Source organism: Gavia stellata, chromosome 4 (genome assembly GCF_030936135.1).
Source record: "Gavia stellata isolate bGavSte3 chromosome 4, bGavSte3.hap2, whole genome shotgun sequence".
Lineage (NCBI taxonomy): Eukaryota > Metazoa > Chordata > Aves > Gaviiformes > Gaviidae > Gavia > Gavia stellata.
Window position 1 is genome coordinate 84,667,152 of NC_082597.1, and position 65,991 is coordinate 84,733,142.

Below are 65,991 nucleotides of genomic sequence, written 5' to 3' on the forward strand. Positions count from 1 at the left end.
GTCTTCCAGGCCAGAACTTGTTATTTGGAGTACATGGTTACTCATCTTGCTGACAGTAATTCTTCCAGAGGCTGCAGGCTAACTTAGCTCTGAATATTTTGCATCATCACCAAGCGCATGTCACAACTGCAGCAATGCCATTTTAAGCAACCCAGAGCAGAACTGCTGGCTCACACCAATTCTTAAGAAGGGCTAAGGATGATTCACGTTAAGATTTCAAAGCTCACGGATTGAACCAAGCCTACTGGTGTTTAGGGAGTCTGCAAATGTTTACTACCAATTTGTTACCAATTTATCAAGTAATCTCTCTCCCTGACACAGAGTCCTTAAGCAGAAGGCAGTATTTTCGGGACAGCAGCCATTCAAAACTCCTTTGAAAACCTTACACAAGCCTTTCTAAATACTTTTTTTTCCCCCCCTTCTATGCATCCTGTGTCTCCTCAAATGTTTGAGACAAAAATCTTCTGATTATGCACAGGAACACAGTTATCCCAGTTCCTTGTTCCTTGGGCAGAAGGGCATCTGATGCTGACTATTCCTATAAACCAACAACTTCAGAACATAATTAGCAATATTGTCAAAAAATCCTGCAAGTAATTAGGACCGTGTCTGGCCAATGGTAACACCACTTGAAGGAGTATGTTGTGCTTTCAAACGTGGGCTGATGAGAAAGCTTTAATAGTTCAAAGAAACCGAATTAAGTTCACAGCCAATGGCCATTTCCTTTTCCTGTTTCCAGTCTACCACCTCAGGCTGAGTGGAAGAGTAGGACAGCAGATGCCTGTCCGTGAAAGGAAACATTAGTCAGCTCCCTTCTTGAGCTCTGGATCTTCATTTTTAATTCAGTTATGTTTCAGTGTGACTCACACACCTTTGGGACACCTTCGCTACAGTCTCTCCTAGGCATCAGTCACCTATCAGGTAATTCAGCGTCCTCAGCCGGGATGTTCCCCCTCACAACCTCTCAACAGCTGGTGAGGACATAACCCTGGCAAATACCCCCGCCCCAAGTGTATTGTCATTGATGACAGTGCTAGACACTCATGAGAGCTCCATAAATGTTCAGTTCTTTCTGAGAGCTATGGAAGTATTTGGCTCAACCACCTCCTTTGGCAATGAATTCACCAGTGTGATCACATGATACGGAAAAGTGTTTCCTCATTTTCACTCCCCAGTTTCACTGAATGGTCCCTTTGTTCTCATATTATGATACAGGAAGAACAGAAGCTCTCAAGTCTACTTTTCCTACTCTACCAATTATTCTATAAACTGTCTGTCCACTTTTATATCTCTCCTTTCCAAATTAGCAACCTCAGCTTCTCTAATCTCTCTCTCCGAGTTTTCACATGCCTTAATCACTCATGTCACCATTGCCTGAAGTCTCCTCTTTAAGGGCAGAGTTCTGTGTCCTCTCCGGAGCATTCAGACAAGATTGTCCACACTGGCATGGAAATCTCATGCCTATGATTATTATAGAGTTAATTTAAACCCCAGAAGGGGTAACATCAGCCCTTGCCATTGCGCTGTTGACATTGAATTTCAATTACTGTTGTGCTGCCCAGTCACCCTCCCTGTTTGGCTCTGCCTGAAGTCTTCCAGAGACCTCTCTAAAGCAGCTGCTCCGAATTACTTTGTCTTCTGCAGAGGTTGTTGCTTCACTGTTTGCTTTTCCCTCCTCTTTCCAGATGAACAATAAAGAAACACAACACAGGACACAGGATAAATCCTTAAGACATTTTGGTTTTAACCTTTTGTCATGATGAAAATTAATTGTTCAATTCCACCCCTTGCTGCTTATAGGACAGTTCTTGTTCAAAGACAATTCTTCTCGTCTTACACTGTAATGCTTAAAATTTTTTAACATTTTTTGTTTGCACAATTTAGGAAATGCCATTTTGGAAAGTCCCTACTTAATTCTGGAATTTTTCTTCCTACTGTTCAGCCTAACTTGGGCCACTCTGTACCTGTTTGTTCTTAAAGTAGCAGCATCCTTCCAATTAAAAGCTCCTTTCCCTACCTGTTGCTTACTGTCAGGTGTGTTTCTGGCCCGGCCAGCCATCAGATCCCTCCCCAGTCTCCATTTTACTAGGCAAGGTTTTTAAGCCAAAGTTCTGGTGATAGGATCTTCATGCTCCAGAAAATCCTAGCAGCCATTCTTAGACCTGTTTCAGTTTGAATCAATCTTTACTGAGAATGAGTGATCAGAATTATTCGCAGTATTCTATACAAGATCTTTTTAATAGAAAATTCTCTTGATACTTTCCTGGATCCCATTTACCTTTTAGCAGTTCGTGGTGTGTGACCCACTAATGCTCAAAAATCCTTTGCCTCCTTCTCTCTCATTTCCAACTGGTGAGTTCCCAGTAAAAAAAAAAAAAAAGTTGTTAGTCCCTGTATTCATGGCACTAAATTTTGCATACCTGAATCTCATCCAAGATTTCATTTCATCCAAATCTCAGAGGTCTTTTGGTATTCATTTATAACATCCTGATCATTCTGTCCTTGTGCCATCAGCAAATTTCATCCAAATGCTCTTTTGATTTATGCCAAGGCCATGAATTCAAATATGAAACAAGATAAGGCCCCAAAGTGACCTACATTAGTAATCCCTTTTCCCTATCAAGATTCTGTCTTTGTGGAGCAGTCTCAAAGGCCTTTTAAAAATCTAAATATATCTGATTAAATGCTTCTCTTTTATTAACTTCTTTATTGACACATCCAGAAAACTGAGAGGGGGATTTATGAGATACTCTTTGCTTAAAGAATTCATCTCAGTTATCATAGTCTTCCAGGTGTTTTGACATATTTTTAATTACCATTCCGACCAGCTTTCAAGAAACAGATAAAAGTTTCACTATTCTGCTTTCCCTGCTTCATCCCTAGCACCTTTTTTTAAATTGTGGGTACAGTCTGTATTGTCTCCCCTGATGCTCTGGTACCATAGCAGCTTTCCATGAGAGACCGCATATTTTCCTCACCCAAGAAGCCAAGGTGCCCCATTACCTCTCACTTGAAGTTCTCTGGAATTCCTGGAGGCACGCCACATTATGTTTTAAAATGATTAGTTTGGTCCAACATTTCTCCTTATGAGATCTCAATCTCCAAAAGCTGCTTCATTGTGAAAAAACAGAATGGACGCAGAACAAGAATGTGAAAGCCTCCTATATCCTCAAAACTGAAGGTGGATATGAAGAAGCAAAGTTTGTTTTCATTGTTCTCTTTAACCTCCCTCGATCCAATGCATCCACTAATTCTTTCACAGGCTTCCTACTTCTCACAGCCTGGAAGACTCTTCATTCATTTCATTGTTTGCTCTGCAACTCCCTGCTCTAGCTTCCCTCCTAATTATTACACGCTGCAAATTCAAGCTTCTCCCTAGTGTAAATTTTGAAGAACCTCTTGCATGACTCCCAGTTTCTCAGAAATTATAACTTAAGTCACATGGGTATCCTATTTTCCTTTTGATCCACAGGAATGCTTGTCATCTGAGACTATTATTATTGCTGATATCATAGGTATCCGCAGCACTTCTAAGGATTTTAATCTTTTACTATTAGCTCTGATGTCTGCTTCTCAGTCAGAACGCAACGGCGTGAACTGCTCATTAGTTTGAGCTATTGCGATCAAACTTCATATCCTGTCTGCATTTTCACAGCATCTGCTTTTGAAGTGGTAGACAGACTGTTAATCAGACTTACTGTGCTTCAGTGCCTGTGAAGTGTAGTGGCTCTTTGAAAAGTGACTTGAGGTGGTTCTACATTTACTGTTTCACAGCAACTTCTGTCCGCACTTACGAGGCAGACAGAGCCTTCCGAGCTGCCAGTCCTGGGATGTGACCACAGCTTTCCTTCCCTGGCACCCTTGCCTAATATAAAGACCCAAACTTTGATGCTCAACACAGGGTTTTCCTTTAAGGACAGCTACTAATAGATTTTTTGGTTTGTTCACTACAACTATCTGAATTTTGTCAATTCAATACAGGAAGGAGCAGTATCCAGCTTCCTCTCTCAGAGCTATTTTAATTCTGCAGGGCTAACAAGCAAGAAAAACAGTAAAAAATATTTCAGCCCGTCAAGCCAGAAGATTAGTCAGAACGCACCTAGGCATCTTAACTGCTGAGTAAGAAGGTACCTTTTCATGTACAGCTTTTTAGCGGAGAATCACTTCATAATTCTGCTGCACTTTGCTTTGTATTCATTGAGCCTATGGTAACACAACACGTGTAACAGCACCTCTGTGAGCTTTTGGGCCCTAGAATCTGATATTCATTATCGGTTTGTCTGTCTGTCTAACTACTGAAATGTCTCACTTGTGAGTACTTCATAATCCTTACTGTAGTAACACTATGTAAACCTGAGTCAGAAATGTGCAATTATCACAGAAACAATTTTCTCATGGAAAACTTTTTAGACATTTTGCACCGAAGGAAAACCAGCATGAATTGAAAAGGCACATAGAACAAATTAAATTCATTCACTGACACCTCCTTCTCTTCCCAAGAAAGCTCCTTTGTCTCATCCACAGCTGTTAGAACAGAGCACAGTGGACCCTAGGCCACTGAAAACGCTCCAGAAGACCTCGACACCCTGGTCTGCCAGACCGTGACAGCCAGGAATCTCGTCCCCAGGGGTCCCCTGCACTTCGGCCTTACGAGCACCGAAATAGCGCAGGAGCCTGCGTTTAAGTATTACTTATTCTCATGTCAGCTCTGCCTTCACCCTCCAAGCTTTTCAGCGTGAACAGAAGCTTCAGAACAAGACTCCTATGTACGATTTCCCCCCACCAATCTGTCCAGAAGACGTCGCTCCCAAAGGCCCATTCAGAGCACGTCTCGGCCACAGGGAACCCGTAAGAAGAGCTGGGGCAGACCAAGCACATCACGGTTAAAACATTTTCCCCAGCTTGTGGGAGATCTGGATCCCAACTCCTGCCTCCCTGCATTACTTTCTGTCAGAGATATCACAGCCTGAACACGCAATTAAGTATTTTGCATTAAGTATTTGTCATTTTGTATCTCCCTGGTATCTCCCATACACTGACTGAATGTCCTCAAGACTGGGGTTTATAATCCACTGACTTTTGTCTCTGTGAATATTTAATCATTCACAGAAAGAGGAAGAGCTTTGAGAAAAAAAGCCTTAAAAAAGCAACTGCCTCCAATTATCCAAAGCTGGGTAACAAAAGGATTTACCTAAGATATGCTGGCACGTCTCTCTTTCAATTAGGGTGCTCGACCTTGGGCAGACACAGAAGGCGCAGTCTCCTTCTGCCCATGATCCTTGGGAATGAGCCCTGCTCTGCTCTGGTACCTACCTACAGCCACTCTGCCTGTCTGAAAGATGGAGGGGAAAGCAGGTGACCCAAGTTTAAACCTTTGCTATAAAGCTACGAGAAGAATGAAAGTCCCTTGCAGAGATCTAAAACGCCAAGAACTCCTGTAGGGTTCATGAAAATAAAGAGACCAAATACAGGAGAAAGACTTCATTTTTGTCCTTGCAGAGGGAAAGGTCATGGTACAAACTAAAGATTTAAAAGGCATAAGAGAACCAGAATGAAAAGAGACATTACAAATGCACCAATTAGGGGAAAATCTTCAGTTAAAACTTGTGCCTTACCAGTCGTCAAAGAATCCAATTACAAGACCAAAACTGGTAAAGAACCGGGCTTTGTTAGTTCTGCAATTCACAGAGCTACCTGCTTCAAAGCACATTAAACTGCAGCTGCAGCCTGAAAAATGACTATCACAACTGCGTGCGATGGCATGGAGCCTGCAACAGAGTCAGGCTTGGAGGAAACAAAGAGCAAACCATCAGTCACTAAGAAATCAAGGCTGGGACTTTCCTTCTTTTCAAAAAGACTTTCTGTACCGAAAGCACAGCCAGTGTCCCTGTCTTAAAACTTCTGAGGGTTTCAGGGAAGGGTTCATAGAGTTGCGGGTCCTATTTGAAAGCAGGAGTGGGCCCATGGCAGAGACAGGACAGCCCGTGTAGAAACTGTACTTTTGTGGGTGGTGAGAGAAAGGAGGGCTTCTGTCTACCCGAAATATTCCATTATTTTTCCCAGCGATTAAAGCCTCTGGAGCAGGGCTGATTTGATTTTTTAATGTAACCTGGCAGGGTGACAGTGGCACGCTCCTTTAGCGAACATGGTTCTAAGAGATAAAACGCTCCACTGCTGAGAGCCTGAGTGGATTTTAAGTGGGAAGAGGATACGCTTCACCCTGTGAATTCAGTCATACCTGCTGAGCAAGCGACTGAATTAAATTTAATGGCTTCTTTTACTCCCACCTACAGCGGCACGAACACAACCACGAGAGCGAGCGGGATCCTGCGCCCCACCACGTGCCAGCACCGTCGCCCACCCAAGCGCCGCACGCTCCGTTTGAACTGACCACGAAGCACGGGGAGCCCGGCGTGCCTCTGAAGGCCCCGCCAGCCGGCAACAGCCCCGCTCCACTCGCGAACGGCCCCAGCGTGGGCGCCGCTGCGAGAGACAACATGGAGCCCCTTCCTGCCATTTTGCAGGCGCCGCTCCCCAGGCCGGGGGGGGGCGGTAGGAGACGGGCGGGACCCCCCCGTACGGCCGCAGCTGCGGGGAGGCTGCGGAGGGGAAGGCCCCGCCGCAGCCCGGGTGTCACTGCACGGCGACAGGGCTGCAGCTCCCCGCGGGAGCGCCGGGGCGGAGCGCCGCCTTCCCAGGCCCGCCCGGCCACCGTCCGCGCCGTGATGTGACGTGACGTGTGCGGCGGCAGGAGCACGACCAGGCGCCGCCGCCGCGCATGCGCCGGCCGAAGACTCCCGCCTCAGGCCGCGGCGTTAACCGGAAGCCGTCGGCCCCGGACAGGAAGTGACCCCTGCGCACTCTGACAAACAACCCCGCCGCCGCGGCCCGCTGCCCGCTCCGCTCCAGCCGGCCGCGCGGCCCTTTGTGACTCATTTGACTGACGCGCGGGGGGTGACCAATGGCAGCTACTTCTCCCTTCTGGGCTGGCCCACCCTCTCTCGGGCCATGGCCAATCGGAAGGGCAAAGTCTCCTCCGTCGCCGTCGGCTTTGATGGATGGATGCGGGAGCCAACCAGACAGTGAGCTGGGGGCTAGCCCCGCCCTCGCCTCCCGCCAATGGGAGCTGTGGAACGAAGGCGCTAGCGGGACCGGTGGGGGAAGGGAGGGCCGCGCCAGGCGCCGCCGCCCCCGCCCCAGCGGAGCCGCCGCCGCTGCCCGCCCGCCTCTGCCCGGGGGAGCCGCCGCCCCCGCCGGGGGGCCCTCCCGCCGCCCCCGGGCCGCCGCAGCGGCTCCGCTCCCCGCCACACGTTCCCAGACTGGATGCGACACGGGGCGGGGAGGAGCCGCCCGGCCACTGCGTGCGGGGGCTCCGCGCGCTCTTAAGGTGGCCCGGCGCGGCGGCTGCCGCGGGCCCGCCGCCCTGCCCGGCCCGGCCCTGCCCTGCCCTGCCCTGCCCCGGCGGGAGGGGGAGCCGGCTGTGCCGCGCCCCACGCCGCCGGCGGGAACGGGGCGAGCGGCCTCTGCCCGGGGTGCGGGGGGCCGCGCGGTAACGGCGGTCGACATCGCCTCAGGCGGGAGCTGCCTGGTGTGAGGGCGGCGTGCGGGGGTGCCCGGGCCTAACGGGGCGGGGGGAGAAGGGCCCGCTTTGCCCTCAGGCCGAGGGGCCGGCTGGAGGAGGAGGAGGAGGCCGCTCCTGGCTTTGTGCGCTGGGTGGGAAGAGCCCGTGGCGTGAGGCTTCCCGTGGCGGGGACCGGGAGCCATCGCACCGAGGGGACGGCAGCCCCAGGCGAAGTCTGCCCTCACAACCGTCCGCAGCCGGGCCAGCGAACGCGTCCCTCAGGGCTTGTCCAACCTTCGAAACTGCCGAGCTCCTGACCGGCACGGTGGGCGCTGGCAGAGACGGAGGGTCCGAGGCCTTTCTTGGAGTCAAGATCCTAAACGCCTATTGAAAGCGCTCAGTTTTAAACCACCGGTTTTAGCCTCTTGATCCTGTGAGATGCATCGTTACGCAGGGCTACCCTGAAAAGGGGGCAGATAGATACGTCATTTCCATATAGCGCTTTGCGAAATGATTCAGGGCACGTAACATGAGCATCTAAAGCAAATTTTTAGAGATATTTACACACAAACATATAAAAGAAAGATTTTCCTGGGTAAGGAGAGGTTTTGGAAAAAAACAAACCAACCACCAAACCCTACTCGGGGAGAAAAATATGTTAGGATACCTGTATGTTACACCTGACCGCTGAGGTGCTTGTTTATTACTAGTTGCAAATGGAAGGAACAGTCAGCCAGGATGTAGAAGAGAATTCCTTCCCGAGTACTGTAGGTTTCAATATCCTAACTGCCAAAAAACAAAGCCACCTCCTACACCTTCCTGGATACCAGAAGCCCCAACTGCCCGCTACCCATCTGTCAGAATTTATAGCTTTCCCTAGGCAAATATTAACAATTCAACCATGCACAAAGCCAGTGGCATCGTGAAAAATCGGGAGAAGGATAAAATATGTTGAATGTAATGTAAAAATAAGTTACGTGGCGGCTAGTTTACTTTTTTTTCCATGTCAGCTAGCCACTGTCTTCTACTTTGGTTGCAAAGGATTGGAATAGGGTGGTTTTTTGTTCTTTGAATGCTAAATACAATAATGGGATCACAATCCATTCACTTTTGTGCGTTTCTGCAACACTGATTCTTTGGCCTGCCTCCCAAGGGCTTTTTTTTGTGTTGGATAGCATTTTTGTATTTATGTTTTCTCAAGTAGCAGCATAAGATAGGGGTTTTTTGTCTAGAAAAAGCAGAGACTACTTCAGGCATTCATTTTGGGGAGAGGATCCTGAAAACCGAAAGGAAAAATAAATGGGGAACACACACTGGATGCCTGGCACGTGTCGAGTCCAACCGCAGTTTTCTAACACCTCTGCAGTTGGCTGGAGATCAAACAACTCGCGTATATCACCCCTCCGTGCCTCCCAGCACCATGCTGCTTCTGCCTTGGCTCTCGGTAGAGTTCAGAGGAGCCTGTGCACAGTACGGACACAAATCCTAGCTAGACAGGAGCCGGAGAATTTGGTGTGGGAATAGCAGGGAGACCCAAAGAGCACCTAGCCCAAAGGGAAGTCCGAGGAGAGGCAGAGGGCCAAGGGAACTGGAGCTAAGATTGTGTCCAGGATTGGAGCGAGGCTGGGGGAAAGGACAGAATAGGACAGAGCTCTGCTGTAGCCTGTGGAGGTGGGAGGGAAAGAGATGGATGTTGGCCCTTGGTAATGATTAGGAGCACTGTAATGGGATCTGTAATGAGATAATAATATGGGAAAAGGGGCAGGAAACCCTCCTCGACAGAGAGAACAGGTAGGAGCACAGGGAGAAGAGCTACAGCCAGAGCTGCTGGTATAGGAGCAGAAGGAAGGTTTGGGGTGGGAGAAGAGGACACAGAGCATCCTGAGAGGACGGAGGTGGAGCGTTCATTCTTGTGATGTCTTGGAGCGAAGGCACGGGACTTTGGTATAGCTTTTGGCCTGTTGAAGGAATGCAAGGGAGTTGTTGCAGGTGCAACGGTAAACTAAGCCCTGCAAAAGCAGCAAGTCTTACAACACTCCCTCTACCATCAGAACAATTTCTATATTATAGCTTCCAGAAGAAACAAAAAAAAGACATATGCTCAGAAAATGCCATTTTCTCCCAGCACGTGTCCTATCCTTTACTCCAAGCCTTACAGCATTGTTATCATTTGGAGGGATCCAAACGTGAAAGCACCCACAGAAAGAAGAGATTATCAAATACAAAGGGTCTTTCAGATAACTGGGGTAGGGACCCCAAGGGAGGCTGTTTCATGGTCGTGCATTTCGGATTTCCTTGTAGAAGCGGCCTGCCTATGACATCGGCCTCAGATGCGGGCGGATCTCAGGCAGTGCCAGTTCTTTTTCACACGCACATTTTGGAGTATTTGATCTTTTTAGTTTACTTCACCGCACAGGCCCCTTTAATGTTGTGAGGTAATGGCCGGTTGCCTTGGTCTGCGTCCCTAAGACCAGCTTTGCGACACGCGGACGCGAGACTCCCGGTTTTCAGCCAACTGGGTGAAAGCGGGCCAACGTATGTAATTCACGGGGTTTTCTGGATGGTTTTGACTGGTTGCAACCCATCGGAGAGACAGCAGTGAGACTTTTAACGGGGTCGCAGCAGAAACGCCTCTTAAGATTTGGGGATGTTACGCGATAGGTTATCGCCAAATACAAGGCATGAGGGAAGATCAGCACGGATGGAGATGTGAGGTTTTTTGGGGTGGGTGAACACTCCGAGGACCCTGGACCGCAGCAGGGCACAACCATTGCGTGGCTGCCAGAAGCAGAACAGGTCACCCGGGGCGGTGAGCTCGACCCGGGGCGAGGACTGCCAGGCCCAGGCGCAGGCCCAGGCCCAGGCCCAGGCGGCCATTTGGGAGCGGTGTGCGCGGGTGGGCCGGGGAGCGCCCTCGGGCTGGAGGAGATGACCGCCGGGCGGGTGAGCGGCTGTTGCAGCGGTGGCCCAGCAGCTGCCGCCGCCAGCTGGGGGGCGGCAAGAGGCTGCTGCTGCTGCTGGCAGCGGCCTGAGGGGAGAGGGCCCCCCGGCCGCCCGCCGGCCCCGGGGTGAATCGAGCCCCCGGGCCAGGGCGGGGGTGCCGGGGAAGGCCGCGGCCCCCGCTGGTCCCGACGGGCAGCCAGGCTCCCCGGGCGGAGCCGGGCTCTCCCTCCGCCGGGTAGAGCGGCCGCGGCCCCCGCTGGGCAGCCGCAGCTCCCCCGGCCCGGCGCCTCCTTAACCCGGGGAGGCGGGGGCGGCCGCGGCCGGGGGGAGCCGGGGGAGGCGGAGCGGAGGCCGGGGAGGAGCCGGGGCCTGCAGTGGAGCCGCAGCCCGGAGCAGCCGGAGCAGCAGCCGCGGGAGCGGCGGGGCCTGGAGAGACTCAGCGCCGCCCGGCCGGGCCCCCCCCTCCGCACCGGAGCCCGGGGAGCCCCCCCGGGGACGAAGCCGAGGCCCGGCGGAAGGCGGCGGAGGCGGCCGCTCAGCCCCGCGCAGGCCCGTGAGCCGCCGCGGCCTCCCGTGGTAGCCGGGCCCGGGCAAGAGGAGCTGGGGCCTGGGGGGAAGCCAGGGACGGCCTCCGGGCAGCCGGGGTGGGGGGACACCCCCGTAGCCTGCCGGGGTGGGGGAGAGACCCTGCCCGCCGCCCCCCGCCCCATCCGCAGCCGTGAGGGGACACCCCGTTAGGCAGCCCCGCTCCCGGCGGGGGGGACGCCCCGGCGGCCCCTCGCCGCCCCCGCCTCGCTGGCAGGCCGGGGCGCACCCGCCTGCCGGCCCCCTTCCCCGCAACTGCTGGGGGAGCTTAACACTCGTCCCCTTCCCCGCTAACGAGCCACGGGTGGGCAGAGGCCCGGGCACCAAGCCCCGGTATCTATCTAGAAGCAGGTCTGCTCTTCCTCGCTGTGGAATAGAGCCTCCTGGAGCTCCAGCAATACCTCTGTAGGGGAGAGGCGTCCTCAGACCCCGCTTCCTGAGGGTTGTGAGAATAGCCCTTACCACCTACTCCCCCCTGCCACTGAGGAAATTCCTCCCCCAAGCAGAGGAGAGAGCCCTTCCCCAGCGCAGACAGTAACAGGGGAGTCTTCACAGAAGAAACCCCGTATGCCCAAGAGAGGCAGTCCCTAAGACAGAAATAAGCAGGAGCTCCAGATACTTACCTAGTAATTTTAATTATTTACATCTGCTCAGCAGGCAGCAGAGAAAGCAAAACAAGGGAGAGAAAGCAGAGGCAGATTTAGATATTCTTCTTGCCTTTTCCAGTTGCTGTTAACCACTGGAGATAAAGGTAATTTCCAATACTGACCTCATCCTCCTTCATCCCAAGGAAGATCCCTCATCCCCTAATCCCAAGAGCGTTTTCTTTAAATATCCTGTGCAAGGAGAGAAGACACACCTCCCAGATACAGGGAAAGGAAAAGGCAGATTTCGCAGATAATATCCACAGAGATAGCAAGAATTTTTTCAGAGATAGAGATTTGCCCACCCTTAAGGACAAGGTGCACCTAGAGGAAAGAGAAGAGAGACTTCCAGGTAGGGAGATTGGGGAAATTGATCTCTGAAATAATCTGACGGTCGGCGAAAAGGCTGTCTCCCAGGGGAACACCCCTTTAGTAGTTAGCTGCCAAAAGGGAGAGAGGATCTCCATCCTGGGATAAAACCAGCAGTTTTAGGGGACTGACAGTCCCAAGCAGATTGTTTTAATACTCAAGATCCTGATTACATCCGCAATCCCTTCGCCCTCAAAATATTTCTTGAAGAAGCTCTTGGAATAGCTGACAGCAACGCTCTGAGGATGGGTCTCAGAGAAGGAGTGTGAAGGGCAGCACCCCAGAAACCAGCACTGAAGATAATCCACCTCCCTCCAGAAAATCTTCCAGACAGAGTGAGTGACCACATTATATCACCTCTCTATTCCTAGCTGTCCTTCTCTTTTGCCTTCTGTCCTTGTTTTCCATGTCTCTTCTCTCACTGTATCTGCTTTCCTATTAATCTTTTCTCTCTCTGTTTCAGAACCTCGCCCCAGTCTTCTTTTTCTGTGTGTCTTTCTCCATCTCTCATTTAGCTCCCTTATATGCTATATGGAATTGACCTGATTCTTTCCCTCACTGTTTAGCTTATGGGAGACCTTAGCCCTATTTAATTGTGAGAAACCTCTCTGCCCTTTCCCTCCTACTTTCTTTCGCTGGTGCATTCATCCTAGGCTCAGCCTTTATCATCACTGGCGTGAAATTAATTTCTGTCATTTAGGGGTCATTGAGAAGGATAATACTGGCCAAAAAAATGTTGAGGAGACAGGAGCAGTGATTTGTAGTGCTAGCGTCCAAGGACGCACCCGTGGGGTTGGAGTGTCGGTTGTTCTCCATGTGGGTCCTACTATGCTTGTAACTGTGGGAATAAAATCATTGTGCGATGCAGACCTCACTGTGCTTGGGAGCTGAACGTACAGATCCCAGTGCTAGTACTCTGAGATGTGTGTCCTAATGTACCTAGGGGCTGGGGGATGAATTCTGGAAAAAGTGCCCTTGAGAGTGGGTTCTTTGGTGCTCGGGGCCTGGGAATGAAAATCGCCACAGTGCTGGTGGAACCTGCTCTGAAAGCCAAAAGAAGCCAGTCCGTTGCCACCAGTCTTCATCTGTGTTTTATGCTGTGTTCAGGGGCTAGGAATGTGAATCCTAATGCTAGTGCTGTGGTGAGCCAAGCTGGCTGATTTTTGTAAATGAGGCCGTTAATTTCCAGTCACAAATGAGTGTTCTGATGCTAAGGTAGTGATTTCCTGAGAAATCAAGTCCGAGGGAGACTTCATCTCAAATGAAGCCAAAGCAGATTGCCGTAGCAGAAGAATCATGCCTAAGGATATCTCACCTGAGATATTCCTGTTTCTGTTCTCCAGTGAGACAGCAGTGAGGAAATCCAAGATCAAAGGGTCCTTGGCCAGGACAGGAACCCTTCTGGAATCCATTTGGGAGCACAGTGGTTAACAGGGAGTCCCTGAAGAAGGAACTCCTTGGTGTAATTTGCTAGCAAGATCAGACAAAAGATTCCAGGTCCCTCCAAAGCGATTCCCCATTTTGGCAGAGAATGTTGACAGTTACCCGTAGCTTCAGAAGGTGCCTCCTTCCAAGGGAAGGCTGAACCGTGAAGCGTACATATGTTCTGGGGGTACTGTTAGATGCCCTCCTACCTGTTGCCCTATAGTTATGCAATCAGCCTGTTTTGAGTACAGCTGTGTTATCTAGCAGAAGGGAAGAGATAACTGAGGCATTTTGGCCTTTGTACATTCAAGGGGGTAACTGACTTTTCATACTCTTGAGGTTAATTTACCTCGCGCTGCCCCCTTCCTCACAGTAATGACTTGACATTTTTCAAGTGCTTTTGGCTCTGATGGATGCCAGGGCGCTTTACAGAATATATATGCCAGCCTTACAAAATTCTGCTCTCCCACAACAATTATCTTTTTCTATATGAAACGCTTTTTTCTTCATTATTAACGATAAAGATTACGATTTTGTATTTGCTGCCTGAGGTTTAAATGTTCATGACAGACATACAAGGCTGAAAGTCGTATGCTGTACAGTAATTGTTACTTACTTGTTAATTGCTGACAGGACATTCAGTGCTGACTTGGACACACAAAATTAAGACAATCTCTGCTCTGAAGATCTCGTAGCCTAAAACACAGCTATACAAAAGCTAGGAGGTACCAATAAATTTAAGGGAGGGTATAATTTTTAGAGAGTGTAGCTTTTCAGTGTGATCACGGTATTTAAATCAAATGTTTATCACAGGCGAAAATGCAGATTCCTCTGAGGTGGAATACTGCAGCTGTTCTGCACCATTTTTTTAATACAAAAAGTGTCCGTAAAAGAAAAAGGGAGAGTATTATTTATCTTCATAAAAGTGAAAGGTACTTTATAGACACATTTAAATGAAAGCGCTATGTCTTTAAGAGTTTACATCAAGAATTTTAAACCTGAACACCTAAAATCAGACTTTAAAAACCACATTTAGGTACCTAGGTAAATAGCCTAATTCTTGTAAGTGCCCAGGAACGTAGAGTTGCCTTCAACAGAAGCAATGAAGTCTTCCAACATTTGAGTAAGAGCCACTTGGTTATGCGTGTATGGGTTTGTAAATTTGAATTTGGACATTCGTGTTTCTAAAAGTTGACTTTTAAAGTTGAAGCAGCCTGATCTTGTCCTATGTGCACTCCGTTCCCATCTGAGAACTGAGTGTGTGGCATTTCTCAGGTCAAGCCCTTAAGTGAAATGAAATGAGACAATCTAGAGAGTTATGGGAAAGGGTTTACATTACTGGAAGATCATGAGGTTATATTAATGTTTAAGTACGTGTTCTGTAAGTTCTTGGGTTTTACCTTGAAATCTGGTTCTGTAGGCAAGTTTCTAGGATGAAATAAGGAGTCCGAAAAGTTGGAATGAAATACAATAAACAGTTTGGGGACTTTGGATGTAATTTCCCAGTCCAAGACAGGTTTGTGACTACTGTAGTACCTTTTCCCCGCCCCCCCCCCCCCCCCCCCCCCCAATAAAAATCCAGCTGAATGCTGGTGTCTCTGAAGACGTTTTTTTCTTACCCCGAAGGTACAGGTATCTTTGCTTGCTACCTCCTCCCCTGAACTTCAGCTGACCTTCGTACAGTAGGAGATTCAGTCTGCATCACAGTTTGGATCTTTGGCCCTTTACTTCAAGTGTCAGAAAGGAGGTATGGTTAATGGCAACTGTGATACGGACAGCTGTCCCTCAAGAGCAGGACTGGGCTGATTATCTCATTTTACACAGCTGTCAGACAGGAGTTACATCTCGGTCATTAGCAAACAAACCATGCAATGCTTTTGGACTCATTTTTCCATTTGCTTCTCCCAGCCTTGGGTAGAATTGTAACAAGTGACTTTCACACGGAACCCTCTGTGTTTTGTAGTACTCCATTTGCAGAATCTGTTGATGAGTGGTGCTTCAGATTTGAAACTTAAAAAAAATACTGTTTCTAGCATTTGTCGGTCTGGAAGACAACTTTGAAAATATGAGTAGTGCCCAGATTAATGGACAACGTAAAATGGTATCTTCAAAATGTTTGAACTCTCCAGTTGTGTTAACTCTGAAGCCTAAAGAAAAGCTTTTAAATCTCTGTATTGCTGGCTGTTGCACATCATGTTATTTTCGCAAGAATATCCAGTTGATGCATTCAACCTCCAAATGCTTATTGTCTTGGTAGGAGTCAGTATTGCTACTTGCTGTCTCTTCTGCTGTTGTTTCCTTCTTCCTTCTAAGTGATGTATGATGAACTCAAAAATTTATAACATATTTTTGCCTTGCACTCATGTTTTCACTTTTAAAGGCAGTCCGTGTATGTGTATTACTGAGAGAGAGCAAGCATGCTGCAGTATGTTTTCACAATTGATTGCAAATTTTCATTTTAAGTTTGAAATGAAAATGCAAAACATTGGGGATGCTTCAAAATTCGGAGACCTCGCAACAGAGTTTAGGACCGATTTAATGTTGTGTCCTGTGGTGCTTTGCTGAGATTTGGACTAGACTGTCGTTTTATCCTTCTGTCTTTGACCTGCCCCATCCTCTACCCCATCCTGTTACGAACCTTGGAGTCAGTGTCTTAAAGGTAGAGGATGCACAGATTTTGCTAGTTCCTGACCTTTGTGAACCCTTCCCTGAATCCCTTCGTGGGCTTCCTAGCATCCTGTCACAGGCAGGTTCCTCTCCTGCACCTTTAAGGCCCAGCATGTTTCTACCCCGCCTACTTCTTTACTCTCATTTCCTCCTACACCTCACTCCTCCTCCCAGTTCTCTCTGTACTGCTCTTTGCATCTCATTTTCCATGCTGTCCCTTTGGCATTCTGTCCTGTGGTCCTATAAGCCTAAAGTGCTGCTTCTCTCTCCATCAAGCAAGCATCCCTCATCTCCCCTCTAGGATCCTTCACTGGCAGGAATCCTTTCTTGCTACATCTCACAGGCCCCGCTCTTACTTCCACACTTGCATTTTGACCTGTTCTTGTTTGGCTTTCATTAGATTATATGCTTGTGGACACAGCGTTTTTTGTCTGAGGTTATGTCAAGAAACCTGTTCTTTTTTACGACTACACAATAAATAGAATTTTGTTCCTCTGAAAATATCCCGTTTTGCTAGGCTGGGGAATGGCGCTTTGTCTCCATAATCCATCTGACTCATTCATTCTCCCACCCTCCCTTCTCCCCTGCCCCCTTCCCTTTCTCAGGAATAGCTGGATTTTAGTTGGTTAGAATGAAAAGCCCTTGCATTACGTTCTCTGGTTCCTTCCAGCACTTCAGAATCTTGGTTTTGAGAACTGGGGTGAACAATTTATGCAAGGCCCAGTACTCATCTCCTCATCTTTCTAAGCTGGTCAGTTTACTTGGTGTGAAGTCAAGAAATAAGGGAATGTGCATTCTTTATTGGCCCTTTTTTATATGTAAGAGAGACTGAGTAATGAGGGAGAGGGGGAGATGATGAGTGAGAGCTTTTATACCTCAAGGAATAAAAAATTGCCTTTTTTTTTTTTACAATTAGCAATTCAAATTTTGTTTATGCTCTCTGCTGTATAAAGACTGTGGCTGATTATAGCAGAAATATGTAATTACTGTTTAAAGTTCAAATCTGAATAATTGGGAAGGAATCTGAACTTTTCGTGGTCACAAATTAAAGGAGCAAAGTTTCTGAATTCTCAGTTTCCCCCCAAAAAATATTGTTAAGTAAAAACAAAACAATTCTCCCTCCCCATCAGGAACTTGCAGAGAAAAGTAAACAAGCTGCTGAAGTAGTTACCTCTGAAATTCCCTTTATCTCTACCTGAACAAAGCAGACAAACTTTGGATGTAGAGTACTGGTCTAGGATTTGGGAGACCTGTGTTCTCGGCATGGTTCTGCTACTCCTTTGCTGGCTGACCTTGGGCGGCACGCTCCTCCGTGCATGGCTATCCTGGAATAGGTTATTGATCCTGTATAAGGATTCCAAAGTAAAAGGGTGAAAAACACTTTATAAAGGCTGGCTGTTCTTCTTGCTGTTGATTACTTTAATTATATATAATGTGATACTGAACTCAAGACCTCTCTGTGCTGCTTCTTGTGGCATTAAGAAGCAGTGAAAGCATGATGCCCCAATTAATTTTTGTTTCATGGAAGGACCTGTGACTCCAAAACCGAAAGATCCTGTACCATGTCTGCAGCCTAAAACTGTTTTTTAAGTTGACTTAAGTACAGATATTCTGACTCCCTTGAAGCTTCTCCTAAGATCTCTAATGACCTTTTCTTGGCCAGGTCTGCGGGTCTCTGTTCCATCTTCATCCTTCTTGGCTTCCCTGCTGTTTTTGACACTTGATCATGCCCAGTCTTGAAATCTTGTCCTCCCTTGACTTTTGTGTCAGTATTTTCCTGGTTTCCCTCCTACTGTTCTAGTCATTCATTCAGTAGCTTCTGCACTAAGCTGTTTACCTTCCTCCATTTATTTTTTTCATAAGTTAGACAAAAAGACACACCTCTGGTATCCTCTCTTTGCTTTTCTTTGCCTCCTTCATGCCAGTGGTATTAAATTATACAACTTGGCATTCTACCTTAACATCTTTTTTGTACGATTTGCTGCAAGTTTAAGACCGCTGAGGCCAAGATGAAACTCCAGAAAGCTCCTCTGAGATTTCCCTTTGTTTCCTGCTTTCCTCTGTTTAGAGCTGCCACAGTTGGGCCTATAACATGGGTTTTCTTGCACTCATCTTGCTCTGCACATAGAGGATAGGGGCTCGTCTTCCAGTTCCATGGCCTGAATACTCCGCTTCTTCTTTCTTAGTCTCTTTGGGTAACCCTTACGCTTTCTCCTTTATTTACCATCTCGGTTACTGCTAGCTGTTCTTGCTGGCCTCTGACAATTGTCTTACTTTCTTGTCTTGTTAAAAACACAATTACTGAAGCTATCCTCCTGGAGTGTTTTCTCAACATGTTGCCATCTCCTTCTTGACAAGCCTGTCCGTTGGCTATCATCCACCACATAAGGTTCCAGCTTCTTGTACTCACTCTAAGGGGCCTTCCCATTTATGTTTCTCCCCTATCTGTCGCTCTCTCTTACTGTCCTTTGCTCTGCCAGCAACACAAGCATGACATTGTGCTTTTCCATTTCTTGCATGAGCATCTCTTCACATTCTTCCTCAGCTGACTCATACCTTGATACATATAGGAAAATTGCCAGCCAATAGAGGCCAGACATACTGGAAACTACATATTTGCATATTTGAAAATTATTCAAAAGACCTAACTGATACTGGGAGGTAGTTGTCATCATACATGTACCCTCCTCTCCCTGGCTTCTTTTGTAAAGAAGGATGATTACAAAAGTAAATAAAGATGATCATAAGGAAAGACACAACATCTGAAAGACAGGAAGGTTGGGGTTGGAGCAGAGTAATATTTACTCGCAGTTGCAAGGTGGCAACTGCAGCGAGTATGTGTGTGGAAGAAGTGGGCTTCTTTCAGTATCTGTAAGGAAATGAACAGGAGATTCAGTTTGAGGATGATACACAAAATGGAGCATTTTATGAGTAGCATGCAGAAAGCCAAGTAGCAGTACTGGCGTTTTAAGCCAGAATAAACTGTTAATGGGTGTGTGTTCCTTGCTAGTGTGGTTCTGAATCGTCTTGACCTTCAAGCTTGGTACAAATCTTTACAAGTTGTGAGCCTGGGTAGGGACTGTCAGGTGTTTTGTCTTCTGGAAGACAGTTCAGTCAGTTTAGTTCAGGATAACAGCTAACAGAACAGTGAAAAGGAGTTATGTTAAAACAGTGGTTAAGACCTAATTTATGACCTTCACACAGTATTATCTGATTCTTCTGATCACTCTCCAGCTTCAATTTCAGCTGCATTTGGTTTCCAAACTCCTCTTTAACAGGCTTTTCTGCCATGCTTTGGTAATCTTAACTCTGGGAGCATCTGCTGTATGTACATTTTGGCCACGTGGTATCCGACTAATCTGCACTTGATACCAATTTCCTTATTTTATATGAATTCAGTACGTAGTTCTTGCTAGTGCTTTATACCCATTTCCACAAGTGGGACGGAATGGGTTGTGGCTTGTTTCAGCAACTATTACGGAGTTCATATTGACTGATCTACCTTCAGTGGTTCAGCCTTTGGAGAACAGGTTCTGACCACTTGCAGTCAGATTTTCGTTTTCACTCTGCCTGGCTGGCGTTCATTTAGCCCTGGGAGCTCTCTTCCATAGAAGCTTTGTACTATTACTATTATTAAACTGCAAGGTTAACAGTCATTTTTCACCGATAGACCCATTTTTTAATGGCAATAAGAATATGGTTTTCATTTATAAATGCATGTTGCGTTCTTTTAACCTGGGTTTCTGTACCTATCTTTGCAACGATGTGAAGATGATCTCGAGCAAGATATTTTGCATGCTGATCTACTTCTGATGTTGTCTCTTAATTTCAGAGACAATCTGGGTATCATATCAGTGTTTGCATATCCTGTACTGAAGGTTTACTACTGGATGTGACTCTGATAGGCAGCTAAAATTGAAATCCTTCTCTTTGACCTGGGTGCTCCCACAAGGCTGTGGGAAATACCTTCTCTTAGATACAGTTTCTTTACCACAGACTTCCTGGTTTCCAAGGGTAAATTTCATTCCAGATATGTGCTCATAAATCTGAATTATTCCAAGAACAATACCCAATACCTTTCTCAGTGTAAAAGTCATTGTTCTGTTAATATTCTTAAAGCAAACGCCAAAGATTTCTCTTGCCTGTCTTGGCGTATGTTTAGAATTACAGCTCCTACTTCCACTGGTAAAATACTGCGTAGTGGTACTGAGGGTGGAGGGATGCTGTAGAGACATTTCTGCGGTGGTGATGTATTTTTCATTGTGCTTCTTCAAAGTGCTTGGTTTACTTTTTACTTCAGATCTGTTATTGGGAGGGTTGTCATGGGACATTTGGCTTATTATTAGAATAAATCTTTTATGGTAGTCTTATTACAAAGAAAATAATTTTCGGCTCAAAAGAATTTTAGGCATACCAGGATTCTCAATATCATTTGCTGTTTCTTTTGACAGGTGTTACGTATTGCCCGCTTTCACTTACGCAGCACCATAAATAAGCAAACTAATCTTAACTTGGAACACATATTTTCAGACTGTCTGAGGGGTCCCTGCAATGTTTGTGTAGTATTTCTCTCAGCGTTTTTGCTGCATGTTTATATAGCAGACAACAAAAATATTTGATTAGTTGTTCTTATTAAAATCTGGCAAGGCACTAGCTCTGCTTGATCCTAGCCTTTTATGCCTGTAAAGATAGCGTCTCCCTTGACATGAGAATATTTTAGACTTTGGCTGTAATGCCATCTGTTGACAAGTTTAAATAAGCAGGCCAGGTTTTGTAAACTATACCATTTTGTCGGTTTCCTACAAGACTAGTACATAATTGCTTTTGGAATTGGATCCTGATGCACTTCCAACATGGGGGTTTTGGTGGCTTTAGAGTCCCCACAAGACTTGATGCTTCATCAGTACCAAGAATACATGCACAGCCAGTGCCGTTCATGCACTAAATTCAAAATACAAAATTATACCCTGCTCGTGCATCTTTCACAAAATGGAGGGAATTGAAAGGTCCTATGTCAAAATGTGCTGTTACGATATTTATGTAATTAGTAACTATTATGAAAACAAATTTTCTTTCTTTTTATTGTTCCTTGAGACCTAATATGAACCTTATCTTGTTGAGATGTCTGTTTGTTAAATTGTTATACAGATATGGTTTTCCTTTAATTACAACAAAACAATTAGTTTGATGATTTATATTAAGCTATACATGCTCTCTTCCTCTAACTCTGATTTTTCAGTACCATCTTACCGTGTTATGTTGTAACTTCTAGCAAATTTGCAGTTCAGGATGCCATAATTACTGTACCACCTGTGTTCTTTTACACAAAATAGCATTGAACACTCACAGTCATTCCGTCTTGCACAGCAAGTAGTTTTGAGGAGGGGTGTAGAGTCAGACCCCGCTGTGACATGGACAGGCGCAGGCTGTGACAGGTCGTATTCGTATAGCTGATACCACGCTGTGTGCTCTTAGGTGACAGTGACTTCCTTTGGTTGAATTCTTCTTTCGTTTGTGGTTCATCACTAGTGAGAACTGTTTGCCCCTTATTACCACGTCTGCAAGCCTATAGTTTATTGGGAAAATGTTTTTTGGCTCATTCTACTGCTCCCAATGGAGGGAAACATGATTCTAGGGTATGACGATTTCTCTTACGTCTTTGCCTCAGGGACTGGTTTTCCTCCTTTCATGTGGCACTGCAGACAGAAGTGTACTTTCAAACTGCAGTGCTTTTCTTTTGGTTTGCGGATATACTAACATGACACCTACCACTCCTTCCAGGTTAAGTTTCATTTTATGAACAATACCCAGCAGCCTCTCTCTTCCTTCTGGATTTGATTCCAGAAACAAACATTTCCTGAAGGCTTCTCACAAGTAATTACCGAAATGATGGATAACAATTTCAGGCTGTGCAGGTAATCGTTATCCTGTTTTCTGATTTCTTACATGAAACAAATATCTCTCAGTGAGGATGTTTGCTTAGAGAAGACAAGATTTTTAAGTGTTCTGTTCCTGCCCTCTTACTTCACACCTCCTTATTTTTGAGGGAAAGCGCATGTCTTAAAATGGCAAATTTCTCTTCCTGCAAGAGTTAGCAAAATTGATTCTTTTCCCCTTTCTGTATTGGCATAAGAATACAGGTTTCTTGCATGTGTAATTTACACAACTATGTCAAAATTGCCTTTTTCCATCAAAGTAGAAGCTGTCCGTTTCTCCATGCGAGTGGTGTTCTTGCGTGTTACTTTTCTTCCTTACTTTTGAGGCAATTTCCTCTAATTGACATCCTGCTCACCTTTTGTGTTTCAGAAAGGTTGCAGTCAAATGGTTCTTTTTTGCCAGTTTGTTGGGTTTGAGGTTTTTTGTTTGTTAAATACCTCAGAAGCTAGGTGTATCTCTGAGTATATTAGAAGGATATTGTTAGATCACTGGATCTGTGTCTCAGGCACCTAAATAGAAGTAGCCTTATTTTTATACGTGTTCTACAGCAAAGTCTCTCACTGCTTGGTAGTCTGTTGTGCATTTCTTTCTTCTCAAAATTTATGCTGAGAAACTTAAGTTGAGTCTCCTTTGAATGTTTTGCCAGTAGTGTTTCATTGGATTGGAATAGCGGTAAATAAAGCAACAGCGAAAGTAAATATAGAAAAGTAAATGTAGAGATTTATTCTAGAATATGCATCTTCTGTAGGCTGTGCACAGCATAGTTTCATTCATCGTATGACTCTCTGCTGGAGTCGTAACTGATTCGGACTGGCCAGCCTTTGAGTTCAGCCTTAGAGAATGTTTCAGGCTATAAATGTATGTTAACTGCGTTCAATATGACCCTTAGAGTGCTGTTCCCCACATTTCGTACATTTTTCAGTCCTGATATATAAGTAGCAGTGATCTCGGATAAGATCTGGCTTAGAGCAGGCATTTGCAAAAGAGCAGGGCAGGCAAAGTACAGATTTCTTCAGTCCGGCGGCAGGGTAGTACAGTCTGACAGACAGAAGGCTGCCTTGCATTTTCAGCCTGAGGTTCAATTTGCTAGTTGCAGATATTCAAAGTAAGGCAGTAGCTTTCCTGGAAAGCTTTAGAGAAGTATTACTAGTCCCAAGTGAATTAGTGGTTATTAAAAGGTATTCAATGCTAGGATTTTTGTTAATGATTAATACATTTTCCTTATGAATTAGACAGATTCTCATCTGTTTAATTGTAGTTTTGGATCAGTGCTTGGCTGCCATTTTGCGTCTCTCTGACCTGTCTTGACTTGGGGTTGTACTGGAACTATTTCGTGCTTGAGAAATTAAGACTCTGGAGTCAATTTCCAGCTGTTGATGGTGGTTATGACTTGGCTACCTTACCCTTGGTTTTTAAAGTCAGCCAAATACATAAACAGATACCATTTACCATGTAAAGTCAGAGATTATGAATTCTGGTTTTTGACTTTCTTTTTACTTCTTCAAAGTTAATTCTGGTTTGCTAATTGGTAGGATTTTTGTTTTAAACACCCTTGATTCCAGTTCAGTGTGTTTATTAGTCTTTACTATTTTCTTTTTCTTTGTTTGAGTGGGATCATAAGGGAAGAGTTTGAAAGAAGATTTGCCAGGCAATAAACTGGGAAGGGAAAGTTGGAAGAATCATCAGCTGCTCTGGTTTGGCTGCAGTCGTGCTTTATCATACCATTAAGTAGTGTTAAGCTGGTGTACTGCTTGGATCAGGTGAATGAGATATGTAGCACGAATTATAGCAAGTATTACTGTTATAGCAAGTATTCTTTCAAATAATTTAGTAGCCAATTACATCAAATTATTTTTGCACTGACAGCGTCTGGAACTGCCACCTTACCAGACTTCTGACAATGCCTGATTATTACAGATCCCATATTGCCAGGATACAGACATATAAATCCAGTAACATGACCAAGTTTAAACTTGGAAAAAAATAATCTTATTCCACTGCTTTAAAATTTCCCATGTGATTGTTATTGGGTCTGAGCCTTCACTTTCTGTCCTAAATTACTGTCTAGCGTATGTGTGCTTAAAGAGCTGCTGTATTTTACTGAAAAGCAGTTGTTTCAGTACTGGCTGATTAGTGCATATGTATACACCGATTTTTTTTTTTTATTTATTTATTTTAATTGAAGATTTTAGGATTTTGTTTTCTTGTCAAATATTTTTATAAACCAGGGAATGAAAATACTCAGTTTCTTAACGTGGGTGTAATGTGACCCAATTCTAACCTTGCTTGTCTTCCTGAGAAGTGTATTTTACACAAATATGCAAAAGCTTGTGTATTTGATGGTTGGCATGTTGCATACCAGTCTTACATTTTACAGCATAGCCAGTCATCCCAAATGGTCCACTGACATAACCTGGGCAAATCTGAAGCTCTGTGAAACTTGCAGTGTCGTCTTCTGCTTCTTTAATTTCTGGTGTTTCAGATTGGTATCTTAATCTGCCATAGGCTTTTATAACCTAATTTTCTTGATTTCTGTGCTTGTCTTAAAAAAAAAAAAGGGGGGGGGGCGTGGCTGGGAAATGTGTATTTATTTTACTTTGGATTTGTATTGTTAACACAACTGATATTTCATAACGGTTTAACATGCGTATGATAAGCAGCAGTAATTTGTTCTCTGATTGCACTGTGGAAATTAAAATTTGTATGAAACACACTTACAAAATAAAGCATTCAACTGATATTTAGTTCATGTTTGTTTTCTCCCAAGCTGAGTACCACTTTTAGTGAGGACTGTACCTGTAAAGTTCCCATGCAAATGTAGCTGTGTTTCTGTTACATGGATACCTCATTGGTCTATCCATCCCCACTGGATAAAAATACATTGTTGCTTTACCTTTGTATAATTCAGGAAGGAATAGCGCTGCTTTTTTTTAAATTTAAAATGATTGAGATCAGCTCAATTCAGCCAAAAAGAGCTATATTCAATAACAACTTGAGGAGGGTGGATAATGGAAAGCCTTTTGCAGCTCTGATCGTCTAGTTAGCTGTGTAGCAAGCACTCATCGCTATCATATGTGATAGTGTGGCAGATGAGTAGATAGATAAGTTAGTAGCAGTTGGGCTTTTCCTTTCCTCCACAGACAGAAAAATGTTTCCACTCACTACAGATACTGTAGTGCTGCAATTTTACTTTTCAGTTGGTGCGTGCATATAAGTGTGAGTGACAATGTTAGCTGTGCAATTAGGAGGTGTTTTCTGAGCCCAGGGCTTCAGAGCCACTGCTTATGGTGGTTGAGGGATGGATTTTGTTGGGGTATTGTGTAGGTGTTTGAGCCTTAAGAGACGTGATGAGCACATGCATGAAAATGAAAGGTTTAGCGCAGATAAACATCTTGGAGCGTGGACTCTTAAGTGCTTTTGTGCTGTGAGAGCATTTTAGCACAGAAGTAAGTGCAAGGTATAATGCATATGGTTGTGGGGGAAGAACGGGGAGCTTCTGTGTCAAAATGCTGGGTGCATCTGTCTCTGGATCTGTGCATCCACGCTGTGTTATTGTCAAATACCTATTTTTAGACTGAGTATCTAATTGGTATTCATGCAGATGGGTGTCTCCCATTCTTATCTGATCCACTCATCTGAGTGATGCACTTGGTGGGAGGTGTCTGCTGATGAATCTTTCCTAAGCAGAGTGTCTTCATGTCGGTCTGTTCTCTCTTACCTGTGTTTAATTTGTTACATGAGCGTGTACGTAGGTATGTGCATGTGTGTTTGTGCATTTACTTTTGTATGCACTAGCATGCTCAAAGATAGTATCATCTAATCTTCTAAAAAGATTAATTTCAAAAATGAAAGAGGCAGAACTTGCAGACCCTTCAAGACAAGATTCTTCTCTCTATGAAAAGAGTAAGTGCAGAGCAGTGCAGGTTGTGCCCATGGAAACTACCTCAGTCCAGACTTCAAGGCGTTGCTCCTCGTATAGTGATGCAGCCAGTTATGAGTAAGAGTGATGATCTTTCTGCTGCCTTGACTACTACAAAAGACAGCGTACAAGTTTGTGTGCTAAGTGTACAAGTTCATGCTGCTAAGTGTTTTCTTCATATAAAATAGTTGTTAAGTAGAAAACCCTGGGTACAAGTGCTAGCCATGTTGGACAGGTGTGGTTTATTTTTATGAGGGGAAATATGAAAGATCCTGAGTCTGTTTCCACCCTGCGGCAAATTTGTGTATGACTTTGGACAAATAAGTTTTTCTTGTGTCTCAGATTTGGGGAAAATACTTGCCTGTTCCATTGTAAACAAAGCAAGATTTAATTCAATAACATGACATGTATATTTAGGAAAAATGGGTTAAGGTAGGCAAAGCTTTAACTATTACAAGCTTAATATAGTTTGTTCCACCTCGACGTGGTAGATGTAATTATCTATATATAGTATTATGCATGATCTTGGTGTTTTAAAATGAGATATGTAATCCTAGCTCTAAGGAATAGGATTCATTATAATGTCACCCGATGCAAAAAGAGAGGCTAGGCCTTAGAGAGGAGTGAATTTTCCCCCAAATTAAGATGGTCAGAGTCCTGATTTTTCCAGATGATCTAATTAACTTGTAGTTTGTGTATTCCCTTTAAGCTATGATTTTCCTCTTACCTGACACAGAAAACCTACTGGATTACAGATAATCTTGGTGAAGGCTCCCAAGGTTATATTGCTTATGTAGTAAAGGAGTCAGTGTGATACAGCTGCTGAAAAGGCTCCACTTGCTTTGAAGAGATCTTAGTTCTTCACCTGGGAACAGTTGGGATGCTCTGGGTAAGACTGTCCTAGCAATGTTAGCATCGGCACTGTCCCAGCCACTATCAGCAAGGATGGTCCTCCCAGAGACACAGTCATAGGCCTTTTTGGATGATTCTTTCTGGCTGGGAATAAGGTATATGAAGTAGAATGATCTTCACACAGGCATTTGTGATAGGGGGGAGAAGCAGAGGAGGAATGCAAATGGATCTTTCTGTTCTTAGGGTTCACCTTGCTTGTATCTCAGGAGTTCCCTTTCTGCTCCTTTCTCCTCACAGATACTCCTGCTTCCAGCATCATGGCCTCTGACCTGGAAAGCAGCCTCACTTCCATAGACTGGCTCCCCCAGCTTACTTTAAGGGCTACTATTGAAAAATTAGGGGGTTCCTCTCAAGCAGGACCTCCAGGGGCTGCCCGAAAGTGTCCCCCAGGCTCACCGACAGATCCCAATGCCACCCTGAGTAAGGATGAGGCTGCAGTGCACCAAGATGGGAAGCCACGTTACAGCTATGCCACTTTGATCACATACGCCATCAACTCATCACCTGCCAAGAAGATGACACTTAGTGAGATCTACCGTTGGATCTGTGACAACTTCCCCTACTACAAAAATGCTGGTATTGGTTGGAAGGTGAGGAATTGCATCGTTAAAGTACCCCTTTTGGCTAATTACAGGGCTTATTTTCTTAATTCTGTGTAAAATATCCTCACTGAGCAGAATAAAAAGACAGATGTGAAACTAAGTTGGCCAACTGGAGAAAATGCAGAGCCAGAAGTCCCATTTTCTCTGAGAATTTTGTTGTATGTATGTGATAGCCCATTAAGAAGGAGCCTGCAAAAAGACTACCACCACCAACCAGGAAAAACAAAACAAAGAACCCCCCAAATCCCACATGACTACCAACCTCTGCATCGCACTGATACCATTTTCACTGCACCTTCCGTAGATGTATAGGTGGTTCAGCCCCATTCATCCTTATCCATCCCTCTCATTTCCACAGCTTCTGTTCTGCTCCATTCCGGGTATATGTAGTGGGCTTCAGCTTTTGAGTATGCACAATCCTTCTCTATTTTCTTTGTCCACTCCCAGGCATACTCAGAAGGCTGTATGTTTTCATTGTAGCGCTTACCTGTATCTCTTACTCTCTCATCAGAACTCTATTCGTCATAACCTCTCTCTGAATAAATGTTTTCGGAAGGTGCCTCGACCGAGAGATGATCCTGGGAAGGTAAGAAATCTGCATGCTCCTGGGCAAGCAATTTAAAACTGCAGGGAATAAGCCGGGGTTGCCCTTTCTAACTCATGGTTGGAATTTGAAACCTAAAGTGTAGGCAAAAATGGAAGCAGTAGTAAGATTTACTGCAGTGCTTTGGCTACAGAGGCATTCACTTAAAGGGAACCTGTAAAGGGGCCTTAATGGTTTTAGCAATTATTTTTCTTATCTGTGATCTTCGGTTGACTTTAAAGATACTGGAAGAAGGAAAAAATGGGGTTGAATGTACTTTATTAGTTTTGTTTCTTTTTCTTCTTGATCTTTATGTGTAAAATGTGGGTCTAGTCCAGCATTTCTATTATGAAACACCATGGTGGCTGCCGGTGAATGGCAGAACTATGATGCGGCGTCATGGGTTTCATGGAGGCAAGATCCATGGAAGTGAGAGCAGAACTGCTACCTATTTAGACTGCAGAACATTTGGTGTTGGGGAAAAAAAATGTCACTGTCAGATAGTTCAAATCTGTAGAAATAATTTACAAGTAAAACTCAAAAATTTAGGAATTTGTTGGCTAAGTAAGGGCTAATAAAGCTCTGTTAGTGTATATATAGATTGTAAAGGGGAATTGATAACAAAACCAAGACTTGGCATGTAGATACTATTACCATTAAAAAAAAAAAACAAAAACAAACAAGCAGAAGGAGGTGGTGGGGACAAGAAGCTATGTATTTAGACAGAAAGATTGTCTCCTTCCCCCATCCTAAAGTTACCAGAAAGGGACACTTGCTCAAGCCTTTTATTTCAGGTTATATTTAAAGGACTAAGTGGTGCTCAGTTGGCGTCTATAAATGGAAGTAGTATATCTTTGAAGATCACTGCTCAAAAATACCATTGATTATATGGCTTATTCCAGGAAATCCTAACTAACTTCAGTGTACATGTTTGCAGGTGTTCATTGGCATGTTGGGCTGGGTTTATAACGAAAACCTGTCCTTTGCTTGTCACTGATTACTCAGATTTCAATTGGCGGTTAAAATGAGCTAAATCACACTCCAGAGTTCTCTTTATACTTACGTAGAAAACAACATACATAATTATAGACTAGTTTATGTGGAAAGGGACCTCGGGAGGTCAACAACCCCCACCTCCCCCCGGATGGGGACAATTAGATTGGGTTGTTGAGGTCTTCATTGAGTTTTGAATACCTCCAAGGATGAAGATATCACAACTGGGCACTTGTTACAGAGCTGCACCACCATCATTGTGAAAGAATTTTTTGTTGCATCTTATTGTAGTTTCCCTTGCTGTAACTTGTGGTTGTTGCCTCTTATTCTTGTGCTGTGCATTTTTGAGAAGAGTTTGATTCTGTCTTCTTTATAATCAAATTACACAGTTGAAGACAATTGTTAGATCCCCTTAGCCTTCTCTTGTCCAGGCTAAACAGATCTCTCTGTCTGAACTGCTACACCACGTGTTTTAGTTCTTAACCATCATGGTGGCCCCTCTTTGGATGCATGGAAACAGAGTGATCCTTCTAGCTGTCTCTGCCCAATCCAAACACTGAGTTGGTTTTCATCAGTCAATAACAAATTCCTGTTGTGAGGAAGGTACTGAAGGGGGTGTGCAGGCCCAAAAGAGTTGGCCTAGCTTGGATCAAAACACCTTCTCGGTGTCCTGTCTCAGAGTGATGGGAATGTAGAGCATTCTGCTTTCCACCAGTAGCATCGTACCTCATTGTTCAATACAACCCAGTGCAAGAGAGGAATCTCTTTCCAACACCCAAGTCTTGGTTGTCTGATGTTCTGGAGGATGGTCCTTGTGGTCCTAATGTTTAGTTGGTCCTGAATTCTTTGAGTCAGGAAGCTCTCTGATTTAATCATGCATTCACCAATGGGTCTTCTTTCCAGGGCTCTTATTGGACAATAGATACGTGTCCAGATATATCTCGCAAGAGGCGGCATCCTCCAGATGATGACGTGAGTGTTGTTCTTTCCAGACAGCATGGAGCGGGAGGGGGGATTCCCTTCTTGTTCCAAGGAGTCCTTCCAGCACCAGACCATGATATCATTTTGGGGGCAGAGTGTACAGGTGGGGAGACAAAGGCTAGGACTGAATGGACTAGGGTGTATATCCTGCCGATTGGCGGCTGTTGCTGCTGTTCAGTAGCAAAGTTAATCGTGTTTGAAGTGCTTTACCCTGACTCTTCAGTGACTAAGGCCCGGTCCTCCCCTTTCCTAAGCCATGAACTTCTACAGCGGGGGAGCTGGCTTCCCATCTGCAGTTTCACTTCTCCATCTTTTTTTTAATTCTGCTCCTTTCCTTGTCTCTTTCTTCCTCATCCACAGATACCGCAAGACTCCCCAGAGCAGGAGGCAAGTAAAAGCCCCCGAGGGGCTGTTCCAGTCAGCACAGAAGCCTCTTTGCCACCTGAGGCCACCCCTCAACTGTCGCTCCAGAGCAGCACTCCTATTGCCAACTACAGTCAGGTGAGCAGCAGGGAGAAGGATAGAAGCCTTATGGCCGGGGGGAAAAGGAGAGGGGGAGGAGTGCGTGAATGGAAAAGCGAAGTGGTGGGAAGAGAGGGAATCGTGAAAATAGTGATACAGAGGCAAAAGTAAAAAGAAGGGAAGAAGCTGACATAGCAGAGACAGAAAATGAGGAGGAAGTGAATTTTAATAAAGGGCTTGATGGGGATAAGGGTAAAGGCATAATGGTATTAGGTAGCTGAAGAAAAGGCTAGAGCCAGTGTGCTGCAGAGGGAGGGTGGCGGTTGACTTTCCTCAAGGAAAATGGCAGTTGGGAAGATCTGTTGGGAGATCAGCTAAGCGATACGGGATATCAGTGCATGTTCTACCTGTATCTGGTATCTCTGGATCGCTGTCTCAAGTTGCAAAACCTAGTACAAGCTAAAGGCCTTACTTCTACCTTCCTTAGCAGGGTGCAGGGCCCGTGGATGTTGCTTCTACCGTAGCAGGGGGGCAGGGCCGTGAAGGGGCCGATGTGCCACCCCCACTCTACAGTGCCAACCATGACTTCAAGTTCTCCTACTCTGAGATCAACTTCCAGGACCTTAGCTGGTCCTTCCGAAATCTCTACAAATCCATGCTGGAGAAATCATCTTCCTCTCAGCACGGTGAGTAACTATATGCGTCATGCGGGGTGGGCAGGTATCTACCCACACAGTCTTGTCCACTGATCTATCCTTGGTATCTCAGATCTTTCCTTGTTTCGGAGCCTGTGCAAACAGACTTTCCTTCTTTGGCATGCTGTAATTAGTTCTGCCAGGAGCAGATAAGAAATCTGCATGTCCTTTATCTTTTGCTCCCCTTAGTCCTCTCAGAATACAGAGGATAATGATTTAAAAATACCTTGTGTTGATACAAAAGCAAATACTAAAATGGCAGAAGCTTAGAGAAATGAAGTCCTGAAGAAAAGCATGTTGGAGAAGTATTCACAATCTGTCAGGCTAGAAACCATAAGAGGGAGGGGATTGATGCACGTGGACTTTCTCCAAAAGGAGAGTGGAAAGTCGTCGTTCCTCAGATCTGTTAAAACTAGGATTGTACAAGGCCTTGGAGAATTGAGCTTCGTGGATTGAGAGCGTGGAAGAGAGAGCCTGCAGCTCCATTCGTAGCTTGCGTTTCTGGGATGGAGGAAGCAGCCACGAGAGGGCAGGGTCGCTGCAGGAATGAGACAAGATGAGATGTCCGCTGAAAACACTTCAGAAAGCTCTTCAGTTGCTGTTCCTGCTTTTAAACACTTCTCAATATTAGTCTGGTGTAACAAGGAGATATGTTATTAGATGAGCCTCTCACCTATGCTGTCAAGCATCATACAGTGCAGGCAAAGTTTGCTACTTTAGGAGGAGCCTCCCAAACTCATCGCTTCAGTGAAATAAACATGTATTACTTTTACTGCTTTCATCATGCTGGCACTGAGATTCCTAGTAGGAGCCTGTTGTGTGAGGTGTTGTAGCATTAGCAAGCTACAAAAATGTAGAGAAGAACCTTGACTCAGTGTGTGCCTCTGTTTGTAAAAGCTTAGCAGTGGTCTAGGGGGTTTCCCCCAAGTCTTCAGCTGTAGGGTTGTCTAGGAAAACTTGCAGTTTTTGAGGAAATCTTGTGGGCAACTTTTGACTCAGGATGGCAGCATTCATCCTTTTGCCCCATCGCAGTGGTAGGATGCTCTAAGGGTTGATTTTGGATCTAGTGAAAAACTGAGGCTTGCTTGCGGATAGTCAAGTAAGGGCACTCAAAGTAAGAAAAGGGTAGCTCAGGTTAGTGGCATGGAATGCCCTTCACTGCATTTTTTTTTTTTTTCCTGGAGGTTTCACAACATAAGGGGAGAGTGAACCGGGGAAGCAGACTTAAGAGATGCGCTGATCTCCTGACGTGGGGAAGAATGCAGAACACCTGATGATCTTGCATGTAGGGGCTGCCTGAAATACAAGAGGATAGAAATGACACTCTGAATGAGTCAGGAGGAATGAAAGTAGTAAAGGAGCCCTGATGTGTGTGCAGTGTGCTGTCTGTACAAGAGCCGTAGAATGTGTGACCTCTAATGATCTGTGTGAGAAAAATTGTGAAGGTTCCCGACCAACCTGCTTGCAAGACGGGAACTGAAGGGAGCTTTTGGAAACAGCAAGTCAGATTGATCAAGTTACCTGTTTTCTAAACGTTTTGTCATTTAAGTTTGCTTAATGGTCATTTCATTTGCATGAAACTTCAGGAGAGCATGGGTTACTTTGGTAAATACAGGAAAAATCTAGGGAGGAATTTAAGTGCCTAACTTTGTACTAGAAGTTTAAATCCTGCTGGAGCTTTGTTGTAGAGCCTTTTATTTTGAACAGGATCTGGAGCGCAGTGAGGGTGTAACTGTGCAGGTGACAGTTGTTGCAGAAGGCAATCCAAAAGCTTCGTCAATAGCAGAATGAGCGGTGTGAAATTAGAGATGGATAATTTAAGCAGAGGTCTGATCCAGGCAGCTCTTAAAGCTCCCTCCTCTTTCTTTTACTTGGCAGGTTTCTCTTCTCTCCTTGGTGACATGCAGCCCTCCAACCACAACTACTACATGTACCAGCAGCAGCAGCAGCAAGGCCCCTCATCAGTGGGTGCTGCTCCCCCACTCCACACTCCAACCCCAGAGGGTTGCCCATCCCAAGGGGGAAAGCAGCAGGGTGGTGAAGGTTACGGCCCTCCACCAGTGATGTCCATGCACCCACCCCCAATGCAGCATGGAGGCTACCACCAGCATCAACAACATCACCCGCACTCCCACCCACAGCAGCAGCCGCATCAGCACCAGCAGCAGCAGCAGTCACAGGCTTCAATCAACAATGCTGGCTTTGGTGAGTCAGGGGTGATGGAAAGAACAGCTGGGGAAAAGGGAGCAGAGAGGAGCCCCCAGACAGAAATTCCACAAGCGAGCTTTCCCTAAGTAGTGCCTACATCGTGTGTGGAAAAAGGGCGAAAGCCAGTTATGATTGAAACCTGAGAGGGAAATTGCTTCCTTACTGAAGGAAGGGAGGATACATCCATACGGGGTTTGGGGTTCCGTTTAGGGATGCAGGATAAAGTCAGGGGCTGAATGAAAAAGGAGGCACCATTCCCGGTCTTCCAAGGCCAAAAGGATTTCTAGCTACTGTAGCATCAGGCTCTTTGGTGAAGAGGGGCCGATCATGTTATATTGAGGGGAGGAGGGAAAGGGCGGTCTGTTTTGACATAATCTTGTCCCCATTTCCTTCCAGCATTTCCCCCTGATTGGTGCTCCAACATCGATTCCCTGAAGGAAAGCTTCAAGATGGTAAACCGGCTGAACTGGTCTAGCATTGAGCACTCCCAATTTTCAGGTCAGTGGTGGCCTAGCGATTAGGTCTAGTGACTCAGTGACTAGGGCTGTAGTCTAGAATATGTGAGTGCTGTGCCCAGATCTTTTTTTCAGTGTAACCCTGTCAAGTCTGCGGGTTTCTCAGTGACTCAGCCCTTCTCTTTGTAAAATGAGGTGTCCTACTTCATGGGTTCTGTTAAAGACCCTGAAGCACTTGAACACTGCAAGAACTTGGGGCAGGGGAAATTAATTCATAAAAGTATGTCAGAAAGTTAACTGAGAGATTTCCCTCCTACTCTTCCCTCCCCTACCTGTGTCAGTATCCTAGATATGGAGCTCTCCAGGAGTTTGGTGACAGGTTCAAAGCAATGAAGTTGGGTTTGTGGGGAGAAGGTAGGATTTAGGGGTAGAAGACAGAAGCTCTTTGCCGGGAACACCACAGTGTTTGATGTTGTCCTTTGTCCCCTGCAGAGCTGATGGAGAGTCTGCGCCAGGCTGAGCGGAAGAACTGGACGCTGGATCAACACCATATTGCCAACCTCTGTGACTCCCTTAATCACTTCCTTACCCAGACTGGTCAGCTCCCTCATCTGGTTGGCCCACAGCAGCCCCCCCGAATCTCTGATTCTTGTGCCCTGAACAGTGGCAAACAGGAGCAGTCCATGAACCAAGGTAATTAGGAAGGAGACTAAAATGACATGTCAATGAAGGCCCAATTCTGTGAATATCCTAAACTATGTGCTGCCTTGCCAGGCGATGTAGCACCGAGCGACTCAGGGCTGGGCTGCCAGAGCTGTTGGTAGCAACTCAGCTTCCTCTGGCTTTAAAGAATTAGGATGTCCTATGTCTGTGGCCTAGGCAGACCGTTATTATGTGATGCATACCATTGACAGGCAACCTCTCCAGGCAGAAATACGTTTAAAAGGAGAAGTGGGTGGTGGTTTCTGTAGGTGACCAACAGAAAGGAATGGCAAGGTAGAGAGATTGCTATTCCAGATGGCAGGAGCTGTAAAGAAGAAAGCTCTTGCACCCAAGTTGGAAAAATACTGACTGGACAAGGAGTAGGAGGGTGCACTCTGAGGAGAGCACAGAGGATATCATGGTCTTGATACAACTGTGGTGGTGTGTGTCATCTAGTGCTGAACTAAATGGATGATATTGAGCCAGCTTGTGGCGTTTCTGGATGAAAATTTTCTTCTTTTACAATAATAGAGAAACTCCTGCTGGTTCCAAGAACAAGACCCCTGACCAAGCTATAGCTTGCAGTTAGGACCCAACAGCTGAACATCTCCTCAGTATCCCGTGGGTCTGAGTGAGTTGCTCTGTGGCTGAGCTGCCACCCAGTCAGGGCCAAGGCAGCTGACCAGAACGTTAACAGGGTTGTTTTTTTGTTTGTTTTTTTTTATTCCTTTTCTTTCACAGTGAACTCCTATGGTCAGCCCCAGCCTCCCCATCTCTTCTCCGGGCCATCTCCTATGTACCAGATTTCCACCCAGGACTCTCCAGGATATAATCGCCCAGGTAAGGGGTGACATTAAGGCATATTATACCAATGAACATTAAAGAACCGGTTGCCAAGCCCTTGGTGCATTTCTCCCAAAGCACTTACTCATCAAATGGAGCACTGAGGGTGGAGAGGGAGCCTGGACTGCAAGGGACCCTCCATTTTGGGCTCTGCCATAGCTCTGGCAAGGTTTAGGATTTCAGTGGCCTGGTATCTTTTACTTCACGTAAATAGTCTTCCAGCTCAGCCTCACCCTCAGTTAGCTGCTTGAAGGGAACTTTACAAGAGAAGCTTCTGTTGATGAAGTCCTTTGTGCTCTATCAGCAGTCAGCTGTAAGGGAAGTTACGGAGGCTGAAACTTAATCTCTGTAGAAGCTGCTGTGGAGGATTTCACAGCAGACCACCGACAGACCGCGGTAGGTGCTGTCTGACAGGGAGAAATTGATGCCAGTAGTGTTCTTGCTTGTTAGACTGTTGGAAGGGGGAAGGCCCGAATCCCTTACACTTTCTTTTGCCCAAGGGCCCACTGTGAAAAAGCATGACCTTTTTTATTCTAACTGTTCTTTTTTCCTTTTCTTTTTTTCTTGTTTTTGGCTCAGCTCACCATCTGGTCCCTCGGCCTCCAGGGCCTCCTCCAGGCGCCAACGAGGAAATCCCCGATGATTTCGACTGGGACTTGATCACCTAGCGAGTTACAGACTTGATAGTCCGTCCTTTGTGAAGGACGCGGGAGGGGAGGGGGACGTGGGGTGAATGGTGCCAGCACCACCCTCCCCAGCCTCCCTGCCTTGCCTGTATATAGATATATTCTCTATCTCCGCCAGAGAAGCCACCGCAAGATGCTGCCGAAGATAATCCTTCCTTGCGTCCTGTTTTATCTTCTTTTTCTTCTTTTGTTTATTATTATTATTGTTGTTATTATTATTATTATTACCAATAATTGAGCACAGCCCTCCCCCTCCTCTGGTGGCCTCGGACGCATCGGATCGGCTCTTTCGTGTTGCGTGGCGCCCTGTGGAGGGCGGAAAGATGGGTCCTTGGTGCCATGAAAAGACCTCGGAAGGCTGAATCCTTGAGTGCATCTTTCTCTGCCTCCGTCATTTTGCGTTTAACAATCCCTCTTTCCCTTCAAGGTGGCCGGTGAAACTGTCGTATTGGCTACTGGAGTGAGAGAGCCTAGTGGACCCTGGGAGCCTGTAGTTATGTTGTTTCGTAAATGTTGTAAAGGTCAGGGGGCTAAAGGGACACTGGAGGGGTGATCTTAGCTCTGTGAACTTTCTCGCACCAGCAGGAAAAGCAAGAAAAGAGAAGCGGAGTTCCCAAGTACAAAGAGAGGGTAATCCCTGAGGTGGGAAGAGCTGAGCCGAGCTGGGAGGGCAGACCTGAGTTTGGAGAAAGGAGGAGGTAGCAGAGATGGTATTTCAGCAGAGAAGTTGGGTTTCGGAATGCAGTGCCATCTGTGAGGGCCGAGAGCGATTTTGAGGGAATCCTGACCTATTTTCTGTACTGCCTTTTGCAGTCTCCAGGTGAAGCCTACATATCCGTCAGGTGAAAGAAGCAGTCAGGGGTGTCACGTGTGATTCAGCAAATTCTATTCCGCAGAGCTTTTAATTTCACCCCCCACCCCTTCAAGCCCTTCTCCAGAATATGTAGTGAGGCTCTTACTTGCATATGCAAATTTGGAAGTTTTCTCCCATCAGTATTTGTTCAGCTTTTACTTCGCCCTCTGCCCCTCGTCTTTATCTGGAGACTGTCCTCGCCTGCGGTTGGAGCGTGCCAGCAACAGGAGCCTTGTTGCGTCGGCGCCAGTTCGCAGTCGGTGGTTCCCACTTCGTGAACGGGCTAATGGTGGGGGGAGGAAGCTGCTGCTCGGAGTGGAGGCGCATTGGGGGACTTCTGGTCGAGGGGCTGGATGGACCCTCTGGTCAAGTAACGGGGAGGCCCTCACAAGTGTTTTTTGGCAGAGGTGCATTGGAAGAGAGAGGATGGAGTGGGGCAGATTTTTAAACCGAACAGCCAAAGAGCGTAGTGTAAAAGGGAGGAGGGTGGGTCAGACCCCTCGCAGTTCAGCTGGGGAGACGATGGAACCTGGTGTAAATCCCAAAGGATGAGTTTTGTCAGCACTTGCCAATCAGGAAGGTGGAAGAGGTGCAGGAGCAGGAGTGAGTGTTGAGATGCCTCCTCCCCAAAGCTGTGTCCTGTGTTCCCCTTTTTTCTGGCGTGGCTCTGTTCTGTCAAACCTCTTGTTTCCTCTTAGTAATTTGTAAAGCCTCCCCCCAGCCCTTATTCCCTGTTTGCCAGTGAAGGGAACCAAGATGGAAGTAAAACATCATGGCTGCGTGACAGACCTGGGGCAGGGGAGTAATAACCTCTACTCTGACTGCAGGAAGGTGGGGAACTAGCATTGCTTTTTAAATTTGCTGTAGGGATAAACCAATTGGATCTTTGTCGGGGAAGTGGACAGAGTCTCGTTGTGTTGGGGGGGGACATTTTTGTTTCTTTTTTTTTTTTTTTCTTTTTTAAGCGTGTGTTTGGGGGGGAGTTCGCCATTGAGTGTTTCCAAGAGAAATGAGGAATCCCAGAGCCAACTTCTGCATGGAGTCAGCTGTTCTCTCTGCTGCCTCGGGATGGGAATGATACAGCTTGGAAGCACGTGCGGTGGGTTTCGGTGGAAAGTGGCACCAGAGACCACCATGAGAGACGACCTCTGCTAGGTGCCGTTAGTGCTTTGCAGAGGATGTTACTGAGAGCCGGCGCCGTGGAGGTCCGAAAACACCACCGGAAGAAAAACAAAGCAAGATGGCTCCTTCTGCGTATCCAAGTGCTCCTCATTTGCATATTTGCCTCATTTGCGTATTAAGTTGCGCCTCATTTGCATATGTAAATACATGCCGGTCAGTGTGCAAATTAGCCTCGTTCCTCAGCCCCTGAAATCAATGTGCGTTGTTAGTGCGTGGGAAGGCGTCGGGTGGGCGGCGTGGAGCTCCGCAGGGTGCGCGGGTGCCGGCCTGTCAGGGAGAGGGGTTCTTGCAGGCCCCCCCAGCGCGGCGTGGCCCCCCATGCTTTGTGTCAGTGGTCAGGGAGAGAGGGGCGTGGTCTCACGAGTTTATTTTTGTGCATGCTTTCTTAATAAAAGGAAAAAGTGAATGTTTATGGTTTAACTCTTTTGGTGCCAGTATTGAATTTTTTTTTCAGCGGCGCCCGTCAGGTGGGCTCGGTTCCCACCGACTTACCTTAGAAAGAGAATTTGGGTGTGGACGTCGCTAAACGAACAGCCCGCACCTATGTGTGCGTTACAGTGGAGACTTTTTAGAATGTTGAGAGCGGAAAGTTCTCACCGCTGGCTGTTCTCTGGGCACTGGGATCAGTGAGCCCTTCAATTCCTGCTCGTCAGAAAGGCAACGTGAAAACGGTACCAAGGCTTAGTGATACCGTTGGTGATACCATTTGTTGACCTTACTCCTTTAAGGAGGGATTAACACAAAAAGCAGATTTTGAACCACTTCCTTAGAGTACCTAGTAAGCATACTGCTGCTTTTGAGGAGCAGGGAATGCTCAAGCTTGGGAAACACCCCCAAATCGCCTGATGGGGCGAAATACTCTTCCTCCACCAGAAAAGACATCTCTCTTGTAGAGAGCAGGACATGACTGTGCTGCAACAGGCTCGTTCCCCACCTTCTTGGGGTCTGACTAGAGGTTACCACCTCTCAATTCCAAGGTTTTACCAAACGTCTGGTAGTCCAGCAGCCACCTGATCTGGTTCATCAATGACTGCAGTTGCTCAAATTCTGCTCATGTGCCATCTTAAAATGCAGTAGGTACGTTTGGATAATCTTGGACTACTTCCTAAAAGGAAGATTTGGGACTCTGTTGGTGGAGGGAGTGGTGGGCAGACAGTGAGTGAGTGCATGCTAACGAACATGGATGCAGCATGTGCATTGGACCGGTTACTACTGTACAGCAATGCATTTGCTAGGACAAAAATATTTGGGCACCTACGAGGGCATGAAAGTCAGTTCAAGACAGCTGACTGGGGCAAGTGCTGTTCTAATGCGCTGCTGTCAGAAAATGTAGCACCACCCTCTAGGGAAATCTTTGGGGGGAAAAAAACCTCAGACCCCAAGTGTAGTCAAAGGAGAGGAAAGATGGGATGACAGATTCCAAGGAGAGGCATCAAAGTTAGTTTCATCTGCAGTTTATGAGAGACAGGAGATGTAGAACACAGACATAAGCGAGTAACTCTAATGACATTCTCGTCTAGCAATTCAGCGGTTAAACTACAGGATCCCACCACAAGTCATTCTGGAAGCCTGCTTTTTTCTTCAAAGGTTGAAGTGCTCTGTGCCTCCTGCTTCACCAGAGTCTTCCCTCAGATTGTACTCTCGGTACTTCCAAATTCCCATCTCTCTAGAGTAGGCTATAAAGGGGATTAGCTGTTGAGCTCTGAACCATCTCAGTGCCCTGCCTGTGGATCTGTGGATTCATCAAATGCGTTGGAGCAAAAAAAGCTGTTAAGTGGAGAGTGATTGATGCGCAGGGCCATAGCTTGCTCTTTCTGCAGTGGCGATCGGAAGTTCTGCATTACGCTGTGCTGCTAACGTCCTTCTCTGTTGAAGTCTTGCTTCTGTCAAGGGAGTAAGGGATCGAACGCGTTGGTTCCTCGGTAAAGGCACCTTCCAAGATTCTTTGCACCGATTGCCGTGCCTTTGCCCTGAAGTCCCGTCCCACAAAAACATAGAGCAGGGGGTTGATGCAGCTGTTGGCATATGCAAGTGCTATAGAGAGGTGATCCCAGAGGATCAATGACTCCCTCGGTCCTGCTCCAAGAGTAGGTACAAAGTGCAGAATCCCAACTACATGGTATGGAGCCCAGCAGATGAAGAATGCAGCTACCACAAGCGCAATCGTTCGCAGCATCCTGTTGCGGGGCTTGTGAGACTGATTTGCTCGCGTTCTGAAAGCAATGAGGGCGTAGCAAACTGCCATTATGCCAAAGGGGAGTACGAAGCCAAAGACAACCCTAGTGACGTTTATTACCACTAAGGCAAGGGGTACAGAATAATCACTTTCATAGAAATTGCCCCATGAGTCATTCCCATCGTAGGCTAAAGGTGAATATTCTTCCAATGACACGTTTACAGAATCATTCGTATAATCCAGCACTTCGTCATCTCCAAAATTGTACCTGCACTCAATTTTGTCATCGTAAATGCTAGTCTCACGGTAGTGAAAGACAGGACAGCAGAAAATGAGAGCCAGGATCCAAATGCCACTGCATATTAGTGATACAAATTTCACCGTTCGATGATTTTGACACCAGACAGGTTTCATCACAAGGAGGCAGCGGTCAATGCTGATGGCCATGAGTAGGAAGATGCTAGCGAACATGGTGAAGATTATGACTGATGGAATGACTTTGCAGAGGAACCAACCATACGGCCAGTGTTCATGGAGGGCCAGGTGAACAACGGAAAACGGCAAGGACAAGCAGCACATGAAGTCAGCCACAGCAAGGTTTAGGAACCAGACAATGTTCACAGACCTTCTCATTTTCAGACCAGCTACCCAGATCACCAATCCATTGCCAGGGATACCTATGATGAAAACGATGACGAAGATAGCAATGGAGACAATGGATTCTGATGCATAATATACAGGAGCCTGTTCATGTGAACTGCTATTACCCAGGAGTGGAGTCATTCTGTGGCTGTAAAACAGAAAGCAAATCAGTAGGCAATTCACACCCTCCTCCCCAAATTCTTCTCTTTATCTGTACTGAAGCATCTCTGAGCCAGGTGACAGTACAGAGCTGTTCAGGGTACAAAGGCATCGGTCTGTACAAGCTTGTGCTAAAGGCTTACTAATCCAACCATCATACTCCTTCATGGTTCTCATGGTGGCTAAGCTACATAAGCCCCACTATTCAAACAGGGAGTTGTATACGCTGAAGTTCTCCTGTCTCTGTCATCCCCTTTGATTTCAGTCTGGTTCTTTTTAGTCTCCACGCTAAAGTGGAGCTCTCTGTTCACGAACCCACACTATCAGCAGGTGTCCTTCCTGATCGACTTCCAGCTTTGTATACACTTCCCTTCTTCAGAAAGGTTAAGTCAGCATTTTAGTTCCTTTTCCCTTTAGAACGAGTGATTTCCTCTGGTGTAACCAGTGAAATAGGTTTAGGTTGAGAAAGCAAGGCTTGTCTTAATGAAATAACCCTGCTCAGCTTTCTGGACATTATAAATAGAACAGACAGGACAGCAGCTCTGTTTGCTAAGGGGTATTTTTAGGGAAGTCTCAGTAAGCACTTTCTTCTCCCTGCTTTTGTTCTGAGCTCTCTGCTGGTTCCTTAGAAAGCTAGTCCTGATGAGGAGAAAGGCAAGAAATGAATGGTTTAAGAAGAACGGACAGAGATTTAGTTGTAGAAAGAAAAAATAAAATACAGAGTAATAGCAGTAATGTTCTCGAGTCATTTTAGAGATAAGAAAAGCTGTCTTATTGCAAGACAATGAAGCTGAGCCACAGAATACTTCAGTGGCATTTTAAAACTATAAGAATAGTAGTGGAAAAACTTGAATTGCTCAATTATTCTTGGACTTAGATATTAGTAAATTTAGAAAGGAAAGTAAAGGAAATCTAGCAAAGTCAAGATAGAACTGAGAAAAAGAGCCTGATCTTCATCCTTTAGGCATTAATAGAATTGTTTATAAGATCCCTGTGAACTAAACCCTTGCCGAATCAGCAAAGACAGTTGTGTTGCTGAAAGGTCCCTAAAAGCATTACCAGAATGTGAGGAAACTGCATAGGTAAGAGCTGAACACAGCCTGCAGAGGCAACCGAGGAGACATGAATAAGACAAGCCAAACTGATTCTATTTGAACCTCTATTATGCTTTCCGCTTAAATGCCAGTCAGGGACTACTGAGTGCAGGACTAAATATCAACATTACTAAAAAAAAATAAATTCCAAATCATCAATCTCTTTCTTGCATAACATACAGTCTAAATGTGGAGCAACGCAGAAGTGTTAGAACCGCTTCACCACGAAGAAACTGAGATAAACTGTTGTAACAAACCCTGTAATTTACCACTTTTTGGTAACAACTGCTCAGAGGCTTTTAGGTGAGGGTGACCTGCAAGGAAAGCTATGAAAAGAAGTCACTGGAAGGCAGCTGGAGACTTAACTTAAAATTCTAACAAGTTTGTTCCATTTCCTGTGATATATGCAGGAGCGACTTTTACAAGGACAATTGGAGAACAATGCTGCAAGAGCTGAATCTTGCTGCCTCCCCATACAGCTACAGAGATGGTATGAAGAGGACAGGGAATCAAGGAATGCTGTAAAGATAGTAATACAAATCCCACTCCAAAGCAAACTGAGGGATGAATCAAGAAGAAGATACTGTCCACGCTATGTTTTCAAGAGTGCTGAAAGGGCTGCTATCTGATTATGAAGATGGAAGGGGGAACTGGAGGGGAGAAAGAGGTTTTCAGGAGTGAAGAATAAGAGATTGCAAGTTGAAGGGAAAACCAGAATTCTGCAGCATATTACACCTACCCAAGTGAAGCAGATATTTCGGTGTGTCAGGGAGCAAGTACCATCAGTCCTGTTGCTGAAGGGACTGAAAAAAGAAACTAACATGACATTTCAGGAACTGCTTTTTTCCTGTATGTGCATGTGTGTGCTAAGTATATTCTTTCACCCTGACGGAAAGGCTTAGAATGACTCATATTTGAAGTTTTAGATATGATCTGCTGATAAAACAAACAGGCAAACCAAAAGAAGTGGTCTCAACACCATCAAAATACAACAGTGCCCTGAGTCAAAGAACAATAGAAAGCAAGAGAATGATAGGCACAGACATATACTTTACTGTAGTTTCCATAAGACAACTGAATCAGGTGTCTTGCCTGTTGGCATAACGCTGACCTTTGCTTGATGTAATTCATAATTCCAAACCCTGACATGCCACCATCAGGTGTCTGATCTGTTCTCTTGTAGCTACTTCCATGTTTTATCAGATCAGCGCATTCACTTAGCTAATCCCATTTCTGGGATCCTTATCAATCCAGATCAGCTTCTGTCCCAGCCTGAGACAGCTTAGTTCACCAAATACAGAACATTGTAATCAGCAAACCATAGTTGGTCATGTCAAAGGGATTTTAATCTGATTTTTGACCTTTCAGGGTATTTGAAGTCTTGTTGTCGGTTTTCTTTTTTTAAAGAAGGAACTTGACTGATGAGAAGTTAGAAATGGTTAACTGAAATGCTGATAGCACAAAATGTGGCAAGACTGTAAAAAGAAAGGACATCTAGGGCAAGGTATTTCAAATGTGCAACAATAGGGTTTCCCCTCACCTGTCCCAATTCGGGAAATCAGGACCGCTAGCAGAGATGACAAAGCCCAGACATACAGGAATCAGCCTTGGTATTTTGGTTTTGGTCTGGAAAATGAACGAGGACGGAGCAGAGTTCTGCTCCTAAGCATGTCTCGTCCGTGAAACACACGAATGCTGCCTCCAACACAAAACCCATGAAACCAGAACCAGGAAGGCAGGCTGGGGCTGGGCCATACACCCAAAGACGGACGGGCTGCCAGCAGCCTGCCAGGAAATTTCCTCTAGCTGCATCCTATTCTCAGTTGCCATCCTCCCCGGGGGACTCCTCAGACCCAGACAGAAAGCGTTGATACACGGGTACTCCTGTTGCGTCCTGTTCGCCAAAGGACGCGCAGCCTTTTCACCACCATATGACTCGGTAGCTCTAGTCAAGCTCTCCTTTGCAAGAAGGTCCTTCTCCACCAGCTGGCCAGCTCTGATCCAGTTAAAACCTCTCCCCTGCAGCCAGCCTTGACACAGCAAGCACTTTATCTTTAGTCCAGCCAGCTCACCCTGGACAGTGATGAGATGATGTGGTACCTCTCTGTATAGGTTTCCAGATCAATGAAGCTTTTAAGCAGTTTGACCAGTGAAGCATTTTGCACCTCAGCATAAAGGGCCTAACGATGTAGACACTCAAAGTAGATGGTGCAAGGAGGGACAAAGACATTTTGTTACTTTCATCAAATGGTTACTTAGATCAGACCAGACCTTTGACTTGCAGCTTTGATGGTAATCCCAAATCACCACACTGCATTCTTTTCTTCTCTTCTAGATCTATCCCTTTCCCTCATGATAAACAGGCTGAGTTAGCTTAGAAAGGCTATTAATTCGCAGAATCACTGAATAGATGAAGTTGGAAGACTGTCTGGAGACTGTCTAGCCCAGCCCCACTGCTCAAAGCAGGGTGAGCTAGAGAAGATTGTCCAGGACCATGTCCAGTCAGGTTTGAGTATCTCCACAGAAGGAGACTCCACAAACTCTCCAGGCAACCTGTTCCAGTGTTCAACCACCCTCACAGTAAAAAACTGTTTTATTGTGTTCCGATGGAACTTGCTGTGTTTCAGCGTGTGCCCATTGCCTCTCGTCCTGTCACCGCGCACCACTGAGAAAGAGATGTTAAGATCCCCCGAGCCTTCTCCTCTCCAGGCTGAACAGTCCCAGCTCTCTCAGCCTATCCTTGCATGACAGGTGTACCAGTCCCTTAAGTACCTTAGTGGCTCTCCACAAGTTTCACTCCACTATGTCCATGTCTCTTGAGTACTGGAGAGCACAGAACTGGACCCAACACTCTAGATGTGGCCTCACCAGTTCTGAGAGAGGGGAAGGATCACCTCCCTTGACCTGCTGGCAACACTCCTCCTGATCTAGCCCTGGCAGCTATTGGCATTCTTTGCTGTGAGGGTGCATTTCTGGCTTATGTTCAGCTTTTTGTCCACCACAACCACAACATCACCATTCTCTGCAAAACTGCTTTCCAGGCGGTCAGCCCCCAGCATGTACTGGTGCATGGGGTTGTTCCTCCCCAGGTGCAGGACTTTGCACTTCTTGCTGACGTTCGCGAAGCTCCCGCCTGATGAATTCTCCAGCATGCCCAGGTTCCTCTGAATGGTAGCACAGACACCTGGTACATCAGCCACTCCTACCAGTTTCGTATCATCTGCAAACTTGTTGAGGGTGCACATTGCTTCATCATCCAGGTCATTAATGAAGAGTTAAACAGTACTTGAACCACTGTCAACCACAGCTGGACACCACTGGCGACTGGTCTCCAGCTGGACTTAGTTCTTCTGATCACCACCCTCCGAGCCCAGCAGTTCAACCACTATTCAATCCACCTCACTGTCCACTTATCTAGCCCATGCTCCATCAGCTGGTCTATAAGAATGTTCATACTGAAGTTTATCTTGAGGTATAGACTCAACTGGCCACCAAAACAAGTTGGCTAAAACCTTAACGCAAGTTACCATTTATATTGCCGTGTCAGGTTTGTCATTACCAAATTGCGCCAGTCTATCAGTTACTAAGTAGTTACACCCATACACCATTCTAAAAATGCGATCAATATATTTACAAAAGCCTCACTTCTGCATGAGTATGCAGGTTGTCTCCAAAACACTTCGGCAATAACCGAGAATTCCACTTGTATTTCATATTTCTACTACTTCTGCAGTTCTACACAGCTTTGCAGCCCCTCTCAGATTTCCCATTCGTTTCTCTGCGGGTGGAGTGCCTAGATAGCCATGATCTTTCACAGACCCTGAATGTTCCTTGTGTACATGGCAAACCCATCTTCCTAAAAAAACGGTCCAAAACTCTCCCTATAAAGCTTAGCCATAACTGGCACAGCTGTTTCTCTAGAAAGCATACTGGAGTGGTCTGGTGGCCAGTCTTTGCTATGCGCTTGTTTTCACCGTGCACTTAGTTTCATAGGGACTCTCCAGTGACATCCGGTATCTGCAGGGCTGCCCTGCACTGGTATTCCTCAGACCCTCCTCTTTTGAAAATCCACTGAATGACCCCAAGGCATTTTTGTGCATTGCTGAGTATGCTCAGGTAAGCACAAGCTGTGGACACCAAGCAGGGAACAAAACTTGGCAAAACTGGTACATACCTAGATCATACGTAATTAAAAAGTAGCTCTTCACAATAACAGGTTCTCAGTACTGGGTGTTTGGGTCACATGTTTTGCCACAGCATTTTCAGTGAAGAAAGCACCATTTGAAATAGTATTTGGACTGTTCTGTAAAAATGCTCATCTCGGGATTAATCTTTCAGTTATCTAATGAGTCGTTTTGTGACACTGGTTTCCCCTGTACCTTCTGCGCAGAGAAGGAAAATTCCAAATGTTGGGTCTGTCCATTAAGTACATTCCTGAATGATGCCTTATTTTTTTTCCTTAAATAAGCAAAGCAAAAAGCAAAACAAAAGCCCAAATGATTCTTCTGCATGGTTTATTATCAGGCTACCTAAGGATTGGCATGAACTGTGCATTTTACCCTACTTGCGTAGGCCTTTTTATTTGCACACCTCATATGATTGAACATTGTGGAGTTCCATTCAAGATTTCTGCTATTCCTTGGTTTTCATTCATTGAAGATTTCTGTCTGGGAAGAATATGGATCCTCCATTGCTTTCACAGTCTGATTAAAAAAAAAAAAAAATTAAAAAACATTAGCTATTATTGGCAATGCTTTGTATTTTCTTGGTCCAAGATGCTTGTCTGAAAAAGACCGAAGAATGTTACGTTCTCTGCTGGTTAAGTCTCAATGGAATTGAATGGGAGATGTATTCCTGGTGTCCTGGTGCTGCTTGTACATCTTTCCTCACACGCCTTGTAAAAGTTGGCCCTTTGCCACCCTCTCATCTTAGATGCTCTCCTTCTAGAAGAGCTTAGGAGGATTGTGGCACACTGAATAACAGCGCAATAAAGAGGCAGGCAAATTTTAATATTGCTAATTGTGAATTATTGAATTTGGAAAAGCAACCATAACTCTACATACAGAGTGATGTACTCTAGGTAAGTTACTACCATTCAAAGAAAAAACTTAGCAGTCACTGCAGAAAGTTCCACGAAAAATCATGTCAACATGCAATGTTATTCAAAAGGTAAATATAACGGGAAGTATTCAGTTGCTTTTTGAATACTGAATGCTGTGGTGGTCCTTGATCTTAAAAACAACTATAGAATCAGAAATCATACAGAAAGTGATAACTAGACAGCCATGGCTCAGAATGGCTTCTTTTGGTGGACAAGCTAAATAGATGAGAATGCTTCACCTTGGAAAGAGGCATCTAAATGGCAGTATGAGAGACACATGGAGACGGTGACACATGAATTCTTATAGCACAAGAACCAGGAGGTATCAAATGAAATGGCCAGATAGAAGTTTGAAAACAAAAAAAATTAGACTTTTTCATATTGCACAATTAGATTTGTGGCTCCAGGGACGATATGGGTAACCAAAAGTATATATAAGTTTACAAAAAGCAATTAGATGAATCCATAGAAGGAAAGTCTACAAAACATTGCTAACAAACGCACACCAAACCCCTGGCCCACATAGGCCTTACACTACAGATTGCTAGGCTAGTATACTAGGAAAGTGTAATTCTGTCCTGTTTTATAGGTTTTCTTTAAGCAGCTCCGTTCTTCTTCAAGGTTTGCGTCTCACTAACCTCTTTGCCTTAACTCTGGCAGTCTGGCAAGCAATGTAACACTGGCATACTGCAAGCAGGGAGGCAGAGCCTTCTTTTACACTGTGGCACATATCTGCCTTAAGTATCAGCACCGTGTATTCCTCCTAGTTCTTGTACAAGCTGCATGAAAGGGTTCAAATCTCTCTTTCCAGGCAGGTTATCTGTCCGCTCCAGTGTGCAGCCTGGCAGGGCACCCACATGGCAGAGTGTGGACCTCTGCTCCCTGGGGCATCAAGATCTGCTCCAAAGCAGAGCGTGTCAGCCCCTCCCTCCTGCTGCAGGGACGCAGAGCAAGCTGGCAGAGGGGAAGGGGAAAAGGAAGCTGCACTTTTGCATCATTCCTTATCTGTTCGGGTACTTAGCTCACACCAGTCATGCGACTTTCTTGTGTATCTACTCATGCAGCTGCCAACATCATTTCTGGGGAAAACTAGGCCAGTTACATTTAGATAGGCTAGTTAAATTTAAGTATCGTACTTTGTTAGTCTTAATGACCCAAGACTATTCCTCTCCTTGGCTTCAAAATAGCTTCACTTTTACCACACCTATGGAATCAGCAGCACAGACTCCCTTTCTTTGTTGCAAAATTTTTCCGCACCAGCACTGTCAGAGATACAACGCTGGGCTAGCTGCACGTTTGACCTGACAGAAGGACAGCTTGTTTGACGGCTATGATTGAGGTTCATTACCATCCTGTTCCACTTGCCTCTGGAAAGAGCAAGAAACAAATCTCCAGATACCGTTTCAGCTCTCACTGCATTAACTAACACTATTCCATAGCGGAAAAAAATAATTCCTGAAACTTAGCACTGTTTCATTCACTTTTTGCTTTACCATCAGCAATAAACTGCGCTCACTCAAGTCTTCCATGGATAGCTTAAATTACTTCCTAGCACAATTAGTCTATGCTACGCCCACCACTGGCTCTGTGGACAAATGTAACTTTGTTTGTACCTTTTCCTATGCCTTTTCTTCCAGTTTTCACAGTAAACATTTAGTACTTTTAGAGACTCAGTCACAGGCTACTGCATAGCAGCACATGTCAACACCAGTCGTCATTGGGAACTATTAAAAAATTAGCAGTTTGAATGCTACTAGTCTTTATCTTACCGTATTTGAGAAATAAACTAGTATCTATACACTTATTCTGGCCACATTTCTGGGAAGTCACACTCCTGAAATTAACCTTTACGCAGTAGATGGTTTCACCACTTCTGGCTGCAAAACTCAAGAATGGTTTGTGCTGTGTTTTCTCTTTGGTTTGCTGGTTCACCAAAGGCCTCCTCATCCCGGCACCACAGGCCACACAAAAACCCACTTTCGCTTAAAACCCAAGCTCTGCCCCAAGGCTGCAGGACAGAAAACCACACCGGGGAGAAGGGCCCAGGCCCACAGCTGAGGGCAGGCAGGGAGCCACGAGCCCCTCGCCACAGAATCGTGTGGCGGCACAAAACCCAGCCCCGCGTTTCGGCAGGGCCCAGCCCCGGCTTTTCAGCTCTCGACACGACACCGGCGCCTTTCGCTCGGTGCCACCGTGCTCTGGAGCGGGGACCCGGCCTCCCCAGGGGCCCGTTAGCCCGCCCTGCTCTGCCCGCTCCCGGCACGGCTGCGCCCGCCATCACTTCAGCAGCCCGAACCAAACATGGCCGCGCCGGGCCCTGTGGGGGAACTGCCAGAGTCCAAGATGGCGCCGGCCCCCGCTGCTGTGTCAGAAGCGGCTCCAAGATGGCCACCTCCCCGCCCCCGCGCTTTGCTGCCAGGATCCAAGATGCCTTCCTCCACGCCTTCGACGTGGCTTGCTTCCCGCCCGGCAGCCCCAGCGCCCCTAGGCGGCGTCTGCCCTCATCAAAGATGGCGGTCGGAAGCGCCCCCGCTTATTAGTCTCGCACCCCTCGCCGGGCTGTCGGGGTTGGCGGCCGAGATGGCGGCGGCTGAGCTGGAGTACGAGTCCGTCCTTTGCGTGAAGCCCGATGTTAACGTCTACCGCATCCCGCCGCGCACCTCCAACCGCGGGTACAGGTGAGGGGAGGGTGCGGTGCCTGGGATCGCCTTGGCGCGGCCCAGCCCCTGGCTGCCCTGCCCGCGGGGCAGCCAGGGGCTGGGCCTGGGAAGGGGCGTCCTCTCCCCCTGAGCGGGGCCTTGGGAGGCCGCGGCCTGTGGCCGCAAGCAGCTCAGGCCCCTTCCCTGAGGCCTTAGCCCCCACCGGCTGCAGCTCTGGAGGACGGAGCGGCTTTGAGTCGCCTCATGTAGCTGCTCTGGAAGCCTTTGCTGCGGAGGAGCAGGGGCTGCCCTGTTAATCGTGTGCAGGAGGTGAGGGCACCTGAGCGACTTGCTTCTCCAGGCAGAGCTGACCTCCTCTCCCAGTTTGCCGGGTTCCCTGGGACGTGAGTCTGATGTGGTGTTAACGGTATGTTGAATTTGGCCTCTCAGCTCTCGAGGTGGAAGGGAGGAAGCCAGAAGGAGTTCAGCATGATTCTTAAGAAGAAACTGCAGGATGGGGAGTTAGAAATGCCTCCTCTCTCTTTAGCTGAAACCAGTGGAGTGTGACTTTGTAAGCTGTGCCTGCAGACTTTGAGGAGAAATAGGTTTGTGCTCTGAAGCGCTGATGGGTGCCGGAGGTACTCGCTGAACTTGGCAAGCTATTGCCACTGTGGATACTGCGCCTGGCTGCAGGCGTTTGTTTCCAGTTGTAGAATCCTGTAGGATGAGTTTCTTTTCTCTCTCTCTCTTTTTTTTTCTTTTGTTTTTTTCCCTTCACAACAGTCTGTAGCAAAGAGTTTGATGGGCTAGTGAAAATGGCTGTGTGTATGATGTTTTACCTAGTGTAAGCTAGCTGGCTCTAGGTTCAGAGGTACTTGATATTATTTTACATCAACAGGGTAGAATAATGGAGTGGCTTTTCAGCATGCTATTAATTAATTTTGGGTGTCTTCCTGACACTCACAAGTCACTTATTAGTCGCTTACTGCTCCAAGTGAGTTTCTAGGTTTCAGTCTCCCCTCTTCTGCAAGCTTATAAAGGTAAAGACAGAGTTGATGTTCTCTGGACTTTATCTATTTCCCTTTACCCAGAGGAAAGAGAGGCCAGTCAGAGCCATGTGTGTCAATTGGCAGCAACAGAGAGGAGCCGAGACATCATAAATTGTCTGGGGCGAGAAGTGGAATAAGGCAGCTGCAGGTGTTGAAGGTTTGGGAGCAGAGACTTTTGCTGAGATGGTTGGGCGGAAGTGGAGGAGTTGATGTATGGTCAGTGAACAGTTGCTTTTCTTTTCAGGGCATCTGACTGGAAATTGGACCATCCGGACTGGACAGGGCGGCTTCGTGTCACCTCTAAAGGCAAAACTGCATACATAAAACTGGAGGATAAGGTTTCAGGTAAGGGAAAGGCTGTGGCTTGGCAAGGCTTCGACTATGATGGCTGCATATGAGCCTGTGCTTCTAAGCCTGCTCAGAGCTGTGCGTGGCAGCCCTGACCACGCTTTAGCAAGAGATTGCTCTCCTTAACACCCGATTCTTTGTCTGCAGGAGAACTTTTCGCCCAGGCTCCTATAGATCAATACCCTGGCATTGCAGTAGAGACTGTGACGGATTCCAGCCGCTATTTTGTCATTCGAATTCAGGATGGGACTGGTGAGTTGAGGGGTCGTGTATGTGCCAAGTGCTAGGGCTGGAGGAGACTCAGCCTGATGGAGCTGGGTGTATGCCAGGTGGATTGAAATGGTCTTGGGAGTGCTGAAAAGGTTGGGTAGTGTGCCTGGAGGGGTAGGAAGGCAAGGTTAACAGAGGAGGGTTCTCTACATTGCACAGAGTCCAGGGGCTGGGAAGGAACGCTCAGTTTCTGAGAGTGCTGCATGGGAAGAAGGGTGCATCTTGAAGGCTAGGAACAATGAACTGCTGTGAGCTGCTGGTGTCCGGCTGCAGGCGTGTCAGAGGGAGGTAGTACAGAGTGGTTTAGGAGAAGCAGAAGGATTTTGGAGTGAATGAACACAAGGGCCCATTTGTGGGGCACCTCCAATGACTCCTCCTGTCTCCTTGCTAGGACGAAGTGCTTTTATAGGCATTGGCTTCACGGATCGTGGTGATGCCTTTGACTTCAACGTCTCTTTGCAGGATCACTTCAAGTGAGTTGTGCTTTTCTGGAATGCTGCTTTTCCTCTGGTCTGTAGAACATGGTGGGTGGTGGTGCATGTTCATTTAGTGCAGGTTCCTTGGGAGGGTCATGAAGCCCTGCTCTGGCTCCATCAGGGACGCTTGAGTGTGCTGCCAACTGTCATGCAAGCTGAGAATCCTGCAGGGTCAGATCTGTAAGTCTTAAGCTTAGGTCCTGTGATACTACAGGTGCAGTGTTAGTCTCCTGGGTTTGTGGTGGTCCCAGCTTTTTGCTGTACTGCACTGGGAGTAGGGAGGTAGCTGGTTTGTCAAGGCAAGGTAGTTCTTTGGCGGGGTGGGGAGAGGAACCATGCATTTTTCTGAAACCCTGTTCCCCTTTGCCAGAGGGTCTTATGTCTTCCTCTCTTCTTTTTAGGTGGGTGAAGCAGGAGACTGAGATCTCCAAGGAGTCCCAAGAAGCTGACACACGTCCCAAATTAGACTTAGGGTTTAAGGAAGGGCAGACCATCAAACTGAACATAGGGGTAAGCAGCCCGGTTTACCCTGCTTCTTTCTCTGGATATGCCAATGGAGACTATGCCTCACTTGTCCTTTCTATTTGTACAGAACATGACGACAAAGAAAGGAGGAGCAGCCAAGCCCCGTGTGTCTGGATCAGGGGGCCTAAGCCTGTTGCCACCCCCACCAGGAGGCAAAATTGCAGTCCCTCCTATACCTCCCCCTTCTTCCACAGCCATTGCCAACCATGTCACACCACCACCCGTGCTGAAATCCAGTAACATGAGCAATGCAGGTAAACATTAGCATAGAGCAAACAGTCTGTCAGACACTAGTAGGTGCATAGAGAGGACTCAGGCCTGCCTCAGGGAACTGGTGTTCAATCTAGCACCAATAGTGCCCTGTGAGACGTGATGTGCCCGGAGGGCTTTGCTCTCTTTGACCTGAGGATCTCCATGCTTGTTTAATAATACCTGCTTGTTCTGCTTGCAAAGGAGGACAGTGTTGTAGCTCCTGTCCTTGCAAAAGGAGAAACCAAGCGACTTGGTCAAAACGATCCGGGGGGGGGGTGTGGTGTTGTGTGGATATAAAATTTTAATAGTTGGATTTTTCTGACTTCTGTGTGCTTTAGGGGCACTGGCAGAGCTGTGTAGGGTGTCTGGAAAAGTACTGCACAGTCACTTGCTTTCTGCAGAAAAATATACACAGACTTGTGGTTGTTGTTGAAAGATGCAGGAAAAGCACTTCTTGAGTGGCTTTGAATAGGGAGAGAGGAAGCTTTAGTATGAGCAGCAGAAAGAGGTGTAAAGTATAGCGGGATTGTGGGTATAGTGGGTTATTTTAAAACTATGTATTTAATTTTATATGATATTTATACATTTTACTATTATTTTTTTATATATGTTGAACTTCATACATAAGGCCAAGTTCAAGGTCCTGCAGCTGCATTGGGGCAATCGCCAGTATCAGTGCAGGCTGGGGGATGAATGGATTGAGAGCAGCCCTGCAGACAAGGATTTAGGGATACTAGTGGATGAAAAATTAGATATGGGCTGGCAGTGTGTGCTTGCAGCCCAGAAAGCCAGTCGTACTCTAGGCTGCACCGAAAGAAGCATGGCCAGCAGGTCAAGGGAGGTGATTCTCTCCCTCTGTTCCGCTGTCATGAGACCTCACCTGCAGTACTGCGTTCAGATCTGGGGTCCCCAGCACAGGAAAGACATAGACCTGTTATAGCAGGTCCAGAGGAGGCCATGAAAATGATCAGAGGGCTGGAACACCTCTCCTATGAAGAAAGGCTGAAAGAGTTGGGGATGTTCAGCCTGGAGAAGAGAAAGCTCCACGGACACCTTATTGTGGTCTTTTGATATATAAAGGGGGCTTGTAAGCAAGACGGAGAAACACTTTTTACCGGGGCCTGTAGTGAATAGGACAAGGGGCAATGGTTTTAAACTGAAAGACGGTAGATTTACATTTGATATATGGAAGAAATTCTTTACAGTGAGGGAGATGAGACACTGGAACAGGTTGCCCAGAGAAGTTGTGGATGCCCCATCACTGGAAGTGTTCAAGGCCAGATTGGATGGGGCTTTGAGCAACCCGATCTAGTGAAAGATGTCCCTGGCCATGGCAGGGGGGTTGGACTAGATGACCTTTGAAGGTCCCTTCCGACCCAAACCATTCTGTGACTATAACAAAGAGGTTGCTGCAGTCTTCTGGATGCTGTACACACTTTTAGTGTGACTGTACAGAGGTGTCTGGAGAGCTGATGATACTCTTGTGAAGGCAGAGACTTTAGTAGTGCTGTACACAGATCAGAGGGAGAAGAAACCACAAGCTTCTGAATAGGGCTGGGCTCCAGTGCTTGGGCTGAGTCTGAGCTTTATTTCTACTGGGAGAGGTAGTATGTCACAAATCTGCTAGGTGGAGACTGAATAATTCTTGAAGACGATGTATCCCTGTAGTAGGAGCAGGAGGCTCAGTGCACATTCAGCAAAAGGAGCTGCTGTTGTAACAAAATCCTTAAAAAGTCCCACTTCCTTCTTCTGGAGGGAGAGCTGGAGTGCCTTCAAAGATGCCCCTGCATCCAGCAGTGTTTGTAAGGTGACAGTTTAAATGCCTGTGGGGTTTTCTTTCTTTCTTTATTTTTTTCTTTCTTTCTTCTGCCTTAGATATTCTATTAGACTTAGATGCTCCTGCATCTACATCCAAGGCACCAGCATCAGCTACCACAGACCTCTGGGGAGACTTCAGCACTGCATCCAGGTAAACTGTGGTGAAGGGAACTGCACACAAGAAGAGTAGTGTCCTGATGGGCACTGGAAGAGCCATAAGTTAAGAAGTCTTACTAGATTTGCTCCTTTGCTTGTCCTTTCTTTATTTCAGTGCTGTTCCCAATCAGACTCCTCAGCAGTCCAACTGGGTCCAGTTCTGAATGGTCAAAGCAGTGGAATTGGGACAAACTGATGACCAAGAGGCTCTAGAGGCACCAAATGGGATCAGAGGGGGCACAAACCTCTCTAGTCTTCAATCAAAAACAAATCGGGACAATCCTTCCTTTTTAAACCAGATCTTCACTTCAGTCAAACTTGCTATTTTTGATCCCACAGTGAAACCACTGAATCTAAAGAGAACATATTGACTCCTCACCAGGTGGGCAAGGAGGAGAGAGGTCGCCTCATCTCTTCCACCCACTTGGCCGTTACATGGTACATCCTAGCTCTTTTTCCCCATCTTTCCATACAGGGAAAAGCAAGAATTCTGAAGAAGGTGGGTACAGGAGGAGGCTGGGTAGGTGCCTCTGCTGGGTTCCTTGTCCTTTAAATTTTCTCTGGTTAGACTGTTTGTTGCTTTTTGTGGCTGCTTTCAGTAGTGACTCAAGTCTCTGCAGCTCGGCCTGCAGTGCTGAGGGCAGCTGCATTTGGCTGCAGCTTGTAAATGGAAGCTGTAAGGCGATAAGCCTTGTCTCAGCACAAAACCCCCTTTGATTAATTACATCTGTGGTGAGGTGTGAACCTCCCCATGCACACACTACTCTTCCTCTCTTTGGTGCAATTCTTGATAGTGCTGGATGTTCCTGTGCTCTTGTGGGAGGAGTCATGCAAGTCCTTGAGTAGACCTGCTGCCATTGTGCTGTAGCTCCAGGTGGACACCCCATCTTGAGGCTCCTTGTTTGGCTTGCAGGTTCACTGGAAGAACTTCTCTCATTTTTCTCTCCTTTCTCCCTCCCGCCCCATGCAAAGGCCTCATTGTCATTGAGCTGTTTTAACTGGAAATAGCTTAAAAAAAGAAAAAAAAGCCTGTTTTTATAATTTGGTAGTTACTTGCACTAGATGACAACCAGGTAATCCCACCACTCAGCATTTCATGTTCCTGCATCACTGTCCTGAGCCCTGGCCTTGTGTTGTTACTTGGCACTGTGTTAAAAGTATTGCATATCCATGCCACAGGAAGAACTATGGTGGGACAGTGGAATATTCTCTGGTGAAGGGACAATCTCCTTCCCCTTTTCAGCTCCCACTTATCGTTTGGGCAAGAAGTGTATAGTAGGCCCAATCTTGAGAACCGTGGCAGAGAAATTCTCCCACCTGTGTTCCTTCTTGTGGCTTTTCTTCTGAGGCTAACTTTCTAGGGATGTGAGCTGGTTATTGTAACTTGGCTATTTTTTTATTTTTAATGTGCTCCAAACCCCCTCTATTTCCTGTGTGGTTTAGGGGGTTAGAAAGAGGTGTAGAGGGCCCTTACTCTCTGCTGTTGTCTTTGGGAGAGTTTCCTAAGGCCCCTTGATCTGGACACTATTCTATCTTCAGCAGCTATGGATGGGATCTGGGGTGTAAGTCTGCTGATTACTCTGGGCAAAGCCCACAGGCAGGCTGGAAACCTCACAGTGCTAGCTACCCTCCGTGCTAGCTACCCTCTGTGCTAGCTACCCTCCGTGCTAGCTGATTAGCCAAAACACTAGCTGGGAACGTGGTCTCAGTGACTTTTCTACAGCTACTAGAACAGCAGGGTTTTGGTACTTCACTGGAAGGCTTCTTCCTGTTTTGAACACTCAACCAGCAGCAACACTTTTGTATCTGGGATACACTCTGCTAGCACACACGTGCAAGTAAAATTTTCCCTTTGGGCAAAGATTTCCTGGTGAGGCTTTTAAAAGAGAGTAGTTAGCTGTATGCACCTTGTATTTGCAAAGGTCTCTTGTCCTTTTTGTCTTCTTGTTATGCTGAGGGCATTTTGGAGACAAAGTTTCACTTAGACCATGCCTCTGGGAAGCAAAATTCTGGAAAATGGCTCTAAAGCTGCTGCAGTTCCACTTGTGGAAGTGGGGACCAGATTGCTCTTGGATGTATTTTAAGTAGTTATTTAATCCTGATCCCCTGGCTCTCTTGGTGTTCCCCCTGCTGCCCCTCTCCCGCCTTTATAGGCATTCCTGCAGTCTCATTGTACTTAAGCTCCCTGCCTCCTCTGAATTTGTGGGTGGCTATTATCTGCTAGCGAAGTCATGGACTCTGCTGGTTGGCTTTTTGTTTTCTTTTTCTTTTTTTTTTTTTTTTTTTGCTCAAATCATTGTGAGGTCCTGTCATTTCAACTATGTATCGGTTCCCCAAACCAAGGAAGTTCATGGCACCAATTAACAACTAACTAGGAGCCTCTTCTGTATTGTCTTAGTATTCTGGAGATAATATATTATGTATTTGAAAAGCTGAAGAAGCAAAAATTAAAGATATATGTATATAAAGCATAAGATGTACTGGTGCAAATGGTAATTAAACAAGTAATGTTGGGGAAAAGAATGTCATGAGTCTAAGTTGTCAAACTGTTGTTGCTTTGGAAGCCCTGCAGATTGAAGGTCTTTATGCCTCCAGCAAGATCCTAGTAGCCTCCTTATCCTTCTGCAAGTACGTTACGGCCTGCAGACTGGACAAGAGCAACTTCAGGAGTGAACGGGTTCAGGCTCTGTCTGGGAGAAGAAGGAGCATGGAAGAAGGATGCAAAAATGACCTATGGTTGTTCTAAATGGGGTAAAAAACCAAAACAACAGTAACATGGAAACAGGCCTGACTGTAGGGGTGTGTGAGACGCTTGGTAAGAATGTGGATAAAACTAGCAAGTGAGAAAACTTAGTTGCCCTGCCATTTAGCATTTCAGATGTTAGGCTTCTACACCCTGCAGATGTTACCACAATTGATTCTTGCTACACTTGTAAATGGGAAGCGGTCTCCCTGCTGACTGCGGAGATGAGCAAGGTGAGTTGGGTGGGCTCTTTGTCAGGGCAGGCTGCTCTGCAAGGGAAAGCAAGCTGGAAGCTGAGTTACAGCAAGGCAGGTGGGGGCAGTGGCCTCGCTGACAAAGGAACAGTCCCACAGCACCTAAGCGGGAAGATCGGAGCAGGTCAGGATGAGGATTTAGATCAGCAGGTGTTGCAACCCAAGTCCTGAAGCCCTGGGTTAAAGGACAAGTTGCATTTAGGTTTTGTGATCCCCTGCAGACAAATAAAGGCGAGCTTAATGCCAAGTGACCAGGAGATTCAATAGAAATCCTTCACTGGTTGCAGACAAAAGTGGTAGAATATCCCTGACTACCTTTATAGTTACATAATTCTCAAATGAGGGGTAAAAGGAAAAAGAAGGAAGAGTGAAAATAGGCAAGAGAAAATGAGAAATAGGAAAGAAAGAGAGATATCACCCCTTTAGGTTCCAGCGATGTCTTATCCTGAGTAGTGTCTGGTTTGTGGTTCCTGGATGGTGGTGAGCCATTGCCCAGTCTGTCCTGGCGTCTTTTATAAAGTCTCTTTCATCCTGGGATCCTCCCTTCAGGCAGAGTCTTGTGCTATTTACTTGGACTACTTGCAGCATTCTCGAAATGAGTGTGGGGGGTGGTCGATTTACCCTTCCTACAGATGTGACCTTTTCCTTGTGCAGGCATCTCAAGTCAAAAATGGGGGAGTTAAGGTAGGAGATGACACCACCCTGCCTCCACAAAGCTCGCCACTTCCCTTTTTCCCACTGACTTGCAAAAACGTCTAATTTAAGGTATATCTAATAGGCCACACATCCTGTTCGTTACAGCAGGGTACATGGCCAGGCATGGGCATGGCTGCACCAGCTCAGGCAGGAATCAAGGGCGAGAACCTTAGCTGAGGTAGGCTCGCAGGCAAACCTCGCTGAGGTTTCTCAAGCCAGACACCTATATTACTTAAGCCGGACCTGAGTCCAGGCAGCCAATCCCCCAGAAGATGGAGAATATGCTCAGGGCCCTGACGTTCTTTTATAAAGCCAGCTCACAGCCATCTCTTCTTGCGCAGCCATGCTTGCTTGATGTTCCTCTGCCAGACAGCAAAGCTTTACGTATAGTTGTGTTGCAAGTACAACAGAAGGCTGGTGGCCTGGGTAAAGATGAGAAGTCTTGACCTTAAAGTCAGCTGTTGAACGACACCAGTAAACGCTGGTGTCATTGTCAAATATTCTAGCATCTGTGGTGGCCAATAAAAAAAAAAAATCTCTACATTTCTTCAGCTTTAGGAGCAAAGCTGTTACCCTTTTTTGGTGAATAGGGTTGATATGTTGTGAAGGTGCTGGCCAGGCAGAAGGTGAAGGGTCTTGTCCGTGAGCTATGGTGAAGCTTCTCTGACTTTTCAGTAGGTATTTGGAGCAAAAAGGGTTGAATAGCCTAAAAAGGTATTTCTCTAGAGTAGGAGGATTTTCAGGTGAGGGTGTACCTAAGGGAGCTGATAGGATATACTCCTGCTCGTGCAGAGAGAATCGTAGAGGACTGAGAAACAGTTCATGAGGGAGACCTTAGTCCTCTCTGGAGGTATTCCCGGTCCCCATGTCTTTCCTCACAGTGAGGCCTGCTAGAACACAACAGCTTGATGTGTTGTCTTGTGTAAATCCTCTCCCCCTTCTTGGTGACCATCAGGAACAATCTTTCTGATGCCAGTGGGGATGTTGGCTGTGATGGCAAGTTACTGGTGAAGTGACTTGGCCTGTGACTGGACTGGCTGAATCCTCCCATCTCTTCCTGCATTTTCTGTTGCCAGTGGTTTCTTCTAACATCGCAGAAGCCAGCGTGCAGGCTGCTTGAGACCTACAGTCTCAGATGTTGCAGACAATAGTGTTCTCTAGGTAAAGGATTAAGGCCAGGCCTTTAATGCGGATGAGCAGATCAAACTGAGCAATATCTCCTGCACATTTATTATGTTCCACATAATAGATCAACTGGTTTTTTTAGGCATTTGGGAAGAGCTGCCCTCAGTCTGAGAGGTACAATGGTCAAAGGGGGAGAAAAGTTCATGCCGAATGGGGGAGAGACTGTGGCACGTAGAAAGAATCAAGAAGCAAGTGTCAAAGGGAAGATCCCAGTTTTGTCTGGTTATTGGTTGTCGTTTCTTTTGTGAGAGCAGTAGTTGAGGTGGGATATGAGCATTTCCCCCCCGCCCCCCCTTTCCCCATTAATTCTGTTCTGCTTTCTGTGACTTGAAACTCCTGTCTCACAGGCGAGCAGTACTGGTCCTACTACAGCCACACAATATGGATTGCAGGCACAAACTTGTTAGCTTTAACAAAGCCTTGGTGCTGTGTGTGGACTCCTGAAGAAATGCAGAGGAAGAGATGTCCATTAGGGGAAATCAAACAAAGTAAAAACCAAACCAGAAACCAAAAAACCCAAAGTCTTCCTGAGCTTTGATGAGGGAACAGGATCTGAATCTGAAATCATCCTGTTAAATCAGCATAAACCTACAAAGCTGTAGGAGGGAGCGCAACTGGGCTGTTAATGCATAAAACCAGAGCACTGGGGCCTGTGTAGTTATCACACACTGATGCCTCAAGGTCTAGGCAATCCATTGAGTGCTCCTTACATTATGGAAGAATAGATTCTCAGTCTACAGACCATTTTAGGTCTCTTTCTTCCAAGTTAATAGCTTTGTCTATGCTAACAGTCAGGGAAAGCACATTGCAGAATGTAGTGCCCTTCTAGTTTGATAGCTTAATTTTGCCAGCTGCCATTAACTATAGCTGTGTGTCCTCAGCCAGGGTCGGGGCTCTGACAGACGTTCCTTGAAGCTGCCTCTGAGTATGGGGAGATCAGTGAGCAGCAGCTGGTGCATGTAGTGGCTCCCGACCAGAGTTGTCACTGCTGGGAGCCTGTGGTGAACTTCTTGCATCGCTTGTGTTTGGAGCAGGCCAGGTAACTTGCAATGGCCTGCTTTTCCCTTTCTTTCCCGGGCATTGTAGGATGGCAGCTCCTGCATGTTGGGGCAGAGGCAGCTGGCTTGCTTAGGAGTCTGGCCTTTTAATCCTTGAAGCAGTCTGAAGAGACATTCCCTGAAGGAGGGAGCTGCCTGTAACTTGCAGCCTTTGTGTTGAGCCTTGTGCTTTAGGGATGTGAAGAGTTGCGGTGCTCCCCTACCCTCCTAGCCTGGTCTGCAAGCCTGGGTGGGTTGGTGACACTTGCCACTGGGGCTTGCAAATTCAGTCTCACCCGTGACCATGTGCTGCTGCCTGCTGCTGGATCCTCTTGTTGTGGGGCTTCTGGCAAGCCCTGGGCTCCCCTGCCATCTCCATGGACTGGCTGGGCCTGTAGCAGTCGGGAGGGGGGATGCAGGCAGACATCACGGGGGACCTGGCTGGCACTGCTGAAGTGCTCTCTGAAAAGAAATTGCAGCTGGCATCTGTCAGCAAGAGCATGCTGACTCCTGGGGTGGCTACCCGCAGGGACCTCCCCCGGGCAGGGGAGACCTGTGCCTGGGGGTGGGATGTGGGCAAGGGCTGTGCCTGGGTACCGAACACCCCACAAAGCAGAACTGTGGCATCTGGAGGTATCCCCAGCAGCATCTGAGATGGAGGGGAAAGGAAAGGGTGTCTTGACTTTGGCACACAGGAGGCACAGAGGAGAAGGAGGCGGCTAAATGTAAGATGACAGAACAAGGGCTTTGGTGGGTCTGGTTTAAAACAGAGCAGAACAACTTTGGGTGACAGCAGAGTTTCCATGAGCTTTTCTTGAATACTTCCCTCAGTCCAATAGCAGCTCTGTCTTCATGTCCACCAGTATCAAAATTTGTCATTCAAGTGCTTTCCTGAATGATTTAAAACTGACCCCCGGTCAAGTTTACAGAGGCACAGTTTAAAGATTTCTTTTTTTCCTCTTTTTTTTCCCCCCTCATCTTCCTTCTTGACAGTTTGGCAGTAATGGAGCTGGTGCTTCCAAATGCAGACAAGTTCTGCTACCCTAATGCCCTCTGTGCTTCATTGTCCTCATTGCAGTGTAGTGTAGGGCTTGGAATCGAGATGTGCCAGTCTTGTGGTCTGCCAGTGCGTATACATGTGTGTACGTGTGTTGTCTTTAAAGTTTGGCCCATAGGACTGAACTCCTCCTGGACTTTTTTGAAGTGAAGTCTAAGCACTTGCCCACGAGCTTAGGGTGTTAAGCAAACTGGTCAAAGATATGTGGAGATGCTACATCAGCAGTGCTACACAAACTGTTGCTTTGGTTAGCTGGCAGGGACAAGGAACTGGATTCTGGTGAGCAGCAGTGCCAAGAGGAGAGGGGTAGGAGAGCATTTGCTTTGGAGAACATGTGCTAAGGGGCTATAGATACGGTAGCATAGGCTGCACGTCTGGCCCAGAGTTAGGGGCTGTTGTCACTAGTACCTAAAGCTGAAGTCAATACCCTGGGTACATATATAAAGCATGCTTGACAATGACCACTGCATGCTTTTTGGGTAGAAGAATGGGAAAAGTCCTTAAGCAATATATTCCATACAGAAAAATGATTTCTGTAAGCAGAGAACCTGCCCTGAGTAGTCTGGTCTACCTTCAGAAGTAGCCCTGCTTTGAGCAAGGGTTGAACGAGATACCTCCAGCCTGAACTATTTCCTAGCACAACCTTTGCGCTCGGTTGTGGTGGGCCAGCAGTGTCTGGTGAGATGTCTGAGATGGGGGTTTGGTAGGTGGTGGGGAACGCTGAGGTCTGACGATGATCCTTCAGCTCAGGAAGAGCAGACGTTTTGCAAGGACCAGCGTGGTGTGCTGTGCCTGCCCGTTCTTAAAACGCTAAACGTGCAGATAAATGTGAACGGGAGGCAGAGTCTAAGAGACGCGCAAGGAGGGCTTTGCCCTCTGCGTCACTCCCAGATGGCAGCTCCAGGGCCTGCAGGGACTCGGCAGCAGGGGCCCTTCGCCCTCTGAGTCAACGCCGGCTCCGTGCTGGAGGCTGGCACCCGGGAGCGCCGTTTGCCCGCCCTTCACTTTACTGTGCCAACACTGACTTCAGTGCCCTAGCATGGTAAAAGTGGCTGATGCGGGCACCTGGAGAGGAACAAAAAGTGTCCTTCCCCATCTGACCGTGTTGACATCTATGTCACAAGGAGGCTTCTGTGTCAGGTTGAACCCGAAAGCTAGAGCCCTTGCTGCCTGGCATTAAAAATTTCCCAGCATATTTCAGTGACGAGGTGCCAGAGAGTGTCTGGCTGAGGTGACTGTACTCCCTGGGTTCAATTCAGATGTTTCCAGAAGGCTTTTGCCTTGTCCCACCCTGACTGGACGTGTAGGATGGCTGCACCGCTCTGGAGGCGGGTGGTGTCCCTCGCCCCGCTGCTGGCCGGCGAGAGCGTAGCGAGCGATGGGTGCAGAGGCTCCAAATGGCGTGCAGGGCCTTCTTGGCTATAGGGTGCAGGGTAAGGGTCAGCGCAGGCCATTTACGATCTTCCCAATAAATCTACCCTTGAGGCTAGGAGCGGCATGAGGGAGCCACGCTATGCCGGTGCTGAGGCAAGTGCTGCAGGGCCTGGGGGGTTTGTCCTGCTGTTCCAGTGCCGTCTGGTCGGACAGCCTAACCAGTGCAGCTATCCCCAAAACCTCCCTCCGAGAAGACTTTTCTGCATGTGCATGGAGAAGATGTGAGGATGTGGAGGGAAACAGCTTGACATCAAATAAGAGTGGCCCTAAGGTTACAACATGGGTCTGGGTGACCTTACCTGGTAGCCCCCACGCTTGCTTGGTGACTGTGGTTGTTTTCCATTTTCACACACAGAATCATTAAGGTTGGAAAAGACCTGTAAGATCATCAAGTCCAACCATCAACCAACAACACCACGATGCCCATTAAACCATGTCCCACAATGCCTCATTCACATGTTCCTTGAACACATTTTTTTGTGCTTTTTGTGCTTGAACATTTTTGTATTTTTTCTTTCCAACCCCCCCCCTCAAAAGAGGGAGATGAGGCGCATTCACCTCACTAGGCAGAGGTGTAGCCAAAACAAATTCAAGGCCATTGAGATCCGTGCGATCCTTGGTCAGAACCAACAATGAAGCATGGAGGATTGTTTCTGTGGGGAGGTGTTACGTGGCCACAGCTTGTTCCCGCAAATTCCACGTGCCCACTCTAAGAGGCTAAACTTCACAACCCTGCCTCTGAAACCGGCCACTGGGTCTGACCAGGGCTTGGATCTGGCCTGCGTTTGGAGTCAGATGTGCCACCGTGGCAAGCAACTGCAGTATCTGGATCTGATCTCCAACAAATTCTGGCCTTGAGACTTGTGGCTCAGACCCAAAAGAGGAAGGGGGTGAAGGTGTGATGTTCCCAGTAATGGCATAAAACAAAGCTGTGAGATAATGCCTCTGAACGAACGTGTCCTCTGTTTGCTTTGGTTGAATAATTTGTTAATTCTCTTCCAAAGAAACAATCCCGGGTTAATAGTATATGTAAAGAGGTGGGCTGGGGCTCCTTGTTTGTTTGAAGGTTCCCTGGATACTGTTCTTCCTTCTCTTGTTCCTTCCCTTACACCTGAGGGATTTCGGGAGCCTGTCATCACAGGTGAGCACAAGACTTTCCCTTTCTGAAGCTAACTGAGTTTGAGCTCCCTCAGCTCAGATAGCTTTGGGACATGGTGCATTCTGCTTGAAACCCTCAGCTCTTCCTAAAACTTGGCAGAGATGCGGGTGGGGGAGGAACACACAAACCCTTTTGGGGTGGAATATACCTTTCTCATCTCTCCTACTTTTCTGTCCTTCCACCATGTTCTGCGTGGTACTGTAACCATAGGATTTTGGAGAGATGCTGGGCTCTGTTAAAATGCTGGAGTGCCACTCCAGGTGGTTTTGTTCCCGACACGCAGCGTGGGTGCTGACGCAGCCCTGCCTGTGGAGATGTGCTGCCACCTGCCAGAAATTAGTGTGGCTTTGCAGTGCTACCTCCCGTTTTATCCCTCCCACTCTTTGCTCTCGCCTCCCCTTCTCACTCTCTGTTCACTTCTTCTCTGTTTCCCTTTCACAGAATCACAGAACCACTAAGGTTGGAAAAGACCTGTAAGATCATCAGGTCCAACCACCAACCCAACCCCACCATGCCCACTAAACCACATCCCACAGTGCCACATCCACAGGTTCCTTGAAAACCTCCAGTGATGGTGACTCCACCACTTCCCTGGGCAGCTTATTCCAGTGTCTCACCACTCTCTCAGGAAAGAAATTTTTCCTAATATCCAGCCTTTCACCCCTGGATGCTCAAATGTCCTTTTCTCTGAGCTTTCACAGCTCCGTATAACCCCTTTCTCCCCAGGTCTCCTGACGTATCTGTATGGCACCCTGGTTCACTGTCTGTCATCAGCAGGGGCGACTGTTTTCCGGAGGTCTCTTCTCCCTGCAGCTCTTGGCCAGGGTTGTCAGCCATGGGTGAGAAGGGCGTAGGATACTTTTCTCTCCGGTCCCAGCAGGCTGCAGTGCTCTCACACTGTCCCCTCCAGCTCCTGCAGTGAGAACTGCAGCATCCTGCCCCTCCCTTCCCCAGCCAGTTCCTTGCAGCAGGGTACACAGTGGGATCACTTATTGCTAGATCCCCTCTAACCAGCAAAATCCCTCAAGAGCTCTCAAGGAGCTCTCGCTGCCTGAATCCCTTTGATTAGATATCAGCCATGCCTTAATAACTGCTCAGCGCCAGTCCTTGGGGCCCCATTCCCCCTGCTTCAGTGCCTTTTTATGCTCTTCTCTTGGCAACCAGTGATAGGACAAGATGAAACGGCCTCAAGTTGCACCAGGGGAGGTTTAGACTGGATATAAGGAAAAATGTCTTTACTGAGAGAGTGGTGAAGCACTGGACCAGGCTGCCCAGGGAGGTGGTGGAGTCACCATCCCTGGAGGTGTTCAAGGAACGTGTGGACGTGGCACTGTGGGACATGGTTTAATGGGCATGGTGGGGTTGTGTTGGTGGTTGGACTTGATGATCTTACAGGTCTTTTCCAACCTGAACGATTCTGTGATTCTATGGCTAATTCTGCCCTAATGCCTAGGAGAGGAGCAAGGTGATGTGGAGAGGGATGACCAAGAGCCAGGATAGGGTTTATATTCCTT

The 65,991-nt window shown here is 46.7% G+C and overlaps 3 protein-coding genes across 4 annotated transcripts; 2 read left to right on the top strand and 1 right to left on the bottom strand.

Annotated features, from left to right (window-relative positions):
* Positions 1-11,500: 11,500 nt before the first annotated feature.
* Positions 11,501-38,508, top strand: FOXJ2 (forkhead box J2). Of its 2 annotated transcripts, none has more exons than XM_009810639.2 (11): positions 11,501-12,437; positions 27,200-27,552; positions 28,076-28,150; positions 30,044-30,112; positions 30,482-30,622; positions 31,071-31,269; positions 33,157-33,483; positions 33,883-33,984; positions 34,434-34,634; positions 35,385-35,483; positions 36,066-38,508. In XM_009810639.2, exons 2-11 carry the CDS (start codon positions 27,220-27,222, stop codon positions 36,152-36,154), a joined length of 1,635 nt encoding a protein of 544 aa, XP_009808941.1. In that variant the 5' UTR covers positions 11,501-12,437; positions 27,200-27,219; the 3' UTR covers positions 36,155-38,508. The 2 variants fall into 2 exon arrangements, with proteins under 2 accessions (XP_009808941.1, XP_009808942.1); XM_009810640.2 differs by having other exon boundaries at positions 31,074-31,269.
* Positions 38,509-40,047: 1,539 nt separating this feature from the next.
* C3AR1 (complement C3a receptor 1) lies at positions 40,048-41,166 on the bottom strand. The gene has a single exon (XM_009810641.1). The coding sequence runs from the start codon at positions 41,164-41,166 to the stop codon at positions 40,048-40,050; it is 1,119 nt and encodes a 372-aa protein (XP_009808943.1).
* An 8,749-nt stretch (positions 41,167-49,915) lies between these two features.
* On the top strand, positions 49,916-55,762 carry NECAP1 (NECAP endocytosis associated 1). Its single transcript, XM_059816436.1, has 8 exons — positions 49,916-50,057; positions 51,312-51,412; positions 51,563-51,667; positions 52,077-52,158; positions 52,563-52,671; positions 52,754-52,940; positions 54,814-54,907; positions 55,028-55,762. The coding sequence occupies exons 1-8, from the start codon at positions 49,960-49,962 to the stop codon at positions 55,074-55,076; spliced, it is 825 nt and encodes a 274-aa protein (XP_059672419.1). The 5' UTR covers positions 49,916-49,959; the 3' UTR covers positions 55,077-55,762.
* The last annotated feature ends 10,229 nt before the right edge of the window (positions 55,763-65,991 follow it).

Bases quoted from the DNA above. Each gene is read 5' to 3' on its own strand.
- C3AR1 (XM_009810641.1), bottom strand. From the start codon at position 41,166: ATGACTCCACTCCTGGGTAATAGCAGTTCACATGAACAGGCTCCTGTA.
- NECAP1 (XM_059816436.1), top strand. From the start codon at position 49,960: ATGGCGGCGGCTGAGCTGGAGTACGAGTCCGTCCTTTGCGTGAAGCCC. The intron at 51,668-52,076 runs GTGAGTTGAGGG...TCTCCTTGCTAG, and splicing joins TCGAATTCAGGATGGGACTG to GACGAAGTGCTTTTATAGGC. The intron at 52,941-54,813 runs GTAAACATTAGC...CTTCTGCCTTAG, and splicing joins CAGTAACATGAGCAATGCAG to ATATTCTATTAGACTTAGAT.
- FOXJ2 (XM_009810639.2), top strand. From the start codon at position 27,220: ATGGCCTCTGACCTGGAAAGCAGCCTCACTTCCATAGACTGGCTCCCC. The intron at 28,151-30,043 runs GTAAGAAATCTG...TCTTCTTTCCAG, and splicing joins CGAGAGATGATCCTGGGAAG to GGCTCTTATTGGACAATAGA. The intron at 34,635-35,384 runs GTAATTAGGAAG...TTTCTTTCACAG, and splicing joins GGAGCAGTCCATGAACCAAG to TGAACTCCTATGGTCAGCCC.